Source organism: Amblyomma americanum, chromosome 1 (genome assembly GCF_052857255.1).
Source record: "Amblyomma americanum isolate KBUSLIRL-KWMA chromosome 1, ASM5285725v1, whole genome shotgun sequence".
In the NCBI taxonomy this organism is placed as follows: Eukaryota; Metazoa; Arthropoda; class Arachnida; order Ixodida; family Ixodidae; genus Amblyomma; species Amblyomma americanum.
In genome coordinates this window covers 364,874,283-364,946,371 of record NC_135497.1, presented here as the reverse complement: position 1 = coordinate 364,946,371, position 72,089 = coordinate 364,874,283, and the positions used below count along the sequence as shown (strand labels likewise).

The window sequence follows — 72,089 nt, the reverse complement described above, 5'->3', positions numbered from 1 at the left end:
TGCGCATCATGCGACTCAATGTCAATCACCATTGCAACTGGCACCAGCACTGCGGACTGCACATGAGGAAAAGTAGACATATTTTTGCTCTCAACTTTGAGCAGCAGTCAGCTGCGCTTTTAAGAGCAAAGCTCTAAATTACGGCAACATTGGCACTTTGTTTTACTGACATAAGGGTGCTTGTGAGCGTGCAAGTCCCATGTTTGTTTTGCACCAAATGTGTTAATTGCGAGGTATGTTTAACTAAAGAGGGGCATCTAACATGGGCGTCAGCCCTCCGCTAGGGCAACTCTTCATTAATTCCCTTCTATATCCCTCCCTTATATCACAGTTCAAGTGTCCACTAAAATGTGAGACAGTTACTGTTACATTTGCTTGAATTTTCTTTCAACTAATTTTAAATTTTTCAAGTATGCAGCTTTAAGAAGGTAGAGGTACAAACTGTGCAGTATAACCACATGCTATGGCAATAAACCAGCAATAAATCTGTGCTGACAGCAGCTTGCCCAGTGCATTGCAAGGATGCTATGCCATACAAGGATTGGTGTCATCGTGCAATGTTACATTACTGACTAACAATTTGGTCTCTGTATCAGAAATAGTGGTAAACCATCATTGCAGAGCACAATGTTTTTAAAGAGATAAATGAACATATAGGTACTTTTCGAGGACACATATGCATACCAGGCAACAGGTGTGCAATGTCAAAGCATGTTTATGTTAACAGCAGCTGCGTCAAGAGCTACATCAGCGACTATATTTTGTACAAGTCTACAGTTCCGGTAATTGTAAGCTGAGGTACTGCTGTGAAGTGCATGTAGAGTTTCATGTATTTGTAAACCTAGCTGCAAGCCTATGTTGAAAGTATTTTTCTAAATAGGCAGATAAGATATGCATCACTGAAAAAGAAAAACTACCATGAACGGATCAGGAGGGATGACACAGCCGAAGGCAGGAAGCACGCATGGCCCAATAGATGCTGGCCGCTGGCAACTGCAAATAAGTACATCCAGAGCAACAGCTGTCAGTGGCTGTAGCCGTGTCATGAATGACAAGAAAGGAAATCGTGTACTGGTTTAAAAACTAAACTTAGACGTAATATAAGTACATAAAAACCAATGAGCTAGCCCATGACAAAAGAAATGAACAGAGTTTATGTAATGCACCCATATACATTCTTTGAGAAGAGTCACAATGACTGTTATAGCCACACTGAAAGATGAGCTGGCTGAAATACCACGCACCAACTTGAATATAGGATGTGCAGGTTTTCATTAATTCCTATCATGGTGCCTTGCACCAATGTCTAGGTATTAAATTGAAAGTTGCAACCAGTCTGCCTTAGATAATGAGAAGAGAGAATGGAAAAAAGCATGCCTTCACTAGGAAGAAGCTTGATATCTCGCAGCACAGCTTAGCATCATAGAAAAACTGCTAGCGCATTTAACAAATCTGCATACATTTAAAAGCTGCACAAATTTGTCGACTGGCAATGCAAGTAAGGGCAAGAGAAACAAAAAAATACCAAAGAACACTCGTGAGTGCGGAGAAGGGAAGTATGTGGGTAGGATCCCGTGCCTGGAAAGAGTTCCGAGCTCGGAGAATCGCCGGCACCACAGCTGATGGCACGCAACCAAGAATAAATAACAAAGTGAAAATAAGTAACAAAAAAACCATCGAGAATGGCGAACGACTTGAATGTGGGGCGTAAAAGCGAGGGATATAGCAAAAAAGTAGAAATCCTAAATAATTGTGCAGTTGCATCTCCGACAGCTCGCAGTGCTCAGAAAGAGAGGAAGCATCAACGTTTACAGCTCAGGAGACGCAAGATTGATCTAACTTTGACATAATACTGCCTCAAATCCTGTTCCACTGGGGAAGCACAGACAAGTTTACAAATGACAAGGCGATGATTATGAACTAGCCTTTCGCATGCGATCACTGTCTCAGAATAATTTAGTAAGACGCATATTAAGGCACAAGCACTAATCCGATAAGTACTAACCCTGAGCAAAATAGTGCGGTGTCTGATCGCAGCTGGCCTAGTGCGAGCGCTCCGCCGCGTGGCACTTCTCGCTCATCGTCTTCTACGCAGTGCAAATCTATGCTTTTTTGCACCGAGTGTTGAAGCGCTAGCAAGCGAAAGCATAACTCTGTTGTGATATCTGGTGCCACTTTTATTTTCCACGGCACGCGAGTACTAAATGCACATAAAGACAATGAGAACAACACTTGTCATGCATGATATAGGCCCTGCTTTTTTGGCGCCGCATTACAGCCGCGGCAACCGCAGGCGGATTGCCTCCCCTCACATCCCTATATAGCCGCATACAAATAGCGCGTGTGAATACAGATCATTAGCAAAGAAACGCAGAGCGGGACTCACCGGTCATGCGATTCATCTAGGCTTAGTAAAACGGTGCAGGAGTCTTCGTTCCCTTCACAGATGACAAGACGTCGCAGCACTGTCTTTCTTCATGGCTTACGTGTTGAAACTAGCCAATGTTGACAGGCCGATATCCTGGTCGTTGGCTTCCAAACCACACTCCTGCTCACCTTCCTATTGAATGAGTTCCTCACACGTGTCCGCCGTACAAGTACTCAAGCAATGCCTCAAAGAGGCAAATAATACAAAAAACGACGCGTCGGTTGCGCTGCAATGGCGCCCACGGCTGCGCTTTCGTGTCGGCGAAAAATTGCAACCGACAAAAAAATTTGTTTTTAAACCATGAATATTTATATTATCTTCACTACAAAGACACTGCATTTATTTTAAATTATTTTTTTGATTATTTAAGAATACTAAAGCGCTTTCAGTTACTTTTTCTGGCATGTCGTTTGTAGAAGCTGCGATTTTGTGATCCCCTGAAGTGACCCGGATGCCCTAGCAGACGACGGAGCAGACGATGGTGTTGACATAATGCAATTTCGTTTTATGCCAGATAAAATCACTAAATTGCGACAAAAACAGCGAAGAAAAGCGCCGTATCTCAAGCCGGCGAATATCGTGGATAAGTTGAACGCAATTGGCACGATGGAGAGTAGCTGCGATGCATTAATTTGCGCGACACTGGCACGGTAACCTGAGATCATGACACTTAACAGCTTAACCTGTGACCAGTACAAGCGGATTCCTTTAATATCAACTGCATTACGAAACTACTTCGATACTTGCGTCTCACTTTAGCGAATATGCAACAGCGGCTAGCACTCGCCGCATCCTGATCGCGTGTAGTTTAACAAGCAAGAGCCCACTAGCGCATCAAAGCAGCCGTGTTTTCGAGTTGGTATCGTTACGATAAATACGAGCTGTTTTGGCACGTACTGGAATTGAAGTTCTCAGCCTGTGCGTCACGGGCGGTGAGGATGGCGTCGCGGACGATCTTAACTAAGACTCGCCGCAACGCAGCCGATAACCCAATCATATGGGCGTTAAAGGTTGTTCACCAGTACTGCAAAGGTGGGCACATAGTATCGCTCAGTCGCAGCGCCAGTCGCTAGCTGCTCGATTTTCCAGCCTTCCGAGTGAAGATGGCAAGCTGTTCAGCCAATCAGTGAGCCAGCCGGAGTGAGCGAGGCGAGCATTTGGGAACGACGCCGCCCGCGGGCGCGCCGGGCAATGAACTACGCGCTACCCCCTGATTGCCCTAGTCTTCGCTAAGCCTAGCCGGTTTCACATCGATGCAGCAGCTGAGTGCAATTCGAAACTGGCTAGCGCTGAAGTGCTGCTCTCGTCATGGTTTTACTGTGAACCTCGTCTTGTAGTAAAACAAAGATATGCTCGGTTGCCGCGACACCTTCAGGAGCGCAGCCAGCTGAGGCCAGGAGAGCCGCGATTCAGCAGCAGCAATTAAATGCGCCGTTGGGAGACATTTGTTTGTATTCCTGTTATCGGTTCTACCAACGACTCGATATTGGCCAACGATACTCCATCCGACGGCTTAGTATGGTCTTGAACAAACATTACTGTCGCATTTTTATGACTCTGGCGGCCGGTATTCAGGCTGGCATGCCGGCCTCGAGAAGGGCGCCCATACGTTATCATGTCGCTCAACTGTATGGCCGTGGTGCACATCAAAACCCCCAGACAACCTCCTTTTCGCTCAGATTGTCATAGCGCACAGTCACACTGGGAATGGAGCAGTTTAGAGGACCGAGCGCGGGTGCACAGGAGCTAGACTGTGTCAAAGCAGGCGAAACTCTTTAAAGCGCGCGGTTGCCGTCAGTACCCAAGACTTTATTCTCATTTCGACCGAGAACCAAATCGGTTAAAACTAGCCGGCCGCCGCATTTCACCTTCGGCTGCATACGCTGTTGTCTATTTTTAGCGACATTTTCGTCTCACCGTCATGAAATTTTCAGTGAAGGCAATGAACGACGTCGTAAAGTATTTTTTTGCGACTTTATGATAAGCACCACGTCACTGCCGCTAAAACAAAGTTTCCACCAACACTGTATCAGTGTTGGACTTAAGAGCGTTTGCTACGAGAGCTTCTAATGTTTAGATCGGGGTGCTAGGTCGTGGTGCTCAGCAAACGTGGAGAAGACAAAATACAAATATCTGAGGGCGTTTCTTTTCGGAAGCATTCGTTCTAAGATACAAGCAGCGTCATCTACTTCAAAGATTTTGCACTACTATTGCGATTTACAGCCACCTTCGCTATATCAGGTATGTTTCCTTCTTATATATCAGTTAACGATTTGTATAAACGTGTGCATTACAACAAGACGAATTGTTTGACCGCATTTGGAACCCTCTGCGACAAACAATTAGGCCATATGGCTGTCTGGAAGTCCCCGGAATGCACGGTTTGGGTGAGAAAAGGTCGTCGGTGTGAATCCCACACATATTTTGGCCTTCATCTAAATATTTATTTTATCCTCAGGAGCATGACAAGTAAAATGACACCACTACGATCGTTATGCAACAAACGGGCGGCCCCCAAATTTGATACAAATGGGGGTCCCCGGGGTTCCACTTCGATAGCCGCTATACTGGCATATGTAAAACGGATCGAAGGTACCTGTGACAACTGAGCCTCTACGCGCCCGCTGTTGCTATGTGATATAGTGTGGTAACTGTCTTGGCCAATTTGACCTTCCCAGCAGACAGACGTGTCCTTGACAAACGTAAGTAGTAAGAGCTGGCGCTCTTAAAACTGAGACGCGGAGAAATGATATCGGGGTTGCTTTGAACATTTATACAGAGAACTGCGTGCATGTACACACATGCTCCCTTTGTGTAGCCGGATGATTATGGCAAGTAATTTTCCCTGATTGACGATTAACGACATTCTTTTCCACGACGTGCATAGAAGTGCCCTTGGCATTTTCTGCGCATGTAGTAATAGCGGTACATTATGTTACATGGCTTGAACATGTCACAGAAGCCAAAAGGACAATGACTTTCAGTAGCGCCATTCTACTTGCGCACAACGATTGGTGTGCAGGCACTGTCGTGGCTACAGCTACATGCCGCCACTGCAAGCGCGTGCGGATACGCAGGCACCGCTGGCTTCGTCGCTTGTGCAGTACAGCTTTTTGTGCTTTCAAAGCCGCATTATACTCTTGAGCATGCACTACATTCATCACACTGTCAAGCGGGAACAGAAGGGAATTAGGTGAGTGCTCAAACAGTGCCTCTCCTCTAAGCCAATTCTCGTTCGGTGAGAGCCAGGTCGCGGGAAGCGAGTTGAAAACTCGATTCGCCAATGTGAATGAGCACTTCATTTCGCTCGGTGCCCGTCACCAACACACCAGAGCATCTTGCATCCTTTTCGCGACTCGCCACAGTGAACGCGCTTTGAAGCATCTTTGGTCAATTTGATCCTATCTCTGTCACACGACAACACGACAGTATTTCTTGAATTCTGCAGTAAAACAATTACCCTCACCAGGAATCTGTCGTATGACACATCCCACGATAGGTATCTACCGCGCGGCACAATCCACGACAGGTATCTGTCGCGCGCCTCATCCCACGACAGGTATCTGTCGCACGGCATATCCCACGACAAGCTGCTGTGTCGCGCGACAGACCGCACGACAGGAACTTTTGTCGCGTGAAAAGTGGCGCGCTAGAAGTCTGTCGCGCGACTGAACCCACGACAGGCAACTTTGCTGAGGCACACAATCTCTATCGCGCGGCACGACTCCCTCTGTCGCGCGACATTACCTGCGACAGAATCCTGTCGCGCGACAAATGCTGCGACAGGGACATTCTTCGCACGACAAAATGCAGGAAAGATGTCTGTCATGCGGCAGAACCTACTACAAACCACTTTGTCGCGCGAAAGAACCCACGACACGAAGCTTGTCGCACGACACAAGGCACGACAAGACAGCTTGTCTTGCGACACAAAATTGTGTCGAGCGACAGATGCGCGACAAAAAATTCTGTCGTGCGTTTTGATCGGGAGGGCACTGGCGCATCGCTTAGCCGCTGCACCACTGCGCCCAGAGTGTTATGAGGACTTCCAGCGATCTATGAATGTAGAAAATGGCATGTTCTGCATGCGTGGGCATCAACTCATTTACGGTATCGCATAATACCCGTAAGGCAGAGCTTAAGTGGCCCCTCGAATTTTATTTTTTGCGCCTTGTAGGGTGGTGTTGTGAACCTAGTTATTAATGCACGAGCGTTTTCCGCAACTTTTTATAGAAACAGATTTTTAAATGCTGAAATTTTTTGAAGAGCCAAGGTTTCAAGAATGCTCTTGCAGAGTTATTTTCAAGTGAAGGTAACCTTGCAGACTGCAGAGAAAATTCTTACCACCGAACTCTGCGTGCAGCGGAGGAACAGGAGCTGGGGGAAACGGCGGTATGGGCGGAGCTGGGCTTAAAACGGTTGAGACATGAAATTTCGAGGCTACAACAAGCTTGTTATGGGCCTCTTCTGTATGTAAGGTCACCCACGGCGAAGTATTGGATTCAATAAACGAATAAATATATTTTAGTTTAGCACCAAAGAGTTCATAAATCTTCTTTCTCATGATGTAGGCCCATCGCTAGCGTTATAGTGGGTGGCGTAGAACTGAGGAACCATATCAGTGATTAGTAGTGCCATCACAGCACACTAAAGTGACGTACTATAGAACGGCGACGACCGACATCGGCGAGGCGCTGCATCGGCGATCAGCGGCCGGTGTGCTGATCGGCATACGCGTATATGCCGTTGCTAACGCACCAGCCGGCACCATATATCGGCGGCCGAGCGAAAACTTTATGTCTATAAGATGATGACTGTAGTTGATCTTGCCTATACCTTCTCCGTACAACGAATAAGCGAGGGGGAACAACTTGGCTATTAAGAGTACCCCAGGCTGGCGCTGGAATTCTGCGGTGATTCTTGCAAAGTTATCGCACCGCGCTAAAAAGTAAACGCACTAGCGGGCAAACGAGAAAAGCTTGTTCAATCTAAGTTAAACGCAGCTTGCAACTGCTGAAGAACTAAAGCGCAATTTCAGCCTGTATTACAGATGCATATATGAAAACAAATGTAGCGCCGATATGCAATCGTCGTCATGGGCGGATTCCTGAGGAGTTACGTAATTGTGTGGTAAATGTTACACCCTGTACAAGTGTCTGGAAGCATCCATTGTGTGAAAACAAGGGCTGCGTGCTGAACAAGCAGCAGATATCGTAACCAGCAGCCAAGGGACCCTGAGCAGCCTCGCAGCGCGGCAGCTCGGGCGGACTGAAGTGAAGACAGAGACGGGTATTGGTCGGTAGCCAGCTTTCTAGGTAACTCGTGTTACTTGTTTGTGATTGCTGGGCATGCAGTGCCAAAGCAAGCGTTGTTTTAACCCAATAACGAGTCTTACGGTCCTCGCTGAAACGCATGGCAACTAGATCTTTGCATTTATATTCGCGTGCTGAAAGCGTGCAGTCTTCAGAGGAAACTGGCAGCGTTCAGTATGTAAACTGATTCTTATTGAGCGACCGGCTTCCTATATGGGCTCACGGACTCATCAATAACTCCCAACATCAGCAAACGCATACTTAAAGTACACTACACGATGAAGCGGTAAAAATTTAGCCAGTATGAAGTTTTGTAAAGAAAGCTTTTGCGCGGAACCACGGAAGCAAGATGTTTGAATTTCTTTTTTCGCATTGGGTGCAAAGCAGAATCCATTGCTCTCTAGAGAGGAGGCAAATAGATGCTATAAGCACTCCGATACGCATGGTAACCGCTTTTTACGCGCTTCTTCAAAACCAGTACTTCTCCTGCATAGCACGAAGTGAGAAGCCACGATAATGCATATGAAGATTGGGTGATAAGGTCCGCGTCTTGAAAGCCGCCGCTATCCTGAAAACATTTATAGTGTAACGAGCAAAACGACAGAAAGGAAGGGGAGGTGAGGAAGGAAAGGGAATAATTGAATTCCGGGGCTGTGAGGAAAATTTTTTCGGGAAATTCAATCGTGTGTGATAAAAAAATGCACTAAAAATCACCCAAACAGATTAAGGTCGCTATGCAGAATATTTTACCACGTGAACTATGCAGAAACGTGCACCAGTCAAAGTTGCGACAGATTTTGGAGCGCTATTACGAAAGCTAGGAAAGGATACGAGCAGCAGAAATAGGGAGGCACAAAGCATATGCAAAAAAGCTGAGGATGCGTGTTTCAGAATAATGAACCCGGTGGACGTCTCATAAGGCACTTTGTTCCAACTGGCGAGGGGGGTTGAGGGGGCTTGGGTGGGCTTGGGGGTGTGGGGGCTGTAGCAGTGCTTACAGCTTGCTAAGCGCATAACAAATATTTCTCGTATAACTGAAATTGTTATTGAAGAAGGCTGCCAGAGACTGACTGATGATCTTCTGGTTGTCTTCTGGTTGCGCCCCAGGAACGTCTCTCGTAATCTGTCCTTGTTGTCCACAAGGTTGTCATCTTGTCATGTTTTTGTACATCTGTGTTCCTTGCAGTTTAATACACTGTGAAACAGCTCAGGTCACCATTCGAATATTTCGTAACGCCTCTCCATAAGTGGAGTGGCAATGCTTAGGTGTACTTGTTCACGCCATGTGGGTAGCAGAGGACAATCAGAGAAATTTGTGGCCCCCGGCCTTATGCCTGTTAAGGGTACCATTTCCTCAACACCCCCCCCCCCCCCCTCAACCACTGCGGAAACTTCGCTTGCACTTCTGTGTGTGTAAAGGAAGGCACATATACGGCCAAAGCTCTTGTGAACGGAGAATACGATAGCCATGACCAGCGACTCCCGACGTTTTTCAGCCCGTATGACAACTAAGGCAGGTGCATTGCGGCGGCCAGCTTCTCCTCTTTCATGCTTCCTTGGCTTTATTTCCATGCTTCCTCGGGAACTCTTTTACGCATGGTTTGCAGCACTGTGTTTAAACGCGTTATTCTTAGCCGCGTCCGTCGCCATCTCCAAGCTTGATGGAATTCTGAATGACCAGCTGGAGAACGCGAAAGCTCTCTGCTATGATGCACCACAGGACCACCCTGCAATGCGCACAACTGTGACTTAATTGCTATTGCTGCGGCGAATAAATACCGGGAGCAAAAGTAATGTAGAAGGAAACCTAACATGAAAACACAGATCCAGTTCCCTTGACAGGCTTCTCAGTGAAATTCGGAAGGTGTATTGCCCGATGTGCTATCTTTATTGAGCCCCATTTTGGCGTCAAGATTCCATTCCGCTCAATCTCTGAAAAGCTGCACAACTGAACAGTTCGATCAATAAAACCGCGTGCCTTAACTTCGCATGCCACTCGCGTCTTGTCACACAAGCGCACTGCCTGCAAAGCGTTTTCTGCCACATATAAGCTGCTTAGTTCAAAGTGCCGTTGTGTAGTATGGATTCAGTAACTGGTTCACTATTACTTAAAATCATGGATACGAACCGTTCACAAATGTAAGCTTTTATGAACGTATTACTGGGAGCGCATGCCCTTCTATTAGGCCTAAGATTAAAAAGAAAGAGGTTTCACTTATTCTGCTTTGATCTGTCACTTAATCACTTCGATATGAATCAATCTAACCACTTCGAAACCCCTCTGACTGTGGATCCACTGCGAAAAGCGGTATTTTTATGACTATAATTTCCCGAGATTGATATCCACCAACCGAATAACACGATGGGAAGAACAAAACCTTTATACAGATCATCATATTACGATTACCAATTATTGAAACGAACCTACCACTGATACCGCATGTGCTGACGCGTTTTATTCGGCATTTTCTACAGTTTTCATAAAAGAACTTGCACGCCTTTTTTCTAGCAAACATCTAAAATTAAAGTTAAGACGCATAAGATTTTTTTGCAGACAGAATTTCGTCCGTAAATTACAAGATTAGGCTGGAATTGACGAAATCAACTCCAGATTAGTTAAGAACACAAAACACAATACCGCAGCATATTTTTGTCTTTACTCTTCTCCAATCCATTCTCAGCAGAAACCATGCCGCATTATTGAAAATTGCGAAAGGTCTTTTAGTCTACAAATGAGGTAACAAAAAATCCCCGTTAAACTATCGCTTTATCACACTAACAAGCGTACCATGCAAAAACCTGGAACACATCTACTGTCAAATCAAGACTTGCCTAGACTCGAATCACTTTTTCATTTCTAATGACACGGTTTCCGGAAGGACTAATATTGCGAAACGTCGCTGGTACTTCGCAGTCGTAACCTACATGTAAAAATGACTCGTACATAAAAATTGTCGCAGACTTTTTAGAGGAAAATCCAGCGTCGTCTTAGTCGTCGTTGTCGGCGTGAGCGAAAAGCCCCTAGAGAAGTTTCCTAGTTGCGCCGCCTGGGTTGAAGGTGAGTCACGTAGGATACGCGATCTTGTGACGTCATGACGACCTGCCCAACGTGACACTGTGGCAGTTCAATTAATGACTGAAGTCGCGTGAGGTGTCTCGGGAAGAGCAACTTGTGTCACAAGCCTCACCACTCGCTTCGTTGAAACAGCCACCGAGCGGTGCAGTGGCGCATCGCAGAACAGCTGCACCGCTGCGCCAGGAGTGGTATGAGTTCTCCCAGCGATCTATGAATGTAAAGAAGAAAATGGCCAGTTCTGCAATTGGGCGTTAAACCATTAACGCTATCGCGTCAATCCAATAAAGGGGCTGCGAAACACTGCTTGTACGCATGCCGGTTACACTTCAGATGAATTATTTGTGTCACACAGATGCTGACTCAAAAAGAATTACAAGAACCAATGCATAGGAACCGGACCTATAAAGAAGAAATTTCAAAATACAAGCAAACAACATACTGCCCTCAACTTTATTTTCGCACAGATTCCCATCTCCATTTCGCTCTCCCAATGACGACTCTTAGAGGGACCAATCAAAACAGCCATGAGTCTGGCGCATGACAGCCTTAGCTGCTTATGTGCCATTATACCAAACACAACACAACAATCAAAATAGCCTATCTGAGCACGTCGCGGAAGTTTGCACTCCATGGTTGCCTGTTCTCTGTAACTCGTTCTTGCCAAGGTTGGCAGCACCGTTTGCATGGTTGCAAAAACCATGTGAACTCCAGCTGATCCAGCGATGCATCATCGCATGGAGGAAGGAAAACTATTTTTTCCTTCGTCTGCTTCTTCGTCGCGTAGACGGCGCAGAAGGAAACACTGATCAGTGACGTTCCCTGACTTATGGATCCGAACACGATCGGAACTGCATCCGAAGTCGAGCGCGAGATACTGCGATGATGTGACGGCCTGCGCAACTTATCAGATACACTTAGCATAGGGCGTACCGCTACTGCTTACCGCCTACCATTGCCCGTCGCTCCTAGCGCGCTGGTTGGTCGCGGAGAGCAAGTGGCCCGCGCTTTTGACGGGAACGTGGCGCCGCTTCCGGTGATCCCCCACAAGCTGACGATGCGCTCTGCTGAATGTGAAACGAACGGCCTTTTTTTCTTTGCATCCTTCCTTGCGACCAATACGGATGCTTAATGTCTGCAATGGGTCGATCTGATCGATTCCTTAAAGCCGTTCTCAGATAGAGTAGCCATAAGTGTTGTGTGCTAGCTCGTAAAATGTTTACAGAGAGGCTCCAAGTCCTTCCATGCAAAAAGTAGCCGGAGCCTCTGGTGGTGTATTTTTGTTTTACTAGCTGACAGCGCTCTTAGTTCAGGCAAACAAGTTGGTTTGTTAATGCAATATAAAACACATAAACTTGATGAAACGTATTTCTATTTATTAACGCAATTTGCAGAATATTTACTATTTGTGCAATCATCAAGCGCCCAGCAAGTGATGTCATATCTTCTGCAAAAACTGCCAATTTATGGTGACACCATCAGCGCCATTAATTTGTTTTTGCGAGCTAATAGAATATTAAAAACAAGAGTATACGCTGTGCGATCGATGCTAATAGCGTCACTAACTCATTCTATGCATCCAAGAGGCAAAACAATGCACTGACTCTGTTTCGTGGCCCCTTTAAGGCGGAGCTTGTGTCTTCTCCAGTTTTTTTTTTCAGAATCTATCGACGAAAAATCACACAAATGCTTGCTATTAAAGCTTAAACTGCTGAACTTGGAAACTGGCATTCAAATTAGGATTGTGCAGTTATTAACTAATCGTTTAAGAATTATCCTTTTCAATATTATCTCACCGCTTTACGGCAACTTCAGGCGTTCCCCGAGGTTCTGTCCTTCGTCCTGCGTGTCCTTATATATATATATATATATATATATATATATATATATATATATATATATATATATATATATATATATATATATGTGTGTGTGTGTGTGTGTGTGTGTGTGTGTGTGTGTGTGTGTGTGTGTGTGTGTACTAACGATTTGTCTTAGAGTGTGTCCTCTAATATACGCCTGTATGCAAACGACTGCTTCATCTACCGCACTATCAATAACGCACCTGGCCAAACAACTTTGCAGAATTATCTTAAGAGTCTTCTAGTATAGTGGACAACGCTAGTGACCCTAAGCGCCCATAAATGTAAATGCATGTTGCTCTCCCTCCGCCAGTGCCATCTCTCTTTTCTTACACAGTCGCTAACGTGACTTCTTTGAGTAAGCCTTTCTCAAGACATATCTTGGCACGCTCCTCTTACTAACATCAATTCTGCATCTAATAAAACTTTAGACTTTCCGAAATCTTATCTGCGTGACGCCTCGCCAGATGTTAAATAATTTGCGTATAGGACGCTACTTTATGCATCGCCCATTTGGAACGCGAATCAATCATACCTAATCTACACATCAGAGTCAGCACGAAATCGCGTTGTACTAGATAAATACACCATTTAGACGTATGGAGTTAACGTTTAATCTTTGAAAGCGGAATCCGGCTTGTCAACGCTTTCTAGTCGATGCCGCGTTGTCGCCCCCCCAAGCTTGTCCCTGTTTGATCAGTTTTCATCTCTCAATCAAGCGCCATATATCGAGCAGCAACCTGCATATCTCCCCGCACCATAAATCCGCCTCAAGTACGCTCACGTGTTCGAACCACCAACGCCGCCAACGTCACAGCGCGAAAAAGACGCGAACACAGAGAAGGGACGTACACACGCCCGCTGACTAGTTCTGGGGGAGTGTTCTTCCTAGTAGTAGTGGCTTTAATAAAAAATATAAAAAAGGAACGAAAAGACTTTCCTTAGACCCGGCATCTGCACTCTAAAAAAGAGTGTAATGTTAGTCTTTTTGAGGAGTAAACCACTTATCGCTGAGCTAACACCTTTAGTAGGGTAATATTACGCTATTTGCTCAAGACTAAGGTTTAAGTCCGAGACAAACAGTATAAAAGTTACACTCTCTCTAGTGTAAACTTACACCCTTAAAGACAGTGCAAGTTTACGCTGCCGAAGGCTATAGTTGCACCTTTTCAGGAAGACTATGTTTTAGTCTACGACAGTGTAAACGTTACACTCTCTCTAGCGGTAAGTTACACCTTGAAATACAGTGTAAGATTATGCTGCCGAAGACTATAGTTACATCTTTTCAGAAAGACTTGTTTTAGTCCACGACAAACAGTATAAATGTTACACTCTCTCTAGTGTAAAGTTACGTCTTGAAAGGCAGTGTAACTTTACGCAGCCCAAGATTATAGCTACACCTTTTCAGGAAGACTATATGTTAGTCCAGAAGGGTTAACTCCTACTCCCACTGCAGCGTAAATTTATGCCATTAATACCAGTGCAACGTTAGGCTGTCTAGGAGTATGGATACATTTTTGAGAACGAGTATGTTTTATTTCAGACAGAAAAACTTACTTCCACAGCAACATAAAGCTACGCTGCTATGGGTTAATATTTCTCTCCAAAATGCAATGGCTGGCCTTATAATCATGCAGAGTAGTGGTGCAATGTGTACACAAGAAGCAGGCATGTATAATGTGTAGTAGTTGCGTGTTTTGGTTTAGTCATAGTGCAATAACAGAACAAGATGTTTCACAACTGAAAAGAACTCATACCCCACATGGCCTTTACTTTAAGTAAGGTTACAGCCAAACTGCTCACAAGTCCATCCATTTCTTATCCTGGAGGACCAGACAGCAGGAGAGACCTGGGCAGCAGATAATAATACACACGTACTTAATACATTTAGACAACACATAAAGAGGCATAGAAGGACGAGAGATTTTGCAATACAATAACTTAAATGAACTGAAGTTTTTCAATTGCAAAATTCTTGAAAAAAATTGTGTTCGAGTGTTTACATGAAAGCAAGAAAGAAATAATCCGGCGCAAAAAAATTTAGTTCTCGCATTTCCTTGTTTCCAGAAAAAGTAAGGCAGATAGGTCCATGTGCCACAACATTATGCCAAATTAAGGTTCCATCACAAAATGGCATCAACCGCTATAAGTAGGTGAAAACCATTTCATGCTCTGAGGCTACTAGATGTGTGCACCAAAAACTTAACTAGGGCTATATAATGTAGCAATGCAACTGCCTCGAGAAGAGCATTTTTCGATGCCTCTATATACCATAACTTCCTTGCAATAGCTACGTAGATATTAATTTAATCATTTTATATGACAGCTAAATGGGGGCTTACTGCGTTGCAAATATAATATGGTGCGTGAGCATGCGTGCCATGAAAACACAAAAGTGACATGAGTTCCATCAGAGCACGCTACAGTCAGAAACAACTCAAGAACAAAGCTGCAGATACCTCTCAAAAAAGGCCCTTCTACCAATGGCACCGACCCCTTCTTGTGATGTCACGGTTAGTCTGATTTAAGCCCTGGTTTATCCCTCATCTGCCGCCCCATGCCGATGTCACACTAGCAGGTATAAGGAGATTAACCAGATCACTGTGGGAATCGATTGAAGCCATTCAATGGAGCGCATTTTTTAACGGGCATTTGCCGCCTCGTTATCGGGTTATATCAAACTAGAGGCTGCAAAAAAACTCAGGTAGTGACGAACCAGATCACGATAAATCAGCATCAAATGGCAATCAGCGGCCTTCTTTTGGTGTGCTTGCTACGCTAAAGAACATCTGCATATGGCTGGGCTGCCGTCAGCAGTGAAATGACTGCACAAGCCCGTCTTAGTTTCACCACGTAGCTAGTTTACTTTGATGTTGCAGTGCTATGTTACTTCAGTTTTGTACACCACTAAAAAAATCAGCATTATAATGAATTTTTTGTAGTGCACTTTCTTGCTCAGTTAGCCCACACTTGGAACTCCACTTCAACGACGGTTAAGGCCTTCAGTTGATAATGCCTGCACTGACCTACTGTCTAATGTTAGTACAAAGCACGTGGGCCTAAGCTATATGCAGCTGGTGGGAGCTTTAGCAAATGTGATAGGGTGGGTGCACTCAATGAGGGCAGGCTATACAAAGCTACTGCAATCACTTTTTATGTTTTGTAACATTGACTGCAATATTTACTATTCTCTCTGGCACTTTCAGTCAGTCGCACTGGTCACTGTCACAACCAATGTACTATGTGTCTCCATACAGTGATGACATTAGAGTAACAGTATGGAAGCTTTGGTTAACCAGAAATTCAGTTTCTTTGGGAAAAAAATTTGACTGGTATTACGACTGAGCAGAAATAAAATTCAAACAAAACTAACAACGTCAAGAGCGAGGAGCACTGTGGGAACAATGGTCACAATCAGGAAAGCTAAGTGTGAAAGAAGTCACAGTTCACCCAAAAACATCATCCCTCGACTCTATCAATGATGGGTCATTCCAAGCCAAACATCCCAGAGTTAATCTCAACCATATCGTTAGTCTCAACCATATCCGATTTCTTAAAAAAACTATTTAAAATTTTTGCAATGTGTAAAATATAAGCCAGATGCCAAAAAAATTTATTCATGCGGTGAGCGCAGTTTGAACAATAAGAAAACGTGTGAAACCGGCATCGCTCTATGAAAGACCGAAAATACCGATTTTTAGAAGATACACGACAAATGTTTTAATGAGCTTTGCAAAGATTCTGGCTTTTGATATGATTCAGATCTTGTATTTTTGAACGGTGTAATATTATTTTTTATTTAAATAAAATGTAAAAATTTCACTATGACACTTATAAAAAAATTTACTCCTTTTTAGAAATAAATAGCCATCTTGCTTCCCTACATGTTCATTACCCACAAAAAATGTTACAGCTCATGCAACTGAATGAGTCGAAGTGAAATAAAAATGCTGAATTTGCAGAAAAGTGTGTTTGAGACCATAAAAACTCGTTCATTTCACTCTGACGTGGTCCAAATAAAAATACTATCACTGATGGCAAGTTTAGTAGAACAATTTATTGCATTTCATTTGTGAAGTTTTAATCGAGGTGATTTTTGTTTAAAGCGCGAAAAAAATTTTTGAAGTAGAGCTCGTCCGCCGCGAGCTGCGTCGTCTCTTTACGCCTTTTCAACACAAAGCACAGCACAGCCCTCAGAACGTTGTCTACACGAACAGATAATCGTCGGAAAAGTTGTTCTTTGTGCTGCCGGGGTGGCACTTGCACCTGTGAGATTGTTATTCAGGCTGTTCATGCCACACTAAGTCACTGTTGTCAGAGACATGACAGACATAACAGGCAACGCTGCAGATTGGTGTGTTCGCAAAACCACTTTACTCCATCACATATCTGTTCTTCCAAAAGCCTCGCTTAGTGTTTGAATGAAAAGAAAGCGGTATAAAATGAACTGGTATCACTGAAAACCGCGCTAAAAGCAGTGAGGCGCTTAGTGTTCAGTACTTCTGGATATAGTTTTTACTGAGTGAGGACTACTTTTTAGGCACCGATGGTGTATATGCGATTCGTCCTATGAGATGCATATCGTATCAGCACATGTCATTTTTACTTCTCGAAGTCTCAATGAGCCGCAGGACAAAAATGTGGCAAGAGGTAAAACGAAGGGCTGGAGGCAGTAACTCATGGTAATTGAGATTTAGAGCACAGAATATGCATGAGGTCACTGTGCTTGTATGGTGAACAACATTTTGGGCACGGACTTGACATTTGAAAAAAGGCCTGCTATGCCAGAAAAAGAGTATACACAATTCAAGGAGGGGGCGACTGCATGCCGGTGCCGCGGTCACAGTGTTTGACCACTCGAGAGCAAGACAGCTCCACTCGATCGGACCGTGCCAGCGCCAGCGTGTCTCGCGTTACCAGAAGCCATGGTGAGGACTTCGTACCGTCACGTGCGCTCCGGGGCAAATGCTTTCCATGATCTTATTCGGACATTAAAAGGACTGGTGTTACGATAGTGACAGGTGGTCGTTCCTTCCTAGTGGCTCAAGCGAGACAGCACACAGAAAGCTATAGTTTTGCTGCTCTTGGCTGCCATATGCCATAGCGGGTTCGTTTGAACTTCAAAAGCGAAAACAAACTCGCATATCGCTTACCACCCGCCGAATGTCATGCGATACCTGCCTTTGCTCCAGTCCTAAACATGCACTACAGTGAGTGAGGGTAAACTGAAATGGTTATGAGGCCATAAATGTGTCATGACAGGTGCTGTGTTACTCGATGAAGCGTTATGAGATGACGCAACTTGCAGCACGGGAGCTCGAATTTAAAAATCTTTGTCTCGCTTTGAACAAAATCCACCTCAATTAAAACTTCAGAAACGAATGCCAATAAATTGTTCTACTAAACCCGCCATCGTCTGTATTTTGACTTCGACCACCTCAAGGTGAAATAAAAGTGTTTACTTATGTTCCGAAACACTTTCCTCCAACTTCAGTATTTTAATTCACTTCGGCGCATTCAGTTCGTCAGCTGTAACAACTTTTATTGGTAATAGAAATCTAGGTAGGCAAGAAAACCATTCTGAGAGGAAGTTGATATTTTTTAAATGTCAAATTAGTAAATTTTTAAATTTTATTTAAACTTAAAACTACTTACACCGTACAAAAATACAGGAGCTGAATCATATCGAAAACCAGAATATGTGCAAACGTCATTTGAAAATTTGTGCAGTGTTTTCTAAGAATCCGGATTTTTGATAATTATTAAGCAGTGCCTGGTTTCACGTCTTTCAAAATTGTTCATAGTTACATCACCTCACGAACTTTTTTGCCAAAATTATTTTAGCTTAGATAACGCACGCTGGGACCACCTTGAATGAATTTTCATCAACAAACTGGAGATGGTGGAGCGCAATATATGCGGCTTTTGGAGTGCAGTGACAGATTCAAAAATCTCACTTCTACCCAGTCATGCGGATTAGAATCTAATTAGTGTTCTTGGTACGCGCTCTGGATCTTTCTTGGCACATTAATGTTTGTATGGCAGCAAGAACCAATTTTGTGCTGAGGTAATTGAATTGTAATATTTCCTAATGAGCCGCCGCGGTGGCTGAGTGATTATGGCGCTCGGCTGCCGGCCCAAAAGACGCGGGTTCGATGCCGGCCGCGGCGGTCGAATTTCGATGGAGGCAAAATTCTAGAGGCCCGTGTACTGTGCGATGTCAGTGCACGTTAAAGAACCCCAGGTGGTCGAAATTTCCGGAGCCCTTCACTACGGCGTCTCTCATAGCCTGAGTTGCTTTGGGACGTTAAACCCCTATAAACTAAACTAAATATTTCCTAATGCTTGACTCAAACTCGTGATCGAAATACCCGATTCAAACTCCTGACATACGCACCCAAAGAATGGTTGCCATCGTTCTCAAGTAAATAAAAGTGTAGCAAAGCCACTGCTATTCCTGCCAAAAATTAACTGTAGACATGCGCCGTTGTAACCCGGCTGGCCACGGTAACAAATGTATTTTGTTGTTTGGTCGTCGCTAGTTTACAAAAGCTTCACTTTTGATGAGAGTGGTCTCGTTGTATTTAGAATTACATAGACTTGATACAGGTAATTTTTAGTCCATTGTAAGTGTCCCTAGAATCTATTGTAAGTGTCCCTAGAATGCTTAAGTGAACATTTTCACAATCACAAAGGCATAAAAAGTAGCAGAATCCAATACACATAAACTGTGAATGACAGAACTTTAACAGTTTTTAGTCTCCATGTGCAGAAGTTTAGTTCACACTGCTATGAGTTCATATCCTCCATCAGACCACAGTATTATGAGAGTACATTACACTACCGCAAAAATTACAGGGAATAAGTAACTGGTACTGCTACTGCGAACTTTCCATCAGCAGTTACAAGCTGGTAATGCAAGACCATGCTCTAATGCTTATTCTGCTGACATAGCGACAACAGTAACAATAGTTTTTCAGTCACTCTGATCAAAGGGAAGCAGGAATCCTGGGTTGTGTAGTCCAACGAGCAGTTAACAAAGGCATCTTCTACAATAAATCGGCAAGCAGAAGTTTTCACATACAAACATCCGAACATTGCTTATTTCAAAAGCGAAGTGTTGAATATGTTAATGACTACTTATATGATCAGAAATATATAAGAACCCCAGTAGCACAAATGGGGCTCTGAACTGCGGGCCCTTGTGGGCCCGGCACGGGCTGCCCATAGGGGCCCGACGTGGGATATGTGCGGGATTTGCAACTCGGCATCAGGGGGGACCCTCAAGGGCTGCCCAGTTGGCTTACTGCATAGCCCCACAAGGCTCCGCGCTGGATCCTCTTGGGCAGGCCCGTGCCGGGCCTCCGTGGGCTAGCCTGTGCCGGGCCTCTGTGGGCTGGCCCGTGCCGGGCCTCTGTGGGCTGGCCCGTGTCGGGCCTTTGTGGGCTGGCCCGTGTCGGGCCTTTGTGGGCTGGCCTGTGTCCGGCCTTTGTGGGCTGGCCCGTGTCGGGCCTCCGTGGGCTAGCCCGTACTGGGAACCCGTGGGCAAGCCCGTACTAGGCCCCTGTGGTTTAGCCGTTCTGGTCCCAGTGGGCTTCTTAGGTGGTAACTTGCGGGAAGTCAACAAAGGTAACCCATATAAAACCAATAGCTGTATGCCTTTGGGCCCACCAACCCAGAGAGGCTTTCTTCACTTCATCAGTATTTTTTGTGTACATGTTTCTACTGAAATTACAATGCAAGTAAGAATGCTTCTTATTTATTTATTTGTTTTTGCAAGACATTTTGGGCATTCTTGCATACAAAGCCCCAATTACTGGGGTGAAGGGTCCGCCCCCTTCATCCGAACTTTCCGACCACCATCCCAGTCTCTCGCCCCCAGCACGAACGCAGCCACTCTGTTGTTACCTTCCATGGTGGCTGTTGGGCATCTGCGCTGCATAGCAGATGTAAAAGTGAACAACTAAACACACACATCAAATTGATATTCCGTATGGTGGATAAAAATCACTTTCCAAAGTATTATAGTCACATCTTTCAGGAAATGCTTCACAGCCGTATGCAATGCTACAATGTGCAATGCTTGAAATATCAGCAAATTTCGTTTGCTGTTAATATCCGTAACCATATTAAACATAAATATCCGTAATAAGAATAACCGAAACGTGCATGAGCCATTAAAAGAATATAGACACCTAAATTTATTGCGTGCTTTCTTGTGTCAAATGATGCGTTAGATAATAAATACATGAATTAGCAGGTAGTATTTGCCTACAGCCCCGCTAAAAAATTTATAATCGAATTTCTTCTCTCATGCTGTTTTGGTTTCATCGACCGAACGCCGACTGTCGTCAAGTTGATGTTTTGGTCACATGATGCAACTAGAAGAACTAATACAATCACTGATATGTAGCTTTAAATGACTACGACATTTATTCCAGCCTCTTCCAAGACCTTGAATGACAAAAAATGACCTGTCGGCAATAATATAACAGATTTTTTATGCCTCATGTGAATTAAACACCAACTACATGTCACAGTCATCGTTCGACTGATGAAACCGAAACAGCGTCAAGAAGAAATGAAATTGCAGAAAAACTGCACATTGCGCTAGTTGGTGTTGATCCATACTGGTGGTTCAAAAGCGCAAACACATACGGACCATGTAAGAGACGAGACACACAAACCAGCGCTGAACTTACTACAGAATTTTTTATTAGGAAGAAGCACGTCATATATACACACACGAAAAAACAGCGCACATGCGCAGTGTCAACAACACTCCTAGTGCTAGTACAAGAAAAAACTGCTTTAAAAGCACGTGAATATCTGTAGAACCACTACCCACTAAGTAGCATATTGATTTCTCGAAGCGATAATGTAACAGATGGCATACTTACGCACCCATTACATTTCTGATAATATGAAACGCCTCAGCTCCTTCTCTAGTGCGCTGGTCAGAATGGGCGAACAACACATCAGTATCGTTAAAAAATGGCGTACATTTGCACGTGAAACAATGCTTAGCTAGGTTAGTTTCTTTCCTAAAGAATTAGGGTGCTCCATGAGCCGCACGTTAACGCAGCGGCCAATTCGACCTATGTAGGTAAGGCCACAGGACTGAGGGATTTGATACGCTACGCCAGTCTTCTCTTCTACGCCATATATTTTCATGATTTATGTTGCAAGCATTTCTCGTGTGCCCTTCATGCTTTCTTTGAACTGCCGCCCCCACTCTCTAGCTTGTTAGGTGCAGGGAACAGAACCTTTGCCCCATGCTTGCTTCCCACTGTTTTTAATCCGGTGCGATACCGTGTGGACATATGGCATAACCCACTACCTTTCTTCTCCCTTCTTCCGAACCCTTTTCCAGCCCCGAGGTACTTGCAGACGATTTCAGCTCATGGAGGACTGTCTGCACTTGAAACGAGAAATGAGTCCCAGAAACCAGCTTACCTACATCTGTCTATTTGGGCTAAGAGACTGGACATCATTTTGTGATAAGATTTCTTTACTGCCATGCCTAAGCACCCCGTAACGATGCCACTTTTTGCAAGCTTTGAATGAAAGGACCTGTAATTCAAAAGAAACTTTTCACTTCTAGGGGAATACTGCCAACAGACATGGTTGGGTTCAAAAGAGAATTTTAATTAAGGAACTGCACGACAATTTCTTGAAGGACTTCATGTGCGAACCTGAGCTCCGACCAATTACATGCAAAACTATGAACATTTGACACAAATTCGGGATTCACGGACCTAGCCAGCACCAGGTAATCATCCACATAACAGAAAATGCATATGCAATAACCGGCTAGATCAGTCTCAACTTTCATATCAACCCTGATTAGATAAATGTTACTGAGAATGGGAGCTACGTAGGCACCTATGCACACACCCGATTTTTGCATATAAAGACGACCATCCCACTCAGCAAACGTGTTACTCAGGTAATAAGATAACAGTTAAAAAAAGGATCCTGTTGTGATTCCACACTCATTTTGGAACACGCATTCATCGCTCTCATCCGTAATACAATGCTGAACATACTAGATTAGTTCAAAGTGTAGAAGAGAATAAAACAAATCAACCACATCTACGCTAAAACCATCACATAGTGCCCGCCTCTCATTTGGGAGGAAATCCGCTACTGCCTCGGAATTACAGTGGACGCCCAATAAACGAAACTCGGTTAAATGAAACTTACGGATAAACAAAATTAATCAGGGTTACTTGGTTGGTTTCGTATATCTGCCGCAGTAAAATTCTTCGGATAATTGGAACACCACTAACGTGTTACCCTCGGCTAAACGGCACAAAAGTTAAAAATTTGGAATCCTCCCGAGCGTATTTGTGCTCGCATATGTCAGCGGCAGTCTCGCAACCATTAACAAATTCTTCGCAGCCAATGCTATAGCCGGGACAAGCCAATCCAGTAAGTCGCTTGATAATTTTGTTTTTGTTGTCGTTCTGCGTTACTCCTACGTGCGATCGGTGTTGTCGGTGCGTCGACGTGATGGAAAGCGTTAAGAAGCGGCAGCACAAAGCGCTCTCGCTTGAAAAGAAGTTACAAATTGTGCAGGAGCTTGAGCGAAGTTCCCTTTCAAAAACAGAAGTCGCGAAGAAGTTCGACATCCCGAAGTCGACGCTTTCGCGGATCATGAAAAACAAAGACGTCATTCAAGGAGCTGTCAAGTCTAGGACATTCGCTTCCAACCGGATGCATATGAGGACGACACCATTTGAAGAACTTGAAAAGGTTCTTTTTCTGTGGTGTAAGCGGGCGCGGAGTGCCAGTTTTCCCATAAGTGGACCAATTTTGGAACAAAAGGAGCGGGAGATAGCCCTGCAAATGGGGGTTGAGAATTCCTGCGTCAGCGACGGATGGCTTAGCAGATTTAAAAAGCGCCATGGTCTAGTCTTCAAAACGATCTCAGGAGAAAGTAATGCAGTGAATAGAGAAGTCCGCGCTGACTGGCAACGCGGACGGCTGCAGGAGATTTTAAACAGCTATGAGCCACGAGACGTATTCAACGTCGACGAGATGGGCCGCTTCTACAAGGAGCTTCCATCGAACACTCTCGCCTACAGAGGCGAAGCCTGTACAGGTGGGAAGCGCAGCAAAGAGCGCATTACCGTGCTGGTGGGCGCTAATATGGCAGGCGATGAAAAGTTAAAGCTGCTGGTGGTAGGAAAATCGAGACACCCACGTTGCTTCAAGGGCATTTGAAATCTACCTGTGGCCTACACTGCAAATGGGAGAGCGTGGATGACAACAGCAATTTTCGAAAATTGGCTGCGGGAGGAGGACGCAAGGTTTACGAGACAGGGCAGGAAAGTTGTCTTCATCGTAGATAATTGCCCTGCCCATGGCCAGGTGGAAGGGCTGAAGTCCATCAGCCTTGAATTCTTCCCTGCCAATGCAACTGCTGTCATCCAACCAATGGACCAAGGAGTCATCTAAAAAGTCAAGGTCCACTACCGCCGCCAACTGCTTCACCGCATGCTGCTTTGTGGTGACAGTGGAAAGGATTATGTCATTGACTTGCTGTCTGCTATCCACATATTGGTCCGTGCCTGGGAACAAGTTCAGGCAACAACAGTGCAGAGGTGCTTCCACCATGCAGGCTTCGAAGCACACGATCCAATAGCCCATGAAGAGGCAGGTACTGCTGATGAAGAAGCAGACACTATATTTAATCAAATAGTGCCCTCTGCCCTTTTCTCATGACAAGACTATGAGGACATAGATGCAAATGTACTCACCTGTCGCGAGGAAAGCCTTGAAGAAATTATTGCAGAAGTGCAAGCCGAGGACCACTCTTCCTCCAGTGATGAGTGCGAGGACCCTGTGCCCAGTGCGGTGCCAGACAGCGCGGCTAGGAATGCAGTTGCACTTTTGCTACAGTACTTTGAACGTGAAGGGAGCGCAGAATTTTCGCAAAGCCTTTCAAATATGCACAGTTACTTTCAGTAAGGAATGTTGCTGGGCAAGTTGGTTAAGCATCTTTGAAACTTGGAAAGAATCCACCTTAGCGCAAGTAAAACCACACACACAAAGGAAAGACAAGGAGACAACGGACAGGCGCCAACTTCCAACTGTTTATTCCTCAAGAAAACCACACAGATAAATAGTCTCAGGATACGCCCACTTTTTTTTTCACTCCATGTGCCTATCACAGCCATAACCTATCACCCTGCATTATCAGTTTTTGCACAGAAAATTGTACTCCGCCGCATACAAATTCACTGACGTGTCACTCACACACAAAGCCACCTTTTTCTTTATGTGAAACGCTTCCAATAAAAGCCTCGACTGTTTAATCTTGCTCCTGCCACGAATCTTCGCCTTTTCCAGTCGAGGTTCGCACTTGCACATATTAACATGGTTGACCAAGTTGGCATATTTATCTTTATTGTTTTCAACCTTTTTGCAATGTTCCCCAAGGCGTTTGTTGGTGCACCTCCCTGTTTGCCCTAAATATGACTTTCCACAGGTTTTCTTGAGGAATAAACAGTTCGAAGTTGGCGCCTGTCCGTTGTCTCCTTGTCTTTTCTTTGTGTGTGTTTTGTTTTACGTGCGCCAAGGTGGATTCTTTCCAAGTTTCAAAGACAGTTACTTTGTTAAAAAGCAACTGAAGAATGTAAATTAGACCACAATTGATTCCCTTTTTTCTTCACGCCCAGATCAGTAAGGGCTGGTGCAGTGTAAATAAATATTTTTACATGAAATATGTGTGCTTTGCGTAAATGAAACTTGTGATAAATGGAACACTTTTTGAATCCCCTTCAAGTTCCGTTTAAGAGGAGTCCACTGTAGGTACGAGATACGGATCCTTTATGCGAAGTGACGACAAATGTTTGCGTAGATAGACACAAACAACTGCCAAGAATTGTGCTCAGATACGCTTGCCCAGAAACGACCTTTAGGCTTGTGCATCTTAGCACTAAAGAAAATTTCTAGCACCGATACTGATGTCTTGTTCGCTCATTCTGACCAGCGCACTAAAGAAGTAGCTGAGGCGTTTCATATTATCAGAAAAAGTAATGGGTGCGTGAGTACGCCATCGGTTACATTATCGCTTCGAGAAGTCAATATGCTACTTAGTGGGTAGCGGTTCTGCAGATACACACACGCTTTTAAAGCGGTTTTTACCTTTTACTAGCACTAGGAGTCTTGTTGACATCGCACATGTGCGCTGTTTTTCCGTGTGTATATATATGACGTGCTTCTTCCTAATAAAAAAATCAGTTGTAAGATCAGTGCTGATTTGTGTGTCTCGTCTCTTGGTCCGTATGTGTTGGCACTTTTGAACCACCACTATGCAATTAAATAATAAATTATTTAGTGCTCGTACATGAAGAGAATGTCTAACGCATGGTTTGAAAGAAAAAAACGCACAAGCAAAAATTTGGTACCTATAGTCCTTTATATTTGGATGGCTACTCAGTAATTGATAACGGAAGGGCTGAAAACTACAACAGGCAGATTGAAAGTAGCTTTTTCCTACAATTAGATGGTGTGTTCACAAAGTGTCTATAACCTTCAGAAGATTCACATGTACTCACCAAAAATTGCGCTGTACAGCCGTAGGTTCTTATATGCTTCTTTTTCGCCCCGCCCCTTCAATGTGTACATAAGGGCCACAGGAGTCTTCACTAGTCTTAATAAACTTTGTAGCCTCATCAGCTAGCTCACTCCCAATGAGTGCTAGCTTTTTGATCTGAAATAGATTAAGCAGATTATACAAAGTGAACTATGCCATGAAAACCATACATTGAACCATTCATAAAACTCCCTCTTCGAGGAACCATGTGCAAGACAACAAAAAATCAGAAGGATGTAGAACAGGACAATTCAGAGGACTCAGAGACTTATGATCACACTGGTGTGACTCAGCTTAATGATAAGAAAATTCTCTGTTGTCTTCTAAATGCCCATCTTTGCATCATCATATTAACTTCCTTTTATGCACGACTCAATGGCATACACTTCCCAAACAATAAGATAAGGAGGAAAAAGTGAAACCATTACTTTAAGGCCACCTTGAGCCATGGCAAAATTGTAGTCTGGAGCTAAATGAGTGATGTAAGAACATAACCGTCAGCTGCCAAAATGAACAGCAAGGCTAATGCTTGTGCTAATTTCTTGTAGTAGGCTAGATATTATATACAGCAAATCCTCTTTCAAAAACATTTCTACAAAATGAAGCTTTCAGGTCTAAAAATCCAAATGCAACATGAGGCAATTTCGAAGTCCCAACTTAATCTGAAGTGGACTCATCATATGTAGAGGGCTCAAATTAACCTACAGCTGAACAAAACACTATGCATCAAAATTATATTGAAAGGAATCAATACGTTGCCAGTAGTTCATAGGCACAATTGAAAGAAATGCCATATACCCAGTTGAAAAAAAACACCAGCCCGTTTCTGGTGTTTACACCAAACTGGCTTTTTTAGATACGGGTTCTGGTGTGACCGTGTCTGGTGTTCCGACCAGACCAGCATTTTCAGACACGGGTCCTGATGCGGCGTAGTGTGGTGTGCTTTAGTGTGTTCTGGTCTGGTTTTCTGTGCTGTGACCCAGTTGTCTAATACCGGCTCTGGTGTGGTTTCGTTTGGTGTTTCCTGGTGTGGTCGATGTACCATTCGATTTGGTGTGGTTGGTATACCGTAGAATGTCTTGATTGAGATGCTGTGAGTTTGGACATACTATCGTGAGAAAAATTAAGAGATCCCAGCGAATGCACGCCAAATGGTCTAAAACAGCAAGCACTCCTGATGTCGAGTCAGGTGCACTAACATCCATCAATCTCGCTGCGCCGTCCTTGATGGCACGAGCATTTCATCAGATGGCACCTGCACGCAGTTAGGCATAGTATGGCACACACTCGCAGCGTCATAATTTTCCACATGATTGTACACTGGAACATGCACGTAACCACATCATTTCTGTTCTTGCCGAAGAGCAAGCACGTATCGTAAAGAAAGAAAAATTGCTCACATTTGCACAAAAGCGTCCTTAGCATCATTGGTAGACAAAATTGGCAGTATAGTCAAGATGGAGGCCCCTAGCATCATAGCGTGCATCTTTTCTGGCAAAGTCGAATAGGTTGAATTTCCCTGATAGCAGCTTGACTCCAGCTGTGTAGCCACAATGCCTGTAGAACAAGAGAACAAAATCACGAATTTGTGTGAAATACACTAGAATAATCACGGTGCAAAGACAACCAGCAAATACTGCTATTAAATTTTGCTCAGTGGGGCAAACATACAGTACACATTCAATACGACTCGCAATGCCTCTACAGTAAATCAACTGACTTCTGCTTTATAGTAAATCAATGCTACTCACATAAAGCAGCCCACATGCATTAATTTGCTTGAAGTCAGTATCTGGATGAGCAAGTATTTCACACTTTCATTCACACAGTACAACGATGAACATGGACAAGGGGGAAGACACCGAAAAACACTTTGAGGTTCCTCCTCCCTTGCCCCTGTTCATCATCATGCTGTGTGAATGAAAATGTAAATTATTGCATTGTGTTTTTCTTTTGTATTCTTAGCTAACTGCATATATTTACAATACAGTTGGGTACGCCTTCATCATAATCTTAATTCCTGTCATATTTTGGCATTGCAGCTGATATTGAGCATGACAGTCCTTCCAACACAGTCAGGCTTTCTGAGACACTCAACAGCACTATAGCATCTCCGGTAATTTGATTCATTACCAGGCTCAGAGATACTAATGCTTGGTAGCCTAGAGAAATAAATTGATGTGGAAATTCTGCTGGTGCAGAAAACAAAAATAAGAGAAATTAAGGAATTACAGCAATGATTACAAGATGCCCATAAAGATGGGCACAAAAAGGAGACAAGATGTAGTTCGACTAAAAAAAATATCTGATGCGAGTATATTTCAGGGTGAAAAAATCCATGTATTGAGACTTTATGCGCACAGGGTGCAGAACTGTAAAGCACTGCATGGCTGGCTGCATCTATTTAGAAGACCATTCCTCTTCATTTCTTCCAAAAAAGTGGCAGCAAATCATAAAAAGCCGACTGCTGAAATTTATATTCAGCAGAATGCCACATACAAAATGACAAGGGTGGAATGTTAATGATTCGAAAAGAAATCTTAATCAAGATGCGATGAGCTCTGGCACTGGAAAAACCCCAACAGAAGTGCAAAAAAAGCTGCCAGATTAATTTTCCTGCTGAATATATTAAAACCAAAGCTGCCTGAGCGCACATGAGTTTTGTTTAGGTATAGCTTGCTATACACATCCTGAGCCTCTGGTGCAGTTGACTGCAGATTACCTGCAGACACTTGCACACATACAAAACCCACACAATATTCTGCATACTGTGCATTGCCCACTATAGTGCCTAGCACGCCCTGCCTTCCAGTGAGATGCACTTCTTTTGGTGCATCCAAGCGTTAGGGTTCCAGTTATAAAAAATGTCCGAGTTGATTATGATTGAGTAAAACACGTTTTTGGGCAAGTTGGTAACATTCTTGATTCATATTGCAGCGAAGAAGCACACACACACAGAGAAGGAACACGCAAAAACACGGACGAACGCTGCACTCACAACGGTTTACTGCGAAAAGAATTCAAGCTTAAAATGGCTCACGCATCTGCGCACTACAGAAAGAAAACCACAACAAACACGTGCCACGAAATACCATCTTATCGTATTGCCGCGAAAAGGTTGAATTCCGAAGCGTACAAAAAAACGGATGCATCACTAATGCAGCAATCTACTTTTTTCCTTTATGTGAAAGGCCTCCAGGAGTTCACGTGCCGTTTTATACTTGCTTCTGCCTAGGATTTGAACACTATCGAAACGTGGCGAACATGTCACGCATGACTGGCAGTGCCTAACCAAGTGCACATTCTCTTTGTTCTTTAAATTCCTTTGGTGCTCCCCTAGCCGGTCGTTAATACATCGCCCCGTTTGACCGATGTACACTTTTCCACATGAAAGTGGCAGCTCGTATACCACCTCAGAAGCGCATTGCACATAGGGCGTAGTGTGCTTTTTTCCACACCCGCTTCTCCTTGTTTCGCTTCCGGAAATACGAGGGCACAACTTTGACAGCTTCACCGGCGCCGAAAAAACGAGCGGCACCCCATACCTGTTCGCTACCTTCTTCATGTTATGCGACACCTTGTGTAGGTAGGGGGCCACTTCCGGTCGCAGGTTCATGTTCCTTTCTTTCTTCTTGGAGTTCTCTGTGCGTGCCTTCACTTTTTTCAGGCAAGCTTCTGCAACAGAAGTCACGACCGACAAGGGGTAGCCCGCTGACAAAATTCTAGCCAATTGGTTCTGAAAGCTAGACTGCATCTCATGGACGCACGATTTCTCAAGCGCCGAATCCAGACACAAACTAACTATGCCTCTTTTTATGACCTTCGAATGAGTAGAGTCGTAAGGCAAGAGTTGCTTCTGAACACGAGGGGCGTACATCCAACAAGTATGACCTCTGCCCAACTTCACTCGAATATCTAGAAACTGAAGTTCGTCGTTATCCGGTGTCTCGAAAGTAAATGTTAGTCCCTTTCCATACTTCCTAAAAGCATCTAAAATCTTGTTAACAATAGCGCAGTAGTGTAAAGGGCTCTGCTTGTCCAGAAATATTAAAAAAACATCAACATATCGGTACACTTTGATGACCTCGTCCGAGTTAAAAACAGTGCTTAAAACCTGGTCAATGCTGGCTAAAAAAATGTCACTTAAAATGGGTGCAACGCAAGATCCAATGCAAATGCCTTTCGTCTGTAAATAGAGGTGATTGTTAAAAGCGATAAATGTACCTTTAAGGTAAAATTCTAAAAGTCGAAAAATTGTCAACAGACATGCCAGCCGAATTTTGGAAAGGGACAACACCACTCTTGTCAATGCATTGTCTCAAAGAAGCGAACAACTCTTGGTGAGGTATAGAATAAAACAGATCCTCTACATCGACAGAGAAAGCAAAGCCGACGTTGCGGTCGTTCTTGAGAAAATTAACTACATCTCCAGAATGTTTGACAAGGAACGGATCGTGAACAGTAAGTTGTTTTAGAGATTTTTGCAGAAACTGGCTAACATGTGACTGCCAAGAGCCTTTTTCACTTACAATAGTGCGGAAAGGGACCCCGGGTTTGTGCGTCTTAGCACTAAAGAAAACATTAAAAGCATTACCTTTAGACTTAGTGACTCGCGTACACAAAGTATCATTCCCAACATCCTTGCAGAAGTCGGCTATCTTTTGTTTTGCAGTAGTAGCACGACGCTTTATAAGGGTGAAATTCTTTTCAACCGCTTGAAGGGCTTTTTCATGGAAAAGGCCTTTCGGCAACACCACAAAGCCTCCTTCTTTGTCAGCTTGTAAAAGCGACAACTCATTATCAACAAAGTGTGTCACCACCCTCTGCAAGGAAGTTGTTAGGCTCCTATCCCTTGACACACCAGCTGTTTTTTGGAGGCAGTCAACACCTTTAAGCAAGCACCTCTCCTGTTGCTCCATATGCGCTTTCTTGGCAATGCGACGATTCAGGGCAGCCAGGTCTTGAATAGGTACCGTGGGAGGTAGTCCGTACTTAGGTCCTTTGCTGAGTAGCCTGTGTATATCCTTCGGCACGTCTACACCGCCCAACACCGTGAGGCTTGAGCTGGACGTTGAACGTGTCTGTGAGTCATGAGGCTTGAGGGCTTCATTTCTTGTCCTGTACTCCTCCGGTTTCCTGAGGGCCAGCCCAAGCCAGTACTTCCGCCACTGCTCGGTCAGCTGTCCCGTGAGGCGTTTGTAATGGCCTAGTTTGCATACCGCGAGCCACTTCGAATTCAGAGCATAACAACTTACGGATAACCAATCCTGGTAAAGTCGCACCTGACGCCAAAGCTCAGAACGTAAAATTTTGCAGGCGCATTTAACATGCCCCCACGAGGGTCTAACAAGGCCGAATAGGGCACTCACTTCTTCCGGTATCCCGCCTTTTCTGAGGCATACGGCGATGTATCTGGCACGGCACGTAGAGTGAACAATATTGGTGATGAGCAAATCGACGGAAGGAAAGTCTCTGTTTACACAGTAAGAAGGGCCCACTGCAGAAGAAATATACTTGAGTAAAACACGTTTTTGGGCAAGTTGGTAACATTCTTGATTCATACTTGATTCATATTGCAGCGAAGAAGCACACACACACAGAGAAGGAACACGCAAAAAACACGGACGAACGCTGAACTCACAACTGGTTTACTGCGAAAAGAATTCAAGCTTAAAATGGCTCACGCATCTGCGCACTACAGAAAGAAAACCACAACAAACACGTGCCACGAAATAACATCTTATCGTATTGCCGCGAAAAGGTTGAATTCCGAAGCGTACAAAAAAACGGATGCATCACTAATGCAGCAATCTACTTTTTCCTTTATGTGAAAGGCCTCCAGGAGTTCACGTGCCGTTTTATACTTGCTTCTGCCTAGGATTCGAACACTATCGAAACGTGGCGAACATGTCACGCATGACTGGCAGTGCCTAACCAAGTGCACATTCTCTTTGTTCTTTAAATTCCTTTGGTGCTCCCCTAGCCGGTCGTTAATACATCGCCCCGTTTGACCGATGTACACTTTTCCACATGAAAGTGGCAGCTCGTATACCACCTCAGAAGCGCATTGCACATAGGGCGTAGTGTGCTTTTTTCCACACCCGCTTCTCCTTGTTTCGCTTCCGGAAATACGAGGGCACAACTTTGACAGCTTCACCGGCGCCGAAAAAACGAGCGGCACCCCATACCTGTTCGCTACCTTCTTCATGTTATGCGACACCTTGTGTAGGTAGGGGGCCACTTCCGGTCGCAGGTTCATGTTCCTTTCTTTCTTCTTGGAGTTCTCTGTGCGTGCCTTCACTTTTTTCAGGCAAGCTTCTGCAACAGAAGTCACGACCGACAAGGGGTAGCCCGCTGACAAAATTCTAGCCAATTGGTTCTGAAAGCTAGACTGCATCTCATGGACGCACGATTTCTCAAGCGCCGAATCCAGACACAAACTAACTATCCCTCTTTTTATGACCTTCGAATGAGTAGAGTCGTAAGGCAAGAGTTGCTTCTGAACACGAGGGGCGTACATCCAACAAGTATGACCTCTGCCCAACTTCACTCGAATATCTAGAAACTGAAGTTCGTCGTTATCCGGTGTCTCGAAAGTAAATGTTAGTCCCTTTCCATACTTCCTAAAAGCATCTAAAATCTTGTTAACAATAGCGCAGTAGTGTAAAGGGCTCTGCTTGTCCAGAAATATTAAAAAAACATCAACATATCGGTACACTTTGATGACCTCGTCCGAGTTAAAAACAGTGCTTAAAACCTGGTCAATGCTGGCTAAAAAATGTCACTTAAAATGGGTGCAACGCAAGATTAAATGCAAATGCCTTTCGTCTGTAAATAGAGGTGATTGGTAAAAGCGATAAATGTACATTTAGGGTAAATTTCTAAAAGAGTAAAAAAAATTGTCCACAGACATGCCAGCCGAATTTTGGAAAGGGACAACACCACTCTTGTCAATGCATTGTCTCAAAGAAGCGAACAACTCTTGGTGAGGTATAGAATAAAACAGATCCTCTACATCGACAGAGAAAGCAAAGCCGACGTTGCGGTCGTTCTTGAGAAAATTAACTACATCTCCAGAATTTTTGACAAGGAAGGGATTGTGAACAGTAAGTTGTTTTAAAGATTTTTGCAGAAACTGGCTAACATGTAACTGCCAAGAACCTTTTTCACTTACAATAGTGCGGAAAGGGACCCCGGGTTTGTGCGTCTTAGCACTAAATAAAACATTCAAAGCATTACCTTTAGACTTAGTGACTCGCGTACACAAAGTATCATTCCCAACATCCTTGCAGAAGTCGGCTATCTTTTGTTTTGCAGTAGTAGCACGACGCTTTATAAGGGTGAAATTCTTTTCAACCGCTTGAAGGGCTTTTTCATGGAAAAGGCCTTTCGGCAACATCACAAAGCCTCCTTCTTTGTCAGCTTGTAAAAGCGACAACTCATTATCAACAAAGTGTGTCACCACCCTCTGCAAGGAAGTTGTTAGGCTCCTATCTCTATTTTTCGGCGCCGGTGAAGCTGTCAAAGTTGTGCCCTCGTATTTCCGGAAGCGAAACAAGGAGAAGCGGGTGTGGAAAAAAGCACACTACGCCCTATGTGCAATGCGCTTCTGAGGTGGTATACGAGCTGCCACTTTCATGTGGAAAAGTGCACATCCGTCAAACAGGGCGATGTATTAACGACCGGCTAGGGGAGCACCAAAGGAATTAAAAGAACAAAGAGAATGTGCACTTGGTTAGGCACTGCCAGTCATGCGTGACATGTTCGCCACGTTTCGATAGTGTTCGAATCCTAGGCAGAAGCAAGTGTAAAACGGCACGTGAACTCCTGGAGGCCTTTCACATAAAGGAAAAAGTAGATTGCTGCATTAGTGATGCATCCGTTTTTTTTTGTACGCTTCGGAATTCAACCTTTTCGCGGCAATACGATAAGATGTTATTTCGTGGCACGTGTTTGTTGTGGTTTTCTTTCTGTAGTGCGCAGATGCGTGAGCCATTTTAAGCTTGAATTCTTTTCGCAGTAAACCAGTTGTGAGTGCAGCGTTCGTCCGTGTTTTTTTCGTGTTCCTTCTCTGTGTGTGTGTGCTTCTTCGCTGGAATATGAATCAAGAGTTGATTATGAGTTAAGTGAATAAGCTTAACAAGTTGACTGGTTCTAAGCAGGCAGATCACTTGCAAGATCCGCTTCTCAAAGCAAGGCAGAAAACAATAATGGCTTCAGGACACTAGTGCAGGGCTCCAAATTAGTTTAGACCAAGTGGGGTTCGTTAAGCTTCGCTGACATTGTATGGCAGACCGGCGCCTTTTCCAAAGTAGCAATGTTTACTGCCACACATATACGTAACTCACTAGTCGCATGATTCCTCCCAACATGTATGCAACAAAATATTGCAATTGCTTCGAGCCATCTCTACAGGCCCCGCTGGGCCGTCCCTGCTAAGTGTGAAAAAAAGTGGCTAAGATATGCTTTGTCATATTCAATGCTACAAACTATTTTTGCAAAGCATGCAGCAAAGCTAGCGAAAGAGTGCTCAAGCACACCTATGCTTGAGTAAACAGTAGCCAAAATCTTTTTACATGTAAACTGAAGTAGCTGAAGTTAGAACGTGACTTGTAAAACTGCATGCATAACAGCTAGGCAAAAGAGCAGATAAGGTAAGGGCAGACAGGGGTTCATTATGGGCTACATGGTGGACTCTAACAATCACTTCCATCATGGCATCTGACAGTTAAACAATAGGCCAGCTAGCATTCAATTCAAGCTTATTTTCATGCAAAATGCTTTCAGTGATGGCTACAAGTTATAACATACAAATTTTCGTTGTTAAGTAGAGGCAACCAGAGGATTCATGGACGATTGCAAATGTGGCGGCACCCACGAATGCCTATACTGAATCAGTATCACTTAGGCCTCAGTAGCTAAAATCCGAGCTTCAGGGCAAATGACTGCCCTGTCCGTCTTCTGTTTCCATGGCATGAGAAGTACATATTCACTAAAATTTCATTATGAGTAATTTCACTGATTATGCACTGCCGCACTGAACATAGAGCCTAGGCTTTTAAGCTGCTTTTATCCTCACACGAGCTAACTGAACCCATCAATTAACCTCCTGTAAATAAACTTTCACATGAAGGCATCTACAATTATTTGATCACGTCTTGTATGTCTGGCATTATCCTTTGTTTGGCGCTTTCATATTATAAACCACTAACAAACCTGAGTCGTAATTCTCGCATACGCTGATGGAGTGAGTATATGCCCCTGAGATAAATCCAGCTACAGCTAGCAATTACCTCTCAGTGCATCCATTTTTCACACTCCAGCGCACAAAAATACACGAACGAAGAGGATAGACACCACGGACACCGGACATATTTTTTGTGTGCTGGAATGATGTCTCATAATTCTTCCCAGAACCGACTATCCCAGCCCTCTATGCTTAGCCTTGTGGAGAACCTTTTCCTTGCCTTCCGTTGTCACCTCCTGAGCAGTTGCCACTGGAACTGCATAGTACAACTGCTTCTGTTGACCAGATGGGAATGGCAGTTCTCTTGTGAAATACTGCATCTATTGGGATTCTCTTCACGGTGTCATACATTGCCTTCTCTACCTTGAATGCAGATACACCTAAAGGAAAAAGAACACGCGTATAAAAATTTTTAGCCATATTTGCAGCCAGGAATATAATAATTGTATTTGTACGCTTCACAGCAACAACAGCAGTATGCTTTAACGCCTGTTGAAACAAGAAAGTAGAAACCATTTCGTTTATTACCAACACAAGACTTGCACCTTGATGTTGATGGTGTCATGCAATAGTGGTGAGTTCTGATAGGAGTGTGAAGTACAAAAGGCAACTGCTTGCTTCGAATTTTAGAACATGCAACTTTAACTGCACAATTATTGAAAAGAAATTGACTTCATCCTTGAAAATCGCAGATTAGTATGTGTGGTAGCAAATACTGAAAATAAAAATAGCAGGAGCACTGCCAGTGTTTAAATCAACACGCAGTGACTGGTTTGGTTAATATGGGTTTAACGTCCCAAAGCGACTCAGGCTATGAGAGACACCGTAATGAAGGGCTCCAGAAGTATCGACCACCTGGGGTTCTTTAGAGTGCTCTGACACCGCACAGTACACAGGCCTCAAGAATTTCGCCTTCATCGAAATTTGACCGCCGCGGCCGGGATTGAATTCGCGTCTTTAGGGCCAGCAGCCGAGTGCCATAACCACTCAGCCACCGCGGTGGCTTCGCAGTGACTGCTAAGAGCAATTTTCTAATTGCAGTTCTTGCCCTTGCCCTTGTCAAGCAAGGCACTAATGCCGGTTGACCTGCAGTAAATCTAATGTGTCCTCAATATGCTGCCTAGTTAGCAATGTTCTTGTAGTCAAAATTGAACGAAACATTACTTATTTTTTCAGCTAGAAGCGCATGAACTATTGAGTCCAAGGCAAACAACTTAGTGCCTTAGAATAGTGTTAAACGAGGGGCCCACACGCAGACACTTGACTTGCCACTGTTTCCTTATACAAAGTAATAAAGGAGTGCATGGCCTGTGGTGTTCATGCTAAGAAATACAAAATATAAATAGAAACAAAACTGAAGTGCAAAGAAAAATTAGAGACAAGTTCTGTCATTACACCTTATGTGACACTAGAGAGTACATATTCATAAAGAAGTAGTAAAATGGTCATTTTTAAATTTTGCACAATTATCAAATTGTCATGAGCACAGTCAGTATGCCTTTTCTTAACTCAAAAGGTTTCCAGCGGCTCCAGCGCACTTCAGTTTCTTTTTAGTACAGTGCCTTTAAAAGACAGAAATTGGTCAAAGGCCACAAAATGGTAATAACTTGTATCACCATTTTCATATCTATGCTTCATTACTTTTTAACACAACCTCCAATATGACCCACATCATTTGCTGCAGGAGCAGGATTCCAGTGTGCACCACTCACATACAATGAAGGACCTGGCTGCCTTTTCCAAGCGTTATACTAATTTTCACAATGAAAGTGCCATTGAGCGAGTTTGACTGCAAGCAAAAACAAGATTTGATCCCAATAGCATAAGGAAATTTTAAAGTGGTCCGTAACATTATGCTTGTAACAAGACAACTTCAGGTGTCAATACTCATCAAAGTTGCCATCAGATCTCAGCTTTGGTGTGCTCATAAAGGGAAGGTGGGATGCTTAGTTATAATGACCAATTGTCACGGCTGGTACATTGTGCTACCTACTTCAATGATGAAGGATGTGACAAACTATCCCCCAAAATTTGACATCTGGCATAAAGGCTGAAAAGCAAAAGAAAATGAAGGACCACTAAGACCTGAAATTATTTCCTATTTGAACAGTTATGCACATCATAAAGAAAGCTGACAAACGGCACGAAGTTATACTGGTATTTTGGTCTCAGATGCTCGCTCATTTGAGCCTCAGTATCCTAACTAAAGCAATAAAAAAGACATGACTGTTGAAGGCATCATAAGCTCCTGTAAAGCTCATCAGCAGTGAGAAAAACAAATTCTAACCTTCATAATACCATAAAAGCCAACCAATGAGGCCACTGTGTCAGTCACCAACTAAGAGACAATGTACAAGTTATACACTGTAAATGCACAAACTGTACATGAGAGCAAAGCATGCCCTGCACTTGTGAAACAAATTTGTGTCAATGTAAGATTCTTGGCAACAGTAGGCATCACCAATAATGGCATGTGCTAAAAAGGAAGAGGGCACCTTAATAATGTTGTACAATTTAGAATTCAGCCTTTCAGTGAACTATATTTTGTCTTGTACCATGAGCACCGTCAGAGGAGAAGGCAAAAATGAAAGGAAAGCTGCCAGCTGAAACACTGAACAGAAGTGGTGCACAAACAAAAAAGAAGGGATGCACTATGCGATTACAGAACACAAAATAACACAGGAAAACAGGGCCCAGCCAATGAATGAAAAGAGAACAACAAGAAGAAGATAAGCAGTACTGATCACTGCTACCTCTGCTAATTGAGAACAGTGAAATAGACAACACCTAAAAAACAAGTTTCAAGGGCTATAAAAACGTAACTTTGGTCACATATTTTTTTTTAAACGCTGCATCAGACAATAGAATACATGAATCCCCAAATGGTATTTGCCTATCATTAAATAATTTATAATTCCATTTCCTTCTCTGATGTTGTTTAGGCTTGATCAGCCGAATGATGAAAAAGGCATGAAAAAAGGCATGAAAAAGGCTACAATATAAATGTTGATGTGCAGTGTTAATTCACTACAACACCTAAAACAGCCTGTTTCAAAAGCTGGAATGACAGCAAATGCCATAGTAGCAGTTATATTACCAGTTTTTTTGCTTTTGCCATGACCTGAAAACCAACTACACGTCGCAGCCATCGTTCGGTTGATATTACTGAAACCACAAGGAGAAAGACAATTATAAATTATTTACCAGTCATAGAGCAAATATCACGGGGTGGTTCATGTACAGGTGCGGACAGAAGTAAACAGAGCGTGCCGCACAAGAACTGCGTTTCAGCGCCGCCTAGCCAAACCAGACGAGAGCTGGAAATCGCCACGCGCATGTGCAGGCCCGCTTCCGGCGCGACCCTCTCAATGCTCCGCTTGCCTCGCATTCGTCCGGCGTCTGTGTCGTGCTGATGATGATCATGATTGTATGGTCGTGCTCTGTGTAGCTAGCGAACAGTTCGGAAAACAAAGACCGCTGTCTTGATAAGGCAAATTGCGCGGGGACGGCTCTACCATTAAGCCGCTTCGTTTGAGACAGCTGGAGGCGTGTTTGCGCCGCAAAAAACCCGCATGTTTCGAACTTTTGCAGCCGCTGGGACTCTTCTGCGTCTCATTCTCAAGCAAACGCGCTCGAAAAACTCGGCATACTGCCTCAGTTTTGTGTTAATTTTCTACAGTGATCACTGATGATTCGCCTTGTTCCTACCAGGCGCTGACGCAGCACTAGTGCATGCACCCTGCCTGTCTCCCCCGAAACAAACTGCCCTATACTGGATCCTGCTCTTATCACCACTGAGACAGTGCGCTGCGTATCGCGCTGTCATGTGCGGAGCAGAGCTCATGGTAATCACTTTGCATGCACCTTTGGATCTTAGGATGACGACAAGCACCCGCTGTCTCACCCACATGAATGCCGCGGCAGCAGTGCGTCACTGTTGCGTGCTCCGCGTGCGAAATTCGGCATATAAGTATCCTTGATCGCCCACTAATCAGAGTATAAGCCACGACAGAACCCAGCAATTGATCCAAACTCTTCTGTGCGAGCTGTATTACTTCACAGCTACCGGTTACATATAGACATTGGTTTGAGAATATAGGTGTGGAAACCCAACAGCTGCATCCAGCACATTTGGAAGCAGTCACTATCCTTGAGACGCTGGATCGTGCTGCAAAAAGCGCCAAGAGCGGTGGTTTCATCTCCTTTTAAGCTGACCTCCTAGGCGAGGTTCCAATGCAGGAGCACTGTGGTGCAGTACAGACACACAGGCCGCATGCCTTGCCGCTCCGTCGGTTCCTCGCAGGAGCAAGCCGAAAATGAACGGTAACTGTATAAAAGATCCCGAAACTGCGGTGGTGGATCGAGTGCTTTTGAGTTTATTTGGTCTATAGCGAGATGGAAATGAATCCCAGAAGCCACTAAAGTTCGAAGGACGCGCGCTATTTGCAATGGAAACGCGCCACAGCTGTCACAGATGAAACGTCATAATGATAGCGTCGCCCTCGCGGGATTTTTGGCATCAAGGCAGCGGTCTGTGCGCTCCGAAATGCCCGCTCGCTACTAATGGCGCAACCATCCGATCATAACCATCATCAGCGTGACCCTGACTACGGCCGAATGCGAGGCGAGCGGAGCAAAGAGGGTTGCGCTGGTAGGGGGCCTGCATATGCGTGTCGCGATTTTGAGCTTACGTGTGGTTTTGCTAGGCGGTGCTGAAAAGCAGTTCTTTCTTGTGCGGCGCGCTTCGTTTACTTCTGTCCGCGCCTGCACATTAATGTCTAAGGCATTTGAAAAAAGACGCAAGCAAACATCTGGTGTCCATAGTATATGCAGTTTCTTTCAAGCTTTGTTGAACTATGATATCAGGTAGCATGCCGAAAGGCTGAGTCAAACAGGTCACTACAAGCTCCTAATTTCCTGTAAGTGTAACAGAGCAAGTATATTCACTGAACTTGCCCAGTGTCATACCAAGCAAGTGAAATGGCAAAAAAAATCAGAACTGACCAAGATAATCACAGAGGTAACAATTTATGGTGAACATTCACCTTTTTTTATTTAGCACTTTTAGCTTTTTCGTGCACAGGCTATAATTCAACAGACCTTGAAGTAGTTTGCAGTAGACAGTGCTTATTTTCCACTCGGATCTAGAGGCAGGAAAAATATTGCAACTACAGTGAAAAGTTCATTTACAGTACCTCTTGCTGGACTAGTTGGTGTAACATTGTGTAACAAAAATAAAAACAGCGCTAATTTTTACATAAACAACACAGAAAGAACAGACAGTACGGGTGCTGTCCAGTGTGTTCTTTCTGTGTGGTTTGTGCAAAAATTAGCGCTGTTTTTACTTTCGTTATACAGTGACAGGCCACAGAAGAGAAGCTGTTAAGCTTCAAGTTCAATTAATGTTTCTCATCTTTGAGGAGCATTTATAGCTGCACTATATAACACCATTCATATTCTTTTCATCAAGTGAAATAAGACGTATTTGCTGGACCAGTCTCTGAGGAGTGCCATGTGACACCGGCATTACTGCAGAAGCTTGACATGGTTATCCTTCTACTATGATTGTCTATGAGGAGTGCCATGGGAGATGGATACTGGAGGAAAAAAGAATAAAAGCATTGTTCTCATGCTGTAATATCACCTTAGAATGCTGCCCTGTAGCCCATTACTTCATATTGGCATTTTTAAAGCCTGGCTGCATTGAAGGGGGTCTCCAGTGACTCGAGAACGGGTGGGGAGGGAACTAGAGAGGGAGAGAGAGAGAAAGCGGCTGAGCTGAGGCTATGCCATTGTGCTCGTTGTTGCTGTGTAGCCTTGGAGCTGAGCGGCCAGCTCTGGACTCAATCGTGGTATGAGGGTGCGGGTTTCCCTTTTTCTTCCACCCTGTGTGTTGTGCTGTCAACGTTGCATTTTTTGCGTCTCGGCTATAAGAAAACGTGTTAATGATTCTTGCTAAAAATCACCACGAAGTTTTAGAAATGACAGGAGAAATGTTCCAACCACCACTAACAAGAAAAAGAAAATTGGTTGCTTGCTTCGAATTCATACGCTCCTTACATTCTAGTACAGGGAGTCTCAGATTCCCGCTAGTTTTGTAAGGGTTCCGAGGCCAGCCGAGACCCCCCCTGTATATAAGCACTGCTTCTTTCTGAGCATGAAACTGGCACTATCTGATGATGACCTATTGAGAAGAGACACGCACGTTATTTTGAATAGGGGAATGGCAATACATGCCATCAACGTTCTGGTCCAAAGCAGACATTGCAACACACTGATCTCAATGCAGAGGTGAAAAAAAAACAGATCTGAGAAAACTCGACACATACTTGTGCTCTGCAATGTATGCTGAACAGGCACAGACAAGAACAGCCCCAAATCTCGACAGTGGAGACATCTTCTCCGATGAAGCTCTTTTCAGACCTCTTCACTACTGAAGAAAAGGCACTTCACCTGCATAACATAATTTCCAGCTGTGTATTTGACACCCACAATGCCTGCACTTCCTGATAATTATTTGTATTGCTTGCATTTCACACAACCACAAGAAAATGTTTAAACAGCCAAACTTCAAATACATAACGCCACTTGCTCACACTAGTTTTTATGATCAGCTCCGTACTACTTAGGTTATTCAAAACAACTTAATTTGAAAGGGTTACAAAGCGCTCTTTTTCTATGGCTACTTCTTCGGCATCATTTAGCAATGACTTTTATTCACGGCCGCCAGCAACTAAAAGAACTTTACAGCTGCAGGCAACGGTACCAATGTTACAAAAGTGATCGAGCAGGCGGTATCGCAGTGACGCGTCGCTTCAATTCACTCAGTCGCTTGCATGCCTTGACGCGTCACACCCCTCCCACTCTGAGCTTGACAGCTGGTGTAATCGGCTCGTAGAGGTGTGTTCTAACCTTAAGACGCCGCATCAGATTACTATAAAGACGCACGTACGCGTAGCGAATAACAGAACGCTAAACAGACCGAGCGGCGCACGCTATCGGCAGTTCGCAACGGGCCGATACTGGCGTCAAAAACACGAGTGCAGGCAGTGCACGATCACGCCCCACGTCGAATAATGAACAGGAAGTCGGGCAACCACCTTAACGAAAGCCCAAAACATAGTCACGCGCCTTGCTGGGCGGTATACAATTGCCACATTTACATTTAGGACTCCTACGCGCGCCTGCCATTCAGCAAACGCATCTATGCATACACTTTGGCGCTCGCGTCGACACGCATACACTGTGAACACTGACGGACCAGCAGTTTGATGATTCGATGTAGAATGCACTATGCTGCCGCGGAAACAACCAGTGACTCACGCGCAATGCCGAAGGGAAACGAACAGGATAGAGCTGACAGAGCCTCGTCCCTTCCGCTCCTTCTCGCCTTTGCGCGCGCTCGTTTATATTTGCGGTCGCAAATTGCACGCACTCTTGCGATACACTATGGGTCTCACCTGGAAACGAAGACTCCACGCATTCCAGTAACCGCTTTCTTCTCTTGCTTTGCGGCTGCTATGGTTGAAGTCGAACGTGTTGTGGAAACGAAGACTCGACGCATTCCAGTAACCGCTTTCTTCTCTTGCTTCGCGGTTGCTACGGTTGAAGCCGAACGTGTTGTCAATATGAAATGGCTCCATGCTTCTCGGCGTGCTCACTTTTCACAAAGTACGCGAACGGCTGCATTGCTGACACGCGGCGCAAGCTACTATAAGCAAAAAATCCAAACGGAAGTTTGAAGGAACGATTTTGAAATCAGACACAAACGGCACACGAACAGCAGCAGCACGGAGCACGGCACGGCGCGGCGTAAGGCCTAGCCGGATATCACTCCGGAATGCACCGAGGGAGAGGAGGGGAGGAGGGTGTGCTGCGTCCTGCCACGTGACCTGGCAGCAGCGCGCTGGATTTGTACGGCGTTGGGAAGCACGCTAGGCGCTGGCGCGTGGCTATTAGCGTGGCTATTAGCGTCATTGTAAATATATACTGCAAACTGTTACAAAATTGCAGCTAGACTAAGGCGCTCCGCGCCTCCGTGCATCATTGCCGTGCAGTTTTCATGTCAAAAGCAGGCGACAATGTTTCAGCTCCTTGCAGAACAACTTTACAAATTGTTTTCTTAGCTTTTCTCCTTTCTTTCTGGTTTTTTGCCGACCGGATTAACGAGCTTTCACTGCATATTTTTTAGCACAGCACTAAGTTTCTCGTAAACCACATTTCGCCTTATGCTACAAAGATATGATCTGCAGAACAAGTCTGCTTTACTCAACATAAAAAAAGGTTAATCTTAAAGGTGTTATTGTAGATTTTACCAAAATGTGTATTACTGCAAAATCTCATTAAATCGAACACCAAGGGACCATAAAAAGTTCAAATTATCAAATGAACTCCAACAAAATTGAGAAAAACCATTTGTACCAGAGTATAGGTCGGAAGAGGGCACCGCCTCAGTTATTGCTGGCAGCCGGAATTCGTCTACCTCTATGATTTGCCAATTTGAAGTGCATAAAACTTAAATTACATGCTTAATTGCATATTCTATGCAGAATATATTTAGCTTGAACGCGGGAATGCAAGCTATTTGCCCACATTCGTCTGGCTTCATCAACGTGCTGAGTGGCAGCCCATATACTGAGCAAATATATACATGTCTGCACTTCACCCATGCGCCCATGCTCCATCGCTGTGGTACCCATGCAGCCCTTTTACGTGTAATGTAGGATATGCAGCCAGGCTAATGTAAGTGGAACTACATCTCCATAGGTGTCGCCAGGCAACGATCGGTAACATTACGCGTGATGTTTCTGCACCGCAAACACCAGAATAATCGGCGCAGGACTTACGAAGGCTACAGGCTGAAATATACTCCTGCTTCTACACACAGTGTCGTCAGAGTGATGCACGGCAAGCCCACTTCGCGGTTTCCCGCAATTCACCGTCGTATAGCCCAGGTTCACGCACACACATTTTGCCACTGCCTAGTCCACACATAGCCCTTTTGTACCAGATATGTAGGGAATGTGTGGGAATGGCTGATATAGGCCCATGCGCCGTCCACGTATTTTCTACGCAGTGCCTTTGTAGGCGGTAGGCGGGAATATTGTATGTTTTCCCACACGCAGCTAGCCTCCTTGGATCCTTGAGGGTGCTGCAGGGGCCGCCTCTATTGAGTTTGCCCGCACTTCACCATCATGTAACCCCATATTTTATGCACACGAACTGCATGCAGCCCATACTTAGCCCTTTCATTACCTCGTTACAATAAAGGCGGGGAAGATGCGGAAATGACAAACGTGCCCACGCCTAGCCCATGCGGGACCAACGTAGGCGTTGCTCAGACAGCGCAAACTGCATGCCTACATCGCTTCGCCGCTGTGCAGCCCAAAGTTTAGCCCCTGTATTTTCCACACAGAACCCATGTAGCCGAAGGCGGGAATACTATCTCTCTGCCCACACAAAACCACCGTGGCTACCTCAAGGCGCTGCACGGGCAGCCCCAAGAGGGGCTGCCCACACTGAACCATGATAGAACCCGCACTGTTGCCCGCATGTATTTGTGGTAGCATGCATACAGCCCATACCTAGCCCTTTCATACCCTGTTTAGTATAGAGGCGCGGGGTAGATGCAGAAATGACAAATGTGCCCACGCCTAGCCCATGCGGGACCAACGTAGGCGTTGCTCAGACAGCCCAAACTGCATGCCTACAACGCTTCGCCGTAGTGCAGCCCAAAGTTTAGTCCCTGTTTTTTCCACACAGGACCCATGTAGGGCGAAGGCGGGAATACTATCTCTCTGCCCACACAAAACCACCGTGGCTCCCTCAAGGCGCTGCACGGGCAGCCCCAAGAGGGGCTGCCCACACTTCGCCATGATAGAGCCCGCACTGTTGCCCGCATGTTTCTGTGGTAGGACCCAGGTGGGCTGGCCGCTCTTTTTAAGCCCATGCGTAGCTGACGAGGGGCCCACTCAGGCATAAAATGGGCAGCCCAAAACTTTTTTAACAGCACTGAGCTCACGAGGGACCCATGTAGGTTTATTGCGGGCAGCCACCAGCCCTCATTGCCCATGTCGGGCCCGCATGAGCCCGCCACCTTGTGCTACTGCAGAAAGTTCTAAATGATGCACTCACTGAAGAAATCCCAGCTTTCGCAGCTTTTTAAAGCGCACAAAAGGACAGGATCTGGACTAGTGGTGGCAGTGGCACTGATTGTAGTGCAACCAGCAATACGAACTCCTGGCAACCTGCATTAAATACGAACACGATGATGTAGGTCATCCTCTGAAAAATGCATACCATCTTTTTAACACCATAATTATGTAACAATTTATTGCAAACAGGCCTGCTCATAAATCTACTGCACAGAAGTACTGCCTAGGAAGCCACATCATTTTTTTTCGCAGGCAGCATTGTAACAGCTGGAATGACATCATTGTAGTGAACTATAATATATTACAGTGGCATGACATGGAGGGCGCGCCTACCTTTCCGGCAGCCCGTCACGCTCTGGAAATCCACCAGAAGCGCTGCTGCTCTCTTTCATACTACAGCGCGGCAGCTGAACCCACTAGGCATCACAGAGCGCAGATAGGCAATAGTCTTGCAATGAATGCTTTTGCCTGTAGGAAATCCGTTCTAGCAGCGTACTTCATATCCTGGGCCACATTAAAAGAGAGTAGAAGATAGAGCCTGGATGCCAAGAACACTGCGAGCAAGTTGAAGCTGGGGTTGCAGCATTTAATGCCACAGCACGCTTGTATTTTTTTTTACGAAAAGCTAAAGCCACGCTAGCACCGAAAGTCGTGAAATTGCACAGCTTAAATTTTGCCAGTGTTAAACACTGCTTAGTGCACTGTTATTAAATCATAATTCAGCCCTTTCTTTATTTCCTTGATTTCTTTGGCATACCACGTGTAGAGCATTGCATTTAAATTGCACTGCATGTGAAAAATTATGGTATAATCAGACATCTGATTCGACAATTAAGCGAAAGCAGTTGGATTTACCCTAGATGAATACTTAGATCCTTTTACTCTAATTAATGATTTTACTACATGCTGAGGCATCACACACAAAAAATAATTACCGCGGGGGGAGGAGTGATGCTAGCACTGCTTTAGCAGCAAAAGGTGCTAAATTTACATAATGCCCAACATTTGGAAAGACAGACTGTCTGCATCATCAGGCATAAATTTTAATATGCAGAATGTTCAGAATTTAGTTTTACAGACTTCTAAAAATATATACGCACTCAGGCTGAGTGGTGCGTGCGTGTACAGTGTGATGTCCATGCACGTTAAAGAACCCGAGGTGGTCGAAATTTTCAGAGCCCTCCACTATGGTGTCCCTCATAGCCCAAGTCGCTTTGGAACGTCAAGCCCCATGAAGCATAAACTATAAGGTTAAACTAAAAGAAAAAATGTTTCCGCTAGTAAAACTAACCATACAAAACAAAGAACAAACTTTTAACTTCACAAAAAAACCTGGCTGATTGCAAGCGTACATGATGCCAAATAAACATGAGAGGCAGTACTCACGCTATCTTGGTTCCAGGTTATGGCAGCAAATACGGTTGATGCTTAATCACTGCGCTGTAAGGGTCATATATTTATAAGTTTAGACGCACATCTTATTGCTTGACAGCTGGGTGATTCCACGAGAGATGAAACTGCCTAAATATTTTGTTTTTATTTTCTCAATTATTTACTTACTATGCGCACATTATTCAGTAGGCCAACTATGAATTTTGTTTAGTGAAAGTGCTAATGTGCGAAGAGAAAAAATTATAAATGACATCAAGGCAGCGGCAGCATTTTAACGCAGAGCTCAATTTCGCTAATTTCTCATGACGTAAGTATCTAGTAATGAAAGCATGACATCTATAATATTTGTGCTAAATGTGCAGGTGAAAAGGAATATGTGGGCTCATTTCTGCCATTTTGAGGAAGTAGTCGCCTGCTGGAAAAAAATTCGAAAACGACACAAGTGTGAAACGACGTTATTTTCATTTTTTTCTCCACAAACATATAACGTATATTTCAAATTTGCAAAATTATTAACCATTGAGGTGCTAAAAAAGTGCACCAGCTTTCATTGTTACATAAAATTGGGAAGTGCAAGAAGTATTGCTGTAAATCCGGCATACATGATTACAGTACTGTTTTTCAAAAATCAAAGGAAAAAAACGCCCCATCTCTAATTTTTCTTAAAACTCATGAAACAAGCCTCTAGATGAAGGAAAAAAGTGCATGAAAGAACGTGTTTCATTATTTTGTTTCCAACAATGTTATCCAAGCTCAAAATTGTTTTTTGAGCATCACCTAGAGCACCTAAATGAAGAGTTCTAAGCAGCAAATGATCTTCGCAGCTCTAAATTTTCCTCATATCACAAGACAGACCTTTTCCATCAAGAGATAGCGTACTTAATGCTTTGTGTGAATTGACACCGATCTGTAACAAACACAATTAAGTATCACCGCTATTGCTGAGTGCAGGTAAACAAAAGTTCTCAAAGAAATTTTCTGACTCTACAGTGCCCCTTTAAGGTCGTCTTTCATTAAAAAAAGCCAACTTAATAGTAAAAATTTATGTAGCAGTAAACAGCATCATTTTAAAGTCAATGTTTTTTATTAAAAAACATCCCAATATATGCTTGCCAGAGGTGCTTTACAAATCCGCATTCTGTACCATAGCTTTTACTACAGGCATTTTGGAGGCTCTGTGATAAGCAAAAGCTTAAAGATAATTGTACATAAGTTGAACGAATGCCTACTGCAGCATAGCTAACACCATTCTAGGAGATACCAGCATAAGCAATCCAAATAAATTAACAGCGGCTAAAAAAGAAACCAAAATGTATTTTTAAATCAAACGCGAATTAGAAAAGAAAATTAGCCACAGTATGCCTGCAGTCAAACGACAAAGCGAGGGCCTGGGGACACACACAGCTTCATAGGTGCACTGTGCAGCAATAGAATTACATACAAATCTTTTCTTTAGATGCATTCCTATGGGCCGCACTCCAAGTTGTGACCTGCACTTGGCCATAACGGCACTACTGAATCCTCCTTACATCGCAGATCAGTGTCTGTCCTCAAAAAGTATTAGGTACGCTCTCTCATGATGGAAAAGGTCTCAGCGTTGGGATCTGGAGAAGATTTAGAGCAGCGGAGGGCGTGTTTGCAGCTTCCGTTCTCTTATTTAGGCGCTGCTGCTGACGCTAAAAAAGTACAAGTTTGAGCTAGGATAACATTGTTGGAAACAAAATAATGCAACATGTTCTTTCGTACATTTTTTCACCTCCTTCTTGAGACTTGTTTCCAGAGTTTTAAGAAAAATTGGAGTTGCGGTTTTTTGTTGAAAACATTTTTCAAAAACACTGCTATGTTCAAAAATGCCAAATTTAGGGCAATATTTTTTGCACTTCCCTATGTTATATAAGAATGAAAGCCGGTACACACTTTTAGCACAATTTATATCTATTGAACAAATTTCAAGGAAACCTGCTTAATATTTGCGCCGAAAAAAGTCTTGAAAGTAGTCTCGTTTTCGAAATTTTTTCTAGCAAAAAACTTACTCAAAAATTCGGAAATAAGCTTGACATATTAAATCTCACCTGTATATTTAGCACGAGAAATATATCCATCCAGGCTTTCACATCTAGATTCTTAGGTCATAACAAATTTGCGAAAATGAGCTGTGCTTGAAAACGCTGCCTGTGCCAATGGCGTCGTTTATAACTTTTTCTTCTGAAATATCACTTTCACAAAACGAAATTCACTGTTGGCCTACTGAATCAACAAAATTAAAATATAAAATATTTAGGCAGTTTGATCTTGCGGGGAATCACCCAGCTTCGTCTTGATAACTGCGGGAAAGACGGGACGAGAAATATTCATCATATTTGCTCACAGCGCAACAACAACGGGGCACGAGACGAAAGACAGACACAAAAAAGTGCTGACTATTCATTGGTTTTTTATTGAAGAACAAAAGGCAAAAATATATACATTATCCGAGAGGGAATTGAGTTATCTGACCTCCCACGTGCCTTCCAGATAACTTTTGTTGTCTTGATAAGTCTTTCATTGTCTGAATATATACGCATTTCATGGTTTGGTTTATGGGGGTTTAACGTTCCGAAGCGACTTAGGAAATGAGAGACGCCGTAGTGAAGGCCTCTGGGAATTTCGACCACCTGGGGTTGTTTAACGTGCACTGACATCGCACAGTACACAGGCCTCTAGAATTTCGCAACCATCGAATTTCGACCGCCGCAGCCGGGATCGAACCCGCGTCTTTCGGGCCAGTAGCCGAGCGCCATAACCACTCATCCACCACGGCGGCTTCATGCGCATTTGGTTCAATAAAAAAAGCAGTTGATAGTCAGCGCTTGTTTGTGTTTGTCTTTAGCCTCGTGTCCCGTTCATGTTGCGCAGTGAGCAAAAATGATGAATACTTACGAACTCGCCAAAATTTCCGCCTTGCTGAACGGGGCGAGAAAGACGGAGGCGCTCGTGTTGTCCATCTTAAGCGCTGTTTTCAAGACGAACTTGCGTCAACAATCCCAACTTTCAACGCTTGTGCATGCACTGCTTGATGACTTACATGTATCGACGCAAAGTCAAGATGGAAGCAACACTCCATTCTTCTCGCGTGCTCGATCCGCCCTTGCTGGTGGCTTCACGAAGTCGAACACGCCAAGTCGTTGCAACCCAAATTGGTCTTCGTAGCAAGCATCCTGAACTGAACAAGTTCGCCACAGATGGAACAGTGAAAAAAGACACGATAGGACTCGAAGCAGCTACAGGCCGCAGACAAACGTCCGTGCAAATGCCGTATTGGGGCGGACATGAAGGAAAATTGTGCCCAACATCCTAACGTACCGCGGCCATGCATGCCGTGCCGCCGGCAAAGATTGCCTTCGGCTTCGGCTTTCAATGCCGCACAAATCCAGCTTTTTCGTTCACGTGACGAGAAAATTTTTCTTCCTTTTTTTTCTAGCAGTGCCCGCAGCTGGTCCGCTCGCACGCTGCGCAAGAAAAAGAGAGGAGAAGGAAACGCTGTTCGGGCCAGCATGCCGGGTTGTTGTCAAGGCCCTGTCGGCTCGTCGGCGCTCGTTTCCCCCAGTATTTGCACAGGGGCAGAAAGCAACGGCGCCAAATATGCCTACTTTTTTGTGCGTGTGATTTAGTAAATACCGCCAGCAACTGAGCACACACTCTTTTCTGCCTTCGCGTCAGATGTGTCGAGATTTTTTTGCCGCGACAGCTAGCTTTTTAAAACTGTCCCTAATTCGATTCGTCCATATCAACGGGGGTCGTATAAACGAGTCACGACTTGTTTTCTTCACATGTTTCGGCTGAATTTGTATTTTTCAGGTGAACGCAGCTTTACTCAAACCACGTGGGTGGCTAAATCATGCTTGCGTGTTTCAAAGAGACTCAAGCAGCTCCAGTCTTGTTTTGTTTGGGTGGGGGGTGTTAAGGGTCAGTGTGCGTGTGCTGTGTATGTGCCTGAAAAAGTAAAACACTTGCTTGCAAGCCCCTTCAAACCCAAACACTGGCACCGAGGTTGCTCCGAAAGAGAAGGTTGCAATTTCGCTGCGCAACACCCACAGGGCAAGAGCAGGTAGTCCGCGTTTGTTTTGCAACACAGGCGGTGGCATAGTCCCGAGAGAATTTTCAACCCGAGGCGCACGCGGCTAAGCATGTGGATGCGCCTCAAGCATAGGTGTCAAAGAGGTCCGAGCACTGAACGCCAAAGGGAGAAAAAGTATCCGAAATGTCGCCAAACGTGAAAATGACATGTATCACGAAAATAGCCCAAAAGAATTTTTTTATTGAGCACAACAAAATAATCATGAACAGGAGGGCTCGCATTACTGGTTCCTAGAGCTTCTGGAGCTAATTTTGTATTTCCGTTTTCTTCTGAAAATCGCAGTCTCCATAATTCTCTTCATCTCGGTGCTGAAAGCGGACTATTTCGGTCCTAGCGCTTCGCCGCTGCTGTGGGCTTACCTCCTCTATTAATTAATCACTCTCCCTCCGACTCCTACCTTTCTTTGCTTCATACTTTGCCTCTGTGCAGCGGTGCGCTGCTTATGTTGTTTTTGAACAGTTGAGCGACACTGGTGGCTCGGTACTACTTTTAGAAAAGCGCCGGCTCGATGTCATATGAGGAATTACAGTGAAAGAAAATTTCAACGACAATTTTATTCTTATTGCAAAACGTTTCCATACTCCCCCCCCCCCCCGCCCTCTAAACACATATGTACAGAACATACAGTCGGGGACAAAAGTCTGGAGACCACGTGTTTCTGAGTCGAAGCCGATAGTTCTATTATTAGCCAGCGGCTGGAGATCGCACTTATTTATTTGTGGAAATGAAAGAACAAAATTTTGACATTCACCTCCACAAGTGTGGTCTCCAGCCGCCGGCAAATAGCACAGCTATAGGCTTCGTTTGAGGAACATGTGGACTCCAGACTTTTGCCCCCGTACTCAACATCCACAAAAGGAACATGGACCAGAAAACGAGAAACACGGGTAAAACGCAATTACAACTGCAGTTCAATTGCAGTGCCTTAGGGGGCCCGAGGTTCTAAAGCAAATAACGCAACGCTTATATGCACTGATCACGAGGGCGAGTGAAACTGCGTGGAAGCTAGCTAGCTTCTAAGTCCTTGCTTACTAGCTCGAGTCAAACTTAAGTTAGTTTTTCAGTTTATTTCGCATATTAGCCTGCCATAAGCTTCAATAATCTGACATAGCTTAGGCTATCTGCCACCGTTCTGTGTTTTGTGACAAAAGTATCAAAAAGATTTAGTTGGTGTAGTTGCGATCGTTTCCGTAAATGAAGTTCGGTTCGATATCCGAATTTTATGATATATATATGATACGATGAAACGATGTCCAAGGTATACTTCCGGAATTTACTGGCGCTGCAAAGCCACGGTCGGGACTGCCTTTTTTTACGCTCCACCACGAGAAATCTAGCAATCAGCGCTGTTAACAGCTACAGCTTTGCACCATTAACCTACTATGTTAACAGAGTGCTCCGGCCAATAAAGATAGCAGCGTCAGGGAAATGGCCTAAATAGTGCCATTTTCGGACATTATACTATATAGCTGCGTAACAAAAATACGTGCTGAAAAGTGCTCATCATTTTTAAGTACCCTGAAATATATCATTTAAAACAGTACTGCTTGATGGTATAGCTTGTCGTTGCTAAAAAAGGTTTGCGATTTATTTTTATGTGAAAGTAGTTATCGCCCAGCATATTACAGAGGGCGCCTGGAAGCTGGTTGCGTGTGCCGAAAATGGGAGAGGTGCTGCTGCGCTGAAATTGATTCCATGTTATTTCATGTCTTGTGCTTCAGCTGGAAGAATGCATGTGGGGATTTTAGAACTGGTGTTTAAAACGCTGTTTTAAATACAAAGACATCAGTCCGAAATTTTACGTAGTTAAAAAACGCACCCGCAGGCTTGCACGTAATTACACTGCCATTACTGGAAACGGTCCCTGCGTGTTTGAACGTGATATAATGGTGCCTAGGGAGCCCGTCTTGATTCTGGCTGCCTTGCTTCAGAAGAGTGCACCGATATTACGCGTGCCGAACCACAAATCGTTCTCAGAGTAAAGGTTTGACGCAGCTGTGCTAAAAAAATGGGTGGCTGTTCTAACCAGCTGCATGTCATTGTGCAGAACCTGAAAGTATGCATAGCGGATACTGCTTGTCTGGTGAAGGTGTCCAGATTGCCGTGTTATTTAAAACCCTCAAATGGTCATCTTTGTTTTCAACATTTTAATTTGAAGCCTTTTCGTTATCGTTGAAGTTTTTGATCGATGGGTGGCAAGATTTGTTTCCAGGTCTGGACGTAACCTCAGAGTGCCTGTCAGTGCTCTCCAGCTCTCTCATTCATATTCTCATAGCGATTTCACGCCTGTGGTCCTGAATAGCGGCCGTGCAACTGTTTTGCGATTCCCGGCCACTTGATAATAACTTTTATTCTTATCTATGTTTGCTCCGAGCCATCTGTTCTCAGTGCTTATACTGGCGTTACACCATGGGCCATTCTTCCCTAGGCCCTGAGTTATGTCCTCAGCAAATCGGAGGCTACTCAATGTCACGATTGTACTCTGTCTCCTGCTATTATCCAAATCCATCGCTCTGAAGGTATCTCACAAACGCGATGGACAGCAACAAAAAAATTGCGTCGCGTCGATCTACTTTTATTTCGTGTTCACCACTTTTATGAAAATAAAGCAGTTTCGGCAAAAAAGGCCAGCTCTCTTGAACTACGTATTGATACGCTTGAACAGCGACTCAATGTGTTGGGGATGCTCTCGTGATGTAGTTCCTTGTAGAGTGGTTTCCACTGACATCAGCTTGGAGGAGATTATGGAAAGCAAGAAAATATGCTTCAATATTAGGAGAAATAATCGTTACAAGACTACAGGCGTTAACAAGACAGAAAGCAATCAATTAAACGAGACAAAAGTGCCTCATTTTGTTTTTCTAATCCGTGGCGTCACGGGAGTCATTTTTAGTCGCACAGGCTACCTTCCGCTGCGTACGCGGAAAAAGGTTGCGATCAGTGGATTACGGAAAACGTATTGCCTTTCACCGCCGTAATCTAGCACCAGAGGTGGCGGCCGCTAGGACGTTGGTGAAAACTGTATTGTCAAGAATACTACAGATGTAGGAACTGGAAGCTAATGAAACATGCAGCGAGACACAGGACAAAGCCACTAAGCAGGTACCAACTCGTCTGTTACCCCTCGGAGATTAGAACAGTGTTAAAAGATCGGGAAAGGAGCTTCCATAAAAGCAGCAGATTTCAAAAGGGCTGCATTCCAAGATGATTCCAAGTCAGCATGTCAGCAATAGGAGCGGAGCTTTTCAGAGGCAAGGAAGGGTGCACTTCTCATTCATAATTTTTCCCTCCTCCTAAAGCCCTTATTTCTCTTTTCCATCTTGGTATATACATTTCCACGTATCGCCATATTGCTGATTGAACTGCTTTTTGTACCTGGCGCTAAAATTCATCGCGCCTGCGCTTTAACTTCCGGCGCTTTAACTTCCTCTATTCACCCCTCTGCACCTGTAGCCCGAACAATGAACAACCCACACACCACGGGAACGGCGACGAAGGCATTTTACTCTCCCTGCCTAGCCACTGCTGCAGACAGCGCGCGACCATCCGGAGTTAGTTCTCAAGAAGATTGTGAGTGTGTCGTTTGGGTTCGAGACCTTTTAGTCGGAAAACAAGCTTTCCAGAAAAGATGACTTACTGGTATCCGCAAGTCGTCAGTCGACAACTTGCAGAATATATAGTAACACCCTCTGCAATATAGCACATAATTTTCATACAAAAATTCATGTTAACTTTTCCGCATTCCTGTTCAAAAAGGAAGAGAGAAGATGCTTTTTATTTTTATGAGAGATGAGTTGTTGAAAGCACACAATGAGTAGCCAAACGTTCCAGTGAATTCAAAATTTCCACTGATTGTATAGGGCGACAAGTTCCGTTCCTGTACCAGCACTAGTCTCTAGCTTATAAACAATAAATACTCACTCTCTCATCTTTTGTGTGCAAAGCATGGCTACGAACGCGAGGAGCAGGTCGAAACAGGTAAAACGGTGCAACAGAGTGCCCTTCGGCAACTGCCCTTTTCTCATGTAAGCGAACTGCTCACGAATACCGCCAACGCGGCGCATACACCCTCTCTCAAGTGGCGAAGGAAGCTCCAGCGGCTGGACAACACCTGGGCTGGAGCGGCGAGGTTCGAACAATTTTGAAATTTTCGCGCCGGCGAAGCGGCAGCACCGCATCTCAACCAATGACGGCTCGGCGTTGCCACATGACCAGTAAAGGGATCGTGCAAGAAAGCATGCGCATAGACCAGTGATTGTGTTTGTACGCCGCACGTACAAAATTTTGTTTAAAAAAGAAATTATATAAAGTGGTGTTGAATGCTTAAAAAGCAAGATTTATACTTATTCAAATAAACTACGAAAATGAAAGAAAAAATTGTGCTTATATATTACGCTTTTTGTGTTTGCAGGGCACCAAAAAACCGGCTGCAAGCGCCAATCTTTTGCCAGAAACATTGGTTTTCGCCGCGGTTGTACAACAGTTAAACTTCTAGTTCACTGCAGTTGTGCAGTGGCTGGAATTCTAGCCACTGTAGCGGTGGGAAACGCGCAGTGGCGACGAATGTGAACCAAAAGCTCGCGAAACACTTCGCAGCGCCGCGCCGCTGTTCGCTCTATTCGCCAAATCGCTTGCATGTGAACCACCCTTTACACTCGATCTCGAAAATTGGTGGTAACCTGTGGGGCTTGAGGTTCACTGAGATTAAGGGCCGTCACTCTCTCGACTTTTATAAAAAAATAGAAGGCGATTGACTCCCATTCCCTCTGTTGGCAGAGCAGGAAATTAAAAGGCTGTATTCATGTGCAGTAGAATTATCGGTTTCAACTTTCAAAATTCCAGAAAAACTGACTTGAAAGAAATTGCTTTCCGACAGACACACTCGCTCACAGACTCGTTTTCACTTCCTGCTCTAACCAGAACCGGGGTAGTGTGAATAGAGATGAGTCAGTCACCCTCCACTGTAACTTTTCAGAAATGGAGAGGGGTATTCACCTTAATCTGTGCAAACCTGAACTCCAGACGGTTTCCATCAGTTTTGGAAAACGAGAAAACGCCGCCTCGACGAGAGGAGGAGCCGGTCTGGACGGGCCGGCGGAGGCTGACGTGCTCGGAGCGAAATCGAAACACACTCCAATTTGCCGCAAGTGACCGCCCGCAGAACGTGTCGGCGATCAAGCGCTGTTGGAGTGTAGAGGGTCCCGCTGTGGCCAACGTGACGTCGCCGTGCCGCGCGCGCGCGTTACATCGGAGTATAAACGCGTCCCGCGTACTGCCATGATGGTCCAGCTTCACATTGCTGAGGGTGCTCACCGTTTAAGAACAACTTGCTTCAAGGACGCGTTCATGCAACTGCCCTCATCCGACGTGCTTTACAAACAACGTTGGTCACGGCTCCATTTTAAGGCTATAAGTAAAAGAATGTGCTACCTCGTATTTGAGGAATGAAGAAATACAAAAACCTCGATCCTTGCAAGTTTAAAAAACGAAGGTTGCGGAAATCAATCCTAACCTCACATACATGTATTTCTTCTGGCTGCCTCTTTGAGCATTGCACCATAAAAAAGATTCGTCATTGCAATTGTTTTCATTTTTTTCCTAAATGGAAAATAACACCTAGAGTGGTAAGTTATGATCAGCAACTCTCGGAGGATAAAAAACCGCAAAGCTTCTATACAAAGCTTTTTCTTCTTATAAGACATCTTGCTCTAACTTCAACATAAAAAAAGATGTCTTTTTGATCAACTAGAACTGCCACGCTTCAAAGTTTACTTGTTAAGAAAAAAGAAAACTGCGCTTTTCAGTGATAAGAACCCGCTAGCATGGAGATACTGCGAAAGTGCAAACAATGCCACAGTATTGCTTTCGCCTCCAACATTTTAGTCACTAAACTCAAAGTGCCCTCTAGGAGAAATCCCAGGAAGCATTTTTTTCTGCCATATTTGGCATAAAAAACAACACTGCTCTCAACACTTACCAAAAGGGATAAAAAAGGTGCGACTTTCACGAAACAGATTAAACGTCTCGAAGCAGGTATTTAAAGGGTGCAAAGTTATTCCATGCCTACCGAGAAGGGGTAAAATTCGAAGTTACAGCTTTCTTACCCCTTTTTTACAGCTCTTTTTTTAGAGTGTGCCACCGACATCGAAGCACCTGAGCTGGGGCAGCGGAAGTAAAGGATAACAGCAGGATGGAGAAATGAAATGAAAGAGGTGAGGGACAGAGAGAGAGGATATGAGGTGTAATATACACAAAATATTTATAGAAAAACAAAATGTGCACAGGTTGTGCCTGTGGTTAGTTCATGAAGCAGCAATAAAAACGCACGAACAGCACTATGTTGACTACAACTGCAGTGGGGCGTCCAGTTTTCATCGCAACAGCGAATTGAGGTCCCAGTTCTAGCTCACGGCCCATATCTTGCGGACAGTAAAACCCACCCGTGCTGTGGACGGCTCACGAGCTCTTCTTTGGAAGCAGAGAGACCGCATGTCAGGCATGGCTTGTGTTCAGATGAAGTCGGTGCATCTGTCAGCGATGGTAAGGTGTTGTCGGTAGACCTGCTTGCTTCTTGTAAGGCCGAAACTTGCTTGTAGTTGAAGGAACAAGGCGTCTTCATGAAGATGGGTGTGCTCCATCTATTCAGACTTCTTGGTTTGGCACACGATGAGGCCGTGCCCTTGTGATGGTAGGTAGCCCCTAAATGACCAACGGAGTTCGAGGGGTAAAATTTTGTGGCGAGTGTAGGATCCGAGCGCACGCGACTTGCAGGTGGCCAAGGCGATGAGAATAATAAGAGTATACGGCCATAAGTAAGAACATGGAAGAAGGCCCCTTGTAGAAAAAATGAAATTTGCCAGTGTAGAAGCTTGGGCGAGAGTGGCAGATCGTTCTTAAAGCACAGTAAAATTTTCGCTCTGTTTTAATAATGATCTGCCACCAACTCTCCCAAGCTTCTACATCCAATAACTTCACTGCCTTTTATTTTCCGGACCGCCACACACTGGGGCTACCTTTTCGGTGGCATGGCTGCTACATCGCTCTCATTTTTGTTTTACAGTGACAGCTGCTCAGCGCCCCTTCCTGGATTTCGCGTCGTCGTTTCCATAGTGGTAGTGGTAGTTGAGGTGGAGGTGGTAGTCGTGGTATTAGTGGTGGTAGTAGCAGCAGCAGTATTAGTGGTAGGAGTGCTGATGATAGGTAGTAGTCGTCGACGTGACGGTAGGTGTGATACCATGCGAACCACTCAGAGGGTGGTTACAGTGGAAGGAGGCGGTTATGACGACAGTGGAGGAATGCGTAACTCATGGGTGATTACCACCGGTACCAGCCGGAGGCCGGTCACTTTAGAAAGAGGAGGGTATCGATAGTTGAGGAATCCCCAACGCGAGGATGGTTACCAGGAAAATCGTACGAAAGGTGGTTACCTTGGATGCAGGGGGATGTGGCGAGAGCGAAGGATCTCCATCTCGAGGATGGTTACCGTAGCAGGAGGAGAGTTCAGCGATATCGTAAGAAATGGCAATTAGTGGGTGGCGGACGTGGAAACCACCTGCCCGCCTTTGGGAAAAACGCGGAGAGTATATAGCAACAGCGTAAGAAGGCGCGACCAGGGGATGGCTGCCAAGGTAACCGCCTGGTGGACAGTTATTCAGGTGGGAGGAGTATGGCTGCTGTCGAAGGAAGAGGGTATGGTGAGAGCGTAGGAAGGCGTAAATGGAGAGTGCTTTACTACGGAACTGGCCGGAAGATGGCTACTGTGGAAGGAGGGGCTATGGCTAGAGCATAGGAAACTTGAACCAGAGGGAGATTACCGTATACGAAGGAAGCTAGGGCGAGAGTGTAAGCGTCAAGCGGACGGTGGTTCCCACCGGAACCACCGTGGAGGTAATTACTGTGGAAGGAAGAAGATAATTACCCTAGAAGGAGGAGTATGTCTAGATCGCAGTTTGTAACCGAAGGGTGGTTGCAATGATAGAGAATGGCGAGAGCGGAGGAACGTATATAGCATGATCCCTCTGCGGCAGCTGCTGCGAAACACGTTCCGGAAGACAGCGGCATCGGTGGCACCGCGCACCTCGAGCGGTGGACAGGAGAGGATAGCTAGTCGAAAAGAGAGTATGTGTGGAAAGCTGAAAAGAGCTGGCTAGAATTATAAAGATAAGAAGTCGCTCTCAGATTGTACCTTAACATGTCTTAACTTAAACACCTTCACAGCTGTGACTGAATCTCGCTTTACATAGTGGTAATCGTCCTGCCAATTTTTTACAGCTTTCAGATATGAATTTTGTTCAATGATTGCTTATCACAATATGTTTTGACCATTGAATAAAAACCGAACCTTTATTAAACGCCCCCGTATGGAGGAACTTTAAAGGCAATAAACTGAACAGAACTGGACGGAATGTGAGCTTATTTTTTATTAATTTACTTATTAACTATTGCCGCCTAGACTGCACCGAATTTTTACTTCTGGATTGAATTACGTAGCCGGCAACGGTTGTGACGCCTCATTGTCTTTGCTTCTTCAACGCATAAAAAACATCACACTTCTGGACCTCAAAACCAAACCGGCAGCATTAGTTAGGGTTCACAACAGTAAGCTGATATGCTGTTTATGCTTTTTACTTAACAGGCTCTGGCGGGAATAAAGTGGGTCGTTTCGCTTTGCCTTACGTGGCTGTGATTTCCGCTGTAGTTTGCTAGGACACCCTTCTGTGCAGTCCAAGTGAATATTGCAGCTGAAATTTATTTATTTCTGAAGACGCCGGACAAAAAATGATACCCCAGTTTTGAATCAAAAACACCATAAGGGTAGAGAATCAAGCCAGGTAATTGGGGGGGGGTCATGAAAGATTTGTTTAAAAATATTTCATTACATTAGAAACTGGCTAGGTAGAAGCAAAACATGTAGGTATATCCATTATTATTCGATAATTCAATATTCTGAAAACCTAGCAGTTGGCCGACCATTATTACTGCCCACGATAGACACCATGTGCCGATAACAAGTATCAGCTCCAGAGAATGGCATCCTCACAAGGGCGAACCGTCTTGAGGGCGTCCTCACTTTTACCACGTTAGGATTTCACTCGGTGAGCTGAGGGTGAGAGAGGAAAGACATGATGAGGTGAGGGTGAGGGAGGAATACATGATGAGGTGAGGGCGAGGGAGGGCAGACAAGATGAGGTGAGGGTGAGGGAGGGAAGGATTCACTGTTTGAGGGCGAGGGTAGTGGCCCGAACAGTACTTCGGCAAACGCTTTTGTCTGTGCCTCCCTTTATGAATTCCCGTTTTGCAAACATTGCTTTTGCAAAATCCCACTGTCAAATCAAAGCCTGTTGGCGGCGTTGCTGAGGAGTTTTTTTATTCACGCTGCGAGTAGTTTAGTAAAGTCATATTTTCTGTCTATATTCTATTTTCTCTGACACTGCGGTATAGGAAAGCGGTGCAACAGTGTGGAGGGCATAGGCGACCAATGTAGTCTTACCATGAAAATAAAGCAGCACCTTAACCATCTTGGCCTGAATCATCGCTCGATCCGCCTTCCAATGTACGATCTGCTAAAAGAAGAAAAAGTTGCACTACTCTCCAAATAACATCAATATATCTTCGTTTATTTCTGTCCCTGGTAAGTCCTGTGACGGCGTAATCGCGCGCCTGATTCTATGAACCAAATTTCTAGCAGGCATAGCGCATAGAATTGACACTCAGCGTTTGAGAAAAGCGCAGACATGGAAGGAAAAAAAATCACGGGCAGTTTCGCTTGGGGTTAAGCATGATTTATCGTGCGCTAGCACTGTTAGTCCGGTTTGGCATGGTTTACCTTGACTTTGTATGCTGTTGCTTGGCTTGAACATGCTTCCTTAGGTTGAATTTAATATTATGTATGTTTGAGAGTTATTGCATCATTTTAGACTTGTACTGTGGTAGAATTGGTCATTCGCTACATTCGCTGATACCTGGGAGTACTGATTTCGCTCCAGGTGCAGAGGAGCAGCGGTTAAGCTACGCGCCGCTGCCCTGCGATAGTAGGTGCTGCCATCGATGGGGCTTGTTTGGAGTTGGAAGTTTATTTTCATTTCAGTAAAACATAAGGGACGCGAGACAAAAAGTGAACGTTAATTCACTTGACGGCGCTCGGGCCCCATTACATGACAAAACAGCTAGGTGTCGGTAATAACATTTGGTGCACTCACAATTTAGGCAGTACATGCCAGTTCATTTAGACATTGTAGCTATTGCTACACATAGTTCAGTCCTTTTGTTGTTAAAAGTAAAGGCGCAATATGAATGATAGACAAGATCAGCTAATAACAGCAATTGCACATAGCAACAAACCCGCAAAAAATTCAGAAGACAGGAGAAACACTCTGCAGAAAAACCTGGAAAGATTACATTTGCGATGAAAAAATGTATTTATTGTTTTCTTATTTACATTTTCAAAATTAAATTTATTTTGGCGAAAATAGTTTAACAGAGTGGGCAGAGTATGTCCAAGCATTTGCTGGCCAAACGTCGTTCGTACGAAAGGTACAGTCCAGTTATGAGCAGAACGCGAAGGATATGTTCATGTAAGTGTTGTTAAATTGGCTATCGAAAACACTGTACTCTCAGAGGCAGTTATGTGGTGTTTGTAGCGAACTGCTAAGTTATACGAACAGAGATAATGTACTGAGATTACTTTAAAATTCTTAAAAAGCGGCCCAGTATAAGTGTAGAAGCCTGTTTCAGCTATATCGGTAATAGCATCTTGGTAGTGCATATATTCGATTTAATTTTGTTTGTGTAGTTGTACCCCATACAAGGAAACAGAAGTTTAGTTGAGACAAGAATAACGAGTTATAGATATGTAGGTTAATTTTCGTCGGTATGAAGAATTGAAGTTTTGCTTAAATACCTACTGTTTTTGACAGGTGTAAAATTATTTACTTCTGTGACTATCCCAGGACAGATTTTTGTCGAAATAAACACCAAGTGTTTTCATTTCTTCAACAACTTTCATAGGAGCATGGTCAAAATTTAGATTAATATTTGAGGGCATGATAGACATCAGAGACTGCCTTGTAGAAAAAAGCACGGCTTTTTTTTTTGTTACATTTATCGCCAGTGAAGTATGTTTCCTCCAAGCGCTTAAACTATCCAGTGATTGATTTATGTTATTTACAAGCTGGCAGTGCTCATTGTTTCATAATAAAAGTGTTGTGTCATCAGCGCATATTATATATTCTGGCTTTGTACTAATGTTTACAATGTCATTGACATAAAAAAATAAACAATAGGGGCCCTAGGATGCTTCCTTGAGGCACGCCTGTAGTAACCCGCATAAAAGAAGAAAGATTTTTCTCTACTACAACTTTTTTGTTTGCTATGCTCCAGGTACGAACGTATGAAGTCTAAGGGTATACCTATGTATGAGACCTATGTTACTCCTGAGGAATCTCTCACGACTAATCATTAAATTTTACGGCCACGGTGGGATCACAATCCGATGGGCAGCTTGTTATGACGTCACAACGTCACGTGACAAACGTGGCCCAGATGCTAAAGCAAGCTTAGTACAGACAGACAACCACTTTTCAGCGCATTGGAAACCCTAGAGCTGTAAAATGTAAACCACAGGAATTATTCAGCCCAAATGCTGCAATTTAGCGAGCCGTTTGATTTTCAAGCGGCCTCAAAAATATTTCTTTTTAAGCGACCACATAAGAGCCTCACCGCTGCGTAAGGGCGGCACCGCACCAGGGGAAGACACTAATGAAATCAAAATTTTAAAGCAGGATAAGCGGGATCCGAACTGTGGGCGGCACTAAGAAATTAGTTCCGATGGCTGCTAGTTGTGACCCCTACGCTGTCGCCACAGCTTTGTTTAGGCTTGACATTTATTGGATTCAATATATATTTTATACATATTAACTAAATTATTTACAGGCCTTTTAGAATGCGCCACGGAACTCATCGCAAAAAGACAGCAACAGAGCACTATAGACGCGAGGTATGAACTGAGCACATCACAAAGGAGTGCCACTCTGGTTTGAAGTCGGTCGGTTCTTACACTTCCCTTATTTGAACAATCAGTTGCGAGAAATCCTAACATCCTGCCTGTACGAACTGGCAAGCTCTCGTGATGCGCTTGCAATGTCGTCGTCGTCGTCACGTAGCCGCGTTCACGAGAGTTGTTGAAAGTGCCAGTCTCTCACGCTGTGCTTTGAAAGCGTGGACTTCATCATCTTGCAGCTGTTCGCGTGGAAGCCTCATCTGACGAGCGTGTGGCAAACCGAACGAAATGGCGGAAGATTAGAAGCAGTGAAATTCAGAAGACGCAGTGCAGCCCTAATGCCATCGGGTAATGGTAATTAAGCGACCTAAAAAAATTCCTTTTTCTGAGAAATTACGTGCTTAGCACCTAATGTTATTACCGTGGTAAACGCTACTGAATTGTTTTCTAAATGTTCTTAGCGTACATTAGTTTTCGTACAGAGACACAACAACGCACTGAATGATTTTAAGAGTCCATTTTAGCACAATGGCCATGGCAGCAGCAAACGAGGCAGCATCATCTAAGCAATCCTTTTTGCTTTGCTATCCAGGTTAGTGATTTCAAATCTGCACATTGCTGCAGGAGTGACGCTCGCTTGCTAGTGCTGCCGCCCAGCCGCCTTTGTGTTCAGCGTTTCCTTTCTTGCGGGATTGCATTATCAAAAAATCTGTTGTCTTGTGGCGGGGTTGAAAAAAATCCTCGCCAGGTTGAAAATCTAATGCTATCGGAATTTGTAGAGAGATAGAGCAAGATTAATTCATCAATGGGTGCCTGCAGGCATCTAAAAACATAATTGTTAATAAACTTGCCGGTTTCACTGAGCGAACTGTTGGTATTGAGAAACAGCTGTCGGGCCTAAATCTCTTAGCCACGAAGGTTAAATGCATAGATTCGGCAAGATCGAAACTTCAAAAGCAGCTTAGGACAGTTAGGAATCAGGCAGACGACTTAGAAAACAGAGGAAGGAGAAATAACCTGATCATTTACGGAATAAAACAGCTTAGCGAGGAACTGGAAAAAGAAGTAATAGGTGGAGTTTTTTTTTTCTGGAAGAACGATTAACAGTGAGTGGTGTCGAAAGATGCCACAGGCTTGGCAAAAAGGAAATAAATAAGGCACGACCAGTCGTTTTAAAACCTCTCGATTTCTGTGAAAAAAAAAAATTAAGAATTACGATTGTGCTCAAAAAGACTAAAATCAGCTCAAAATCCAAACGCCAAAAAAGCCTGAAATGATTAGCTAAAATCTTTTCTAAACGGCTTAGGTAAATACGAAAACAACCATGGAAAATCCCTCAAGAAGAGTGGAAAGAGGGCGCCAAGTTTTAGCGCTTGCCATGATAAGCGTACTGTTTGGTTGATAAGTGCACTGTTGTTTAACGATGCCTTGAGCACTGGGCTTCAGCTGGATGTGGTAGGCAACACCCCAAAGTTTTCCTAGGGCTCAAAAGACGTCTTCAAATCCCTGAGGGTCACTACAGCCGCCGGCATCAATTGAACCTATGCGGTTTATAAGTCCAGGACGTTCAGCAACGCAGCCGCTCAGTGTCTCTGGACCTCGGGCTTGGCAATAAAAAATTCTGCTTCCGTGCACTGTGCTTTGTGGCTAATGCCCAGCTTAATCTTTTTTGATGCAATTCGTTTGTGGCAGATAAACATGCGCAGTGTAGCGGAGCATATCTGTGCAGGCTGGGATGTTATACACCTTAGCATCGCTTCAGGCATTACACAGCAGTTTGCAGCGGTGTCAATCTTGCACCTTACATACATGCTTGCGATAAGGACCCCTGAAGTCCAGCGATCATCCCGATCTATAGCACTGATTTCAAGCGTTTGAAGAAAAAGTTCTTCGTCCTGTGTTATGTGAACTTATTGCACGCTTCGTCCTTTGTTGCGCGGTTGTGACAGCGGCCTTTGACATGCGCGCGAGAAATGGTTGCGGCCTCCGCATTTGTTGCATTCTTTACCCAGAGCGCCACAGTTTCCACATTTGTCTTCATCTCAACCACATCTCAACCAAGCGTTCAGTTTTGATTTCACTGGATCTATTCTGGTAGGATATGGGTCCTGTATTTCACTGAAACGTTCTTTGCCTTGATCGCCAGCGCGACAGATTTCGACAGCTTTGCTGTAAGACGGATTTCCCAACACAAGTCTCTGCTGCAAATCTTTGTCCCTGACTCCAAGAGAAATTCTGCTGCGCAGCATTCGGTCTTTTAGTTTAGTGCGCCAAACTCGCACTGCTGTGCAAGGGACCGAAGATCTGTGAGCCAATCGTTGAACGACTCACCCTTTTGCTGGTTTGTGGAGCCGAAGCCAAATTCGTTCAATGTCAGGTTAGTTGTTGGCTTGAAGTGGTCCTCGAACTTGTGCGTGACAATCTTGGTGTGCTTGTCGGCGTCATTCCCGAACATGGAAGTGTAGAATAATCGCCTGGCTTCTTCGCCAATTGCCATAAGGAACGTGAAAGCTTGAACCTCCTTTGCTTGCTCTCTCAGCTTCGTTGCCGTTGCATATAGGTCAAACACTTTCTTACAAACGGTATTGCTGGGAAAAGCACCTCCCATTGTGTCCAGCGGTGTCGGTGGTGGAAGCATCGATGACGCTATTTTTTTTTTGCAACTATCTCGGCCGTTCCTGCTGGAACCGTTTCAGCCTGCAAGGCTACTTTTTGCGATACGAACGACAGTGCGAAACCGCCCCCACTTCTGACACAATGTAGGACGCAAGGATGTAGGAACGATGAATGCATCTTTACTGCGAATGCGCCGGTATTTATACCGGCAAATCTTGGGCTGAGACATGTGCAGTGGTCGTCTTGTGCGCTCGTGTAGCTGACGGTAAACACTGCTACAAATACGTTCTCTAGAAGGCCCATTTTTGGGTAGCAATCTGCTTTACCTTGTCTTTAAGAAATCTGTTCGGAGTGCAGGCTATCATCATATAATCATCATTAGCCTGACTGCGCCCACTGCCGGGACAATATCTCTTCCATGTCTCTCCATTTAACCCTATCCTTTGCCAGCTGCAGCCACCGTATGCCCGCAAGCTTCTTAATCTCATCCGCGCACGTATCTTTCTGCCGCCCCCTGCTAAGCTTGCGTTTTCTTGGAATCCACTCCGTTACCCTTAAGGACTAGCGGTTATCTTGCCTTCGCATTACATGTCCTGCCCAAGCCCATTTCTTTCTCTTGATTTCGGCTAGGATACCATTAACCCGCGTTTGTACCTTCACCCACTCCGCCCGCTTCCGGTCTTACACCTATCAAATTTCTTTCCGCAGCTCGTTGCGTTGCCCTCAACTTAAGCTCACCTCTTTTTTTAGCCTGCATGTCTCTGCCCCATAGGTGAGTACTGGGGAGGTACATCTATTGCATACTTTTCTCTTGAGGGATATTGGTAAACTACCATTCGTGATCTGAGAGAACCTGTCATATGCGCTCCACCCCATTCTTATTCGACGTCCCTCATAGACTGAGTCGCTTCGAGATGTTAAACCCCAATAACCCAAACCCATTCTTATTCTTGTTATTTCCCTCTCATGATCAGGATCAGTGGTCCCTACCTGCCCTAATTAGACGTATTCCCTTACCGCTTCCAATATCTCGCTACCAATTGTGAGCTGCTTTCCCCTTGCTAGACTGTTGAACATTACTTTGGTTTTCTGCACTTAATTTTCAGATCCACCGTTTTGCTCTGCCTGTTAAGCCTTTGATCATGCCTTGCAATTCACCTTGTGAGTGACCCAGCAAGGCAATTTTATCAGCGAATCGTAGTTTATTTAGGTATTCTCCACTAACACCCCAAACTGTTCCCAGTCCAGAACACGGAATACCTCCTGTATACAGGCCGTGAATAGCATTGGCAAAATTGTGTCTTCCTGCCTGACGACCTTCCTCATTGGAATTTTATCGCTGACATTATGCAGGACTATGGTACTTGTGCACTTGCTATAGATATCTTCTACTATTTTCACACGAGGCACTTCTACACTCTGATTCCGCATTGACTGTATGACTGCTGCGGTTTCCACTGAACCAAATTATAAAATGGCGAGAATTGGGCCTGGTATGTTGTTCATGACGGTTCAACGCGCTTAACGTTTTACAGAACGAGAAGACACAACCACCACACAGAGCGTGAACTTACAGACGAACAGGTGATCTTTTATAGACAACACGTGAGCGTCCTAAATCGCACGCAAAGAAACGAAAGAACATAATGGTATGAGCAAGCATAATCAGATCTACACAACACACTCATCGCGAGAGCCTAAGCAGGTCAACTTCTTTTTCAGAGAACGACAAAGACACATTGCTGAATCGCCTTTCGGCACCGGAGGTTTTGATTTCAAAAGCTTCTGCGATCTCTCTTTCCATTTTGTTACTGGAATGCGAAAAGAACGTGGTTCTTTCGAACAGATGCTTGCATTGTTTGCAGCGATGACAATGAGTCGCCAGCTTTCCCGAATGCGTAATTGAGTTACAGTTGTTAGCGTGCTCGCTTAGCCTTTTGTTTATGCAACGGCCCGTTTGGCCAACATACTTCATTCCGCAGGAGAGTGGAATGACATAAACAACACCTGTGTCCAGAGGTGGGCATTTGACCCCAAAAACTCTGACCTCACCTCAACCTCAATAAAAATTACCTGACCTCGATCGACCTCTCCTCAACCTGATATTGTGAGCTTGAGGTCGGATGATCGACCTCAAAAAAAAAAAACACTGCCGTTAACTTTTTCACTTCAAAACTAAATTTTAAACAACATGGCGCGAATCCACTCCGGCAGGCACGTCAAAATGATGATGTTATTGTTTTAATATGTAATAGCATTCAGTATGATGAGGCTTGTAAATGAAAAAGAAAATGCGCCTTTGCCTGCACTGCTAAATTATTAGGGGCTGATTAATTAGCGGCAATATGATTGGATAGTGTCATTTCTCAAACCGTATTGCCGTAGTGTATTTATTGTTATGGTGACCGGACGTCTACTCCGAATCCCGCGGCCATGCTGGTATGTCCAGCAAGTTGCTGGACACAACCTCTACCTGCACTGAAACTACGCCCAGATTCATGAATGTCGCAGAGCGTTTCTGCACGACAAGAAAGAAGAAATTTCTTTCTTAAACCTTGATCACAATACAAGGTCGCTATAGAGGAAGTGTTTGTATGCTTCTTCCGTGTTCATCAGAGCCAACACTAGAAGGTTTGGTTTCGTTTATAAAGCTGCGATCGGCTAGTGGGCTGTTATGAATGCTTTTTTTATAGTTGTGTGCTACTATATATGCAAAAGCTGCTCTCTGCGTTACATGAACACGTCTTTTTTTCGGAAGTTCATGCTTTAAATCTAGCTTTACTACGAGAACGTTTCCGTCCAAATCTCACAGCCTATGGCGCGTGTTCTCTGACAAACGCCGTGGCTAGCGGAAAAGCCCTTATATATATATATATATATATATATATATATATATATATATATATATATATATATATATTCGGTTGGAAATCGCGTTGTCTGCACCGTTCTGTTCAGTGAATGTACACATGGTCCTATTTTGTTAGCATTTTTATTGGACAGATGCATATAACACCAACACGAATTCTTTTGCGTTTTGTATGAATAGTGCGGTGTGAAATTTTCAGGCAGCTGCTATGAGCATTAAGCCGTATTGAGGTACGGATAAAGGCGTCGCTTAAAAATCTGGACTCTAAAGCACGGAGCACACTGCTACCTTGCGCCCTATTTTATCTTTTATCTCTAGTAATTTTTCCGATCGGACCTAAAGGCCTCGCTAGTCGGATGTCGGGGCTGTAGAAAAGAGTGCATTATGGGATTAGGAATGTGTGCCTTTGGAGTGGAGAGCAAGAGCTCTCACCAAATGAAAAGAAAAAAACTCAGCACTGCTTACGCTCTCACAACGACTCGCATAAGGTTGGCGGGAGCGCCCCCTGCCAGTGCCAAGCGGTGTAATTAAGGGTTGAGCTTCTTTGTCCGAGCCAAAAAAAGAAACGTATAAACGTGCACCAAATCCAGTTTTCAAAATTTGGTTTCAACCGAAAAAGATCAGCATTCTTTATATACACGCCACAGCTAGCTGGCTATTGATGGGAGTTACGCCGACAAGGACCACATGTTCCAGAGACGCACAGCGAAGAAGCTAGCGTAGACAGCGGTGCCTGGAGTTCTAGGTTGGTTCCGATCGGCGGCCGATGTTCTTTTCAGTCTGTGGTTTGTGCTGCAGCTGTGTGTAAACTTCCTAGAACGTACGCGATGCTCGCAAGTAAACTGCCTCGTTGGAACCGGCGTGCTGCCAGTGAGGTGGCTTTTCGGCGCCAAAAGGGGAGACTCGACTCTTCTCTTGGTGGAGTGACGGAGACAGCGGACAGGGCCAAGCTTTGTGCTGGCGCCAGCCCGTAGAACGAGGAAATGCTACGCCGTTAGGTCGCTCTGGCTGGCAGGGTTTCACGAGGAGCGAGCTCTGCAATAACTTTCGCGATCGCTTTGTATGACAGCGATCGCCTTGTCTGGTTTGTAAATAAGTTGTAAATAAACAGTGCTGTACATTGCCCTTGCTAACTGCCATCACCCGCTTATGTAATTTGCAAAGTAGGCTCCTCCGCAGCACGAAAAGACACTGATGAGAAGCTGCCCACCAAAAAATCCTCATGTTCTGGCTTCCTCGAAGCTTGAGCGCCGGTTCCGTCGCCGCCGTCAGCATGCGTTGCACGGGGAGCCCGACCTCTCGCTCCACACAGTGTATAAAGGCAACATCAGCATGACAACCGAGCATTTGGAATTGTAACCTCCGCTTGCGTTTTTGTCTTACGGTTGCTTACGTGCCTTTTTAGTGTCGATTGCATTTTTTTCTGTGTAAACACAGCTTTAAGAATTCGTTTTTGTGATAAATACTGTGAATAAAATATTCGAGTCAACAAAAAGGTCAAGAGAAAATATAGATGGCTGTTTACCGCTCAGGAGTATCCCATCAAATCGCCGTAAAAACAGGCATTGCTTCCGTAGAAAAAATATTTGCCTATAAGATAAACAAAAAATTCGTGCATGAATAAACGCTCAAACTGTGAGCCGAATGTTCGAAAAAGAAAAACAGAAAAGTCCTATTCCTACGTATAACACGCGTGCACTGCGAGCACTTGGGCGAGTCCTCTCTAGAGTCTCGACTGTTTTATTTGTACATTCTGCAGCACTGCGAAATCTCGACTTGCATCTGTCAAACGTAGTTTCGAGTTGTCGAGAAAACTGTGACCAGATTTCAAGCCCTATTTTCAACTGAAGAAGAAAATAGGCAACAATGTCTACGAGACTTAAAATCATGTCCACCGGCGTGTCTCTGACACGAGTAGCTTGAGCAACAGTCGCGGAACGCGTTTGAAGTCTGTTTCCTTGAATGAAAACATGTGTAAATATAATAGAATCTCGTTAATTCTAAACTCAAGCGCAACTGATGTTTCGGTCTTTCAAAATGAGGTATATTTCGATTAGATTAAGTGGCCGTTAATCCGAATTCACGAGGATATGTTGTGTTTTCTGTGTGATCTGTGTGAAGCGATATTATAATGCATTATTTGTGATCAGTGTGTTGTGATACTATTTGCATTCTTTGTGAAGAGATAATATGCAATCATTTTACGCTGGTATAATGCTTGTGTGAGTTCTACGCTCTCTTCCTTGATTTGTCAGTATTTACTTTATACTATCGTTGACTTCAGTGGATCAGTACTCTTATAAGTGTTTTACTTGAGTAACTTGCACGTTTCCCGTGAAGTTTGTGGGGATACACGCGAATCCCCTGTCCCATAGCAACGGCCGCGCGTAATTTTCACGGGATGTTATGCGCGCGCCGTTCGGAAGGTTTGCGAGGGAGGGTACTCACGCCACCCCCTTTTCCTTTCGCGCTCTCGCAGCGACTCCGCCGCGGAGACTTTCCCTCTTTCTCCTCTTTGCATGGAGAGACCGCCTCTCCACATCCCTGGAGAAGGCGCGGTCGCGCGGTTCTCCTGGGGCCCGGGGATCTTCTGGCCGAAGCTGTGCACAAGCACGGACGCAGATCTGTCACGGAGACCGCTGCCGTTACCGCCCGGCCACCGGGTGTGAACTGACCGCCGCGGGCCGTGAGCGAGGAGCCACGCGGGGTGAGCGGAACCTTCCTCCCCCACCATTTTGTGTGGGTTCCACCCTTTTTGTGCATTTCACCCCCGTACGCGAGCGGAACCCTCCCTCGTTGCGGCGGTTGCTTTGTTGCTTGCTGCTGCTTGCATTGCTCGGGAGCAATAAACGCAAATCCGAGTAGCATACCCGTGTTTGTCCCGTCTGGCCCGAACCCGCCGTGGTTGCGACTTACCGCACCGCGGGTTTGGTTTCACAGCTCTGACTGCTAGGGCTGATACGCTGGTCCTATAGAGCGACTACTGCTTCTAGCCCTTTGAGCGGTATTACAAGAATAACCCACATAAGTTCTGTATACTGAAATCTCTAACTTTGAGAAATGCTTGCCTGCAATTCATGCACCTTTGCCCTACCGATACAGTCGTAATTGGTTCGGATGTTCTCTACTTACACCTTTCCTCTCACCTGTCAACGCGTTATGTCTATTCAGTGAACGCCTTGCACCATCAGAGGCCCCTCTTGGGTCCCTTCGCCACTCTGGGCTAGCGCTGTTTTGGCTAAAATGACGCGGCGCCTGCTAACTGCTACCGCGTTGTCTAACAGTGTTTTACGCAGCACCACTGGAACTTCGAGGCAGCTGCATTTTCCAGCTTAGCTCACACGGCCTCTTTTTCGTGCATTCAAAGGCAACTATATATAGGTGCAATATCATAGTGTTCAATTAGACTGTTTTG

At 44.5% G+C, this 72,089-nt stretch overlaps 1 protein-coding gene and 2 long non-coding RNA genes across 6 annotated transcripts in view; all 3 read right to left on the bottom strand.

The window, feature by feature from the left end:
* The window catches only part of LOC144115633 (uncharacterized), a 13,845-nt gene extending 5,818 nt beyond the window's left edge, over window positions 1-8,027 (bottom strand). For both annotated transcript variants that reach the window (XR_013311479.1, XR_013311480.1), the window contains exons 1-2: window positions 1,526-8,027; window positions 918-993 (exon numbers count right to left, since the gene is read on the bottom strand). This is a non-coding gene — a long non-coding RNA (uncharacterized LOC144115633). The remainder of the gene's footprint in view (window positions 1-917; window positions 994-1,525) is intronic.
* Window positions 8,028-14,416: 6,389 nt separating this feature from the next.
* Window positions 14,417-43,348, bottom strand: LOC144115631 (uncharacterized). 3 transcript variants are annotated; one of them, XM_077650058.1, is made up of 9 exons: window positions 42,989-43,348; window positions 41,858-41,981; window positions 38,626-38,693; window positions 35,749-35,908; window positions 31,651-31,778; window positions 29,827-29,956; window positions 27,682-27,838; window positions 26,244-26,398; window positions 14,417-14,524 (listed from the first exon to the last, which is right to left on the bottom strand). In XM_077650058.1, exons 2-7 carry the CDS (start codon window positions 41,923-41,925, stop codon window positions 27,706-27,708), a joined length of 687 nt encoding a protein of 228 aa, XP_077506184.1. In that variant the 5' UTR covers window positions 41,926-41,981; window positions 42,989-43,348; the 3' UTR covers window positions 14,417-14,524; window positions 26,244-26,398; window positions 27,682-27,705. The 3 variants fall into 3 exon arrangements, with proteins under 3 accessions (XP_077506184.1, XP_077506183.1, XP_077506185.1); XM_077650057.1 differs by lacking the exon at window positions 14,417-14,524 and adding an exon at window positions 20,418-20,611; XM_077650059.1 differs by lacking the exons at window positions 14,417-14,524; window positions 29,827-29,956 and adding an exon at window positions 20,418-20,611.
* A 2,327-nt stretch (window positions 43,349-45,675) lies between these two features.
* On the bottom strand, window positions 45,676-50,422 carry LOC144115632 (uncharacterized). Its single transcript, XR_013311478.1, has 3 exons — window positions 50,139-50,422; window positions 47,069-47,122; window positions 45,676-45,775 (listed from the first exon to the last, which is right to left on the bottom strand). It is a non-coding gene; the product is annotated as an uncharacterized LOC144115632 (long non-coding RNA).
* Between the last annotated feature and the right edge of the window lie 21,667 nt (window positions 50,423-72,089).

Coding starts and splice junctions, on each gene's coding strand:
- LOC144115631 (XM_077650058.1), bottom strand. CDS start 41,925: ATGTCTCCACTGTCGAGATTTGGGGCTGTTCTTGTCTGTGCCTGTTCA. Junction 38,694..41,857: donor GCATACATTGCAGAGCACAA/GTATGTGTCGAG, acceptor TTGTGGTTTCAG/TAATATCAACCGAACGATGG. Junction 31,779..35,748: donor TCAGGAGGTGACAACGGAAG/GCAAGGAAAAGG, acceptor TTTCTTCTGCAG/TGGGCCCTTCTTACTGTGTA.